This window comes from Schistocerca gregaria, chromosome 1, assembly GCF_023897955.1.
Source record: "Schistocerca gregaria isolate iqSchGreg1 chromosome 1, iqSchGreg1.2, whole genome shotgun sequence".
Classification (NCBI taxonomy): Eukaryota; Metazoa; Arthropoda; class Insecta; order Orthoptera; family Acrididae; genus Schistocerca; species Schistocerca gregaria.
In genome coordinates this window covers 171,860,898-171,932,986 of record NC_064920.1, presented here as the reverse complement: position 1 = coordinate 171,932,986, position 72,089 = coordinate 171,860,898, and the positions used below count along the sequence as shown (strand labels likewise).

Here is a 72,089-nt window from a genome sequence, read left to right as displayed (position 1 = left end):
GAGGAAGAAATTTCTGAGGATGTACGTCTGGAGTACAGCATTGTATGGTAGTGAAACATGGGCTGTGGGAAAACCGGAACAGAAGAGAATCAAAGCATTTGAGATGTGGTGCTATAGACGAATGTTGAAAATTAGGTGGACTGATAAGGTAAGGAATGAGGAGGTTCTACGCAGAATCGGAGAGGAAAGGAACATGTGGAAAACACTGATAAGGAGAAGGGACAGGATGATAGGACATCTGCTAAGACATGAGGGAATGACTTCCATGGCACTAGAGGGAGCTGTAGAGGGCAAAAACTGTAGAGGAAGGCAGAGATTGGAATACGTCAAGCAAATAATTGAGGACGTAGGTTGCAACTGCTACTCTGAGATCGAGAGGTTAGCACAGGAAAGGAATTCGTGGCGGGCCACATCAAACCAGTCAGTAGACTGATGACAAAAAAAAAAAAATACCGAAAGCATGGAATGAAAATAGGTGTGGTAGGCTAATTTACTCAGATATATATCACCAAAATTAGCAGTGACCCAACAGCGTAAGTAGCTGAACTCAAATGTTTCAGCAGATCCTCAATGTGTTTTTTCCAGGTTAACCCCTCATCGATGCACACACCTAGAATTTGTGACTATTCTACCTCAGCTACCGATTTCTGATCGAAGTCTATATTTATTAATGGGGTCATTCCACTTATTGTGTGGAACTCTATATACTGTTTAATGAGAGCCCATTTGCAGAGAGCCACTTAATGATTTTCATAAGAAAATCGTTTACAATTTCACGAGTTAATTCTTGTCTGTCACGTGTCAAAGCTATACTTGTATCATTGGCAAAAAGTACCAGCTCTGCATCTTCGTGAAAAATAGAATGGCAAGTCATTAATATATATTAAGAACAGCAGAGGACCCAAGACCGAACCTTGCGGCACCCCATTCTTGATTTTCCCCAGTTTGAGAAATCACCAGTTTTTTGCATATTATGTGAACTGTTTATTTCAACTTTCTGCACTTTTGCAGTTAGGTATGATTTAAACCATTTGAGCACTGCCCCATTCATACTACAATACTTGATTTATCTAGAAGAATTCCATGATTTGCAGTTGATCTGCAGTTCACATGCCTGAAAACAGTTCATGGTGTATACCTGTGCCTCAGCAGTACTTAGGCCTTCACACAACCACTGAGAAGTCAGTCATAATTGTGAGGGACATAGGGAAATTGCACCGACCACTCCACAATTTCTCATTAGGAATAACTCCTGACCAGCACTAACCCTCACCGATCTGATGCATGCAGTCACCACCTTACAGATCTGGGACTTCGACTATACCTTACAGTTAGGGTTCATCACGCATCCTCAAAAGACTTAACGACCTGTTGACATCTTCTCCTATGGGGTTCCTTTCTGAATGCTGTGCCTTCCTGTAACAAGGAGAAGAGCGGGTGGCTTGGCCTTCTTGCGTTTTGGACCACTATATGTTCAGTCACCAGCTGCCAGTTTTTTCCACTGCTTCCCAGATGGCTCAGGAACAGACTTCTCAAGACCTAAGTCAACACCAGATAATGCTGTTATTGTTGTTGTGGTCTTGAGTCCAGAGACTGGTTTGATGCAGTTCTCCATGCTACTCTATCCCGTGCAAGCTTCTTCATCTCCCAGTACCTACTGCGGCCTACATCCTTCTGTATCTGCTTAGTGTATTCATCTCTTGATCTCCCTCTACAATTTTAACCCTCCACGCTGCCCTCCAATACTAAACTGGTGATTCCTTGATGCCTCATAACCAGTCCTACCAACCGATCGCTTCTTCTAGTCAAGTTGTGCCACAAATTCCTCTTCTCCCCAATTCTATTCAATACCTCCTCATTAGTTCTGTGATCTATCCATCTGATCTTCAGCATTCTTCTGTAGCACCACATTTCGAAAGTTTCTATTCCCTTCCTGTCCAAAATTATTTATCGTCCATGTTTCACTTTCATGCACTCCATACAAATACTTTCAGAAACGACTTCCTGGCACTTAAATCTATACTCGATGTTAACAAATTTCTCTTCTTCATAAACGCTTTCCTTCCCATTGGCAGTATACAATTTATATCCTCTCTACTTCGACCATCATCAGTTATTTTGTCCCCAAATAGAAAATTCCTTTACTACTTTAAGAATCTCATTTCCTAATCTGATTCCCTCAGCATCACCCTACTTAATTGGACTACATTCCATTATCTTCGTTTTGCTTTTGTTGATGTTCGTTTTAAATTCTCCTTTCAAGACGCTGTCCATTCCGTTCAACTGCTCTTCCAAGTCCTTTGCTGTCTTAGACAGAATTACAGTGTCATCGGCGAACCTCAAAGTTTTTATTTCTTCTCCATGGATTCTAATACCTACTCCAAACTTTTCTTTTGTTTCCTTTACTGCTTGCTCAATATACAGATTGAATAGCATCGGGGAGAGGTTACGAGTACAACCCCAACTCACTCCTTTCCCAACCACTGCTTCCCTTGCATGTCCTTCGACTCTTACAACTGCCATGTGGTTTCTGTATAAATTGTAAATAGCCTTTCGCTCCCTGTATTTTAGCCCTGCTACCTTCAGAATTTGAAAGAGAGTATTCCAGTCAACATTGTCAAAAGCTTTGTCTAAGTCTACAAATGCTAGAAATCTAGGTTTGCCTTTCCGTAATCTTTCTTCTAAGATAAGTCATAGGCTCAGTATTGCCTCACGTGTTCCTACATTTCTACGGAATCCAAATTGATCTTCCCCGAGGTCCGCTTCTACCAGTTTTTCCATTCGTCTGTAGAGAATTTGCGTTATTATTTTTCAGCTGTGACTTATTAAATTGATATATCGATAATTTTCACATCTGCCTTCTTTGGGATTGGAATTATTATATTCTTCTTGAAGTCTTAGGGAATTTCGCCTATCTCATACAGCTTGCTCAGCAGATGGTAGAGTTTTGTCAGGACTGGCTCTCCCAAGGCTGTCAGTAGTTCTAATGGAGTGTTGTCTACTCCTGGGGCCTTGTTTCAACTTAGGTCTTTCAGTGCTCTATCAAACTCTTCACTCAGTATCATATCTCCCATTTCATCATCATCTAGCTCCTCTTCCATTTCCATAATATTGTCCACAACAACATCACCCATGTATAGACCCTCTATATACTCATCCGACCTTTCTGCTTTCCCTTCTTTGCTTAGAACTGGGTTTCCATCTCAGCTCTTAATATTCATACAAGTGCCTCTCTTTTCTCCAAAGGTCTCTTTAATTTTCCTGTAGGCAGTATCTATCTTACCCCTCGTGAGATAAGCCTCTGCATCCTTACATTTATCCTCTGGCCATCCCTGCTTAGCCATTTTGCCCTTCCTGTCGATCTCATCTTTGAGACGTTTGTACTCCTTTTTGCCAGCTTGACTTACTGCATTTTTGTATTTTCTCCTTTCATCAATTAAATTCAATATTTCTTCTGTTACCCAAGGATTTCTACCAGGCCTCGTCTTTTTATCTACTTGATCCTCTGCTGCCTGCACTATTTCATTCATCAAAACTACCCATTCTTCTTCTATTCTATTTCTTTCCCCATTCCTGTCAATTGTTGCCTTATACTCTCCCTGACACTCTGTACAACCTCTGGTTCTTTCAGTTAATCCAGGTCCCATATCCTTAAATTCCCACCTTTTTGCAGTTTCTTCAGTTTTAATCTACAGATAATAACCAATAAATTGTGGTCAGAGTCCACATCTGCCCCTGGAAATGTCTTACAATTTAAAATCTGGTTCCTAAATCTCTGTCTTACAATTATATAATCTATCTGCAACCTTCTAGTATCTGCAAGGTTCTTCCATGTATACAACCTTCTTTCATGATTCTTGAACCACGTGTTAGCTATGATTAAGTTATGCTCTTTGCAAAATTCTACCAGGCGGCTTCCTCTTTCATTTCTTAGCCTCAATCCATATTCACCTACTACGTTTCCTTCTCTCCCTTTTCCTACTATCGAATTCCAGTCACCCGTGACTATTAAATTTTCGTCTCCCTTCACTACCTGAATCATATCTTATATCGCCTCATACATTTCATAAATTACTTCATCATCTGAAGATCTAGGTGGCATATAAATTTTTACTACTGTAGTAGGCGTGTGCTTCGGGCCTATCTTGGCACAATAATGCGTTCACTATGCTTTTTGTAGTAGATTACACGAACTCCTATTTTTTATTCATTATTGAACCTACTCCTGCATTACCCCTATTTGATTTTGTATTTAGAACCCTGTATTCACTTGACCAAAAGTCTTGTTCCTTCTGCCACCGAGCTTCACTAATTCCCACATATCTAACTTTAACATATCCATTTCCCTTTTTAAATTTGCTAACCTACCTGCCCGATTAAGGGATCTGACATTCCACGCTCCGATCCGTAGAAGGCGTTTTCTTTCTTCTGATAACGACGTCCTCTTTAGTAGTCTCCGCACGGAGATCCGAATGGGAGACTGTTTTACCTCCGGAATATTTTACCCAAGAGGACGCCATCATCATTTAATCATACAGTAAATCTTCATGCCCTCGGGAAAAATTACGGCTGTAGTTTCCCCATGCTTTCAGCCGTTCGCAGTACCAACGCAGCAAAGCCGTTTTGGCTAGTGTTACAAGGCCAGGTCAGTCAATCATCCAGACTGTTGCCCCTGCAACTACTGAAAAGGCTGCTGCCCCTTTTCAGGACCACACGTTTGTCTGGCCTCTTGACAGATACCCCTCCATTGTGGTTGGACCTACGGTACTGCTATCTGTATCATTGAGGCATGCAAGCCTCCCCACGAACGGCAAGGTCGATGGTTCATGGGTGGAAGCCAGATTATGTGTTCTCCTTGAATTCGATGTGGATGTGGGTGTGTTGTCAGAAATCAGCCTACATCATCTTCAAAGGTGGCTCCAAATTCTGAGCGCTCCACTGGCATGCATCGCACCCCTTGATGTTTTCACATTCAATTCTGTTCCAGAATAAAAATTGTATATTTCAATTTCAGATTTGATAATCACTCCTCGTCCGATCCCTTGTGGGTGGGGCAGGAACGTGAAAATTGGGATCGCCAGATAGCATTAAAAAAATTGTGAAATGTTAGACAGATATTTTTCCATATTTTACTGCTATTCGCAATTTTTGAGTTTTTTCACTGTCCAAGTTAAATAATCTGCCTGTATACATTTTTTTAATACTTTTTACTGCCTATGTCGCAGTTACTTAAAAATAGTTGGGTAACAAGTTTCGATTGAAAAATCAACCGTCTTTAAATTTTATAAGAATAAACAAGCAAAAAATTTCTGTCAGTGAGCAGTTTAAATATTGATGGTGTGTCACAAAATCTGTATGAAAATACTTAAGTTAAGTGATAGAATATACCTACTTCGTGAGAAATTAGTGTTAACCCTATGTGAAATCTACAAGACAAATCATCTGAATAGCGGGAAGCATTCGCATGAAAAACATTAAATGAACATTTATGTACCACATTTGTATCTCATGAACGAGTTACGATCGTTAAAATTAAACCATACGAAAAGTGGAGCAACAGTGTTTCTGGACTTATAAATACGAGAAAACAAGAGAAAACGACGAAGAAGAAACAGAAATACAAATTTATATTATTGTCTCTCATAAATTACTTATTTTTTACGATGATCCACCCACATTACTAAGAGGTTATTTGTATATTATCAACTGCATTTTTTATGTTCTTTAAATGTGGTTATTAGCTTGTTTAACTTGTGACTGCTGTAATTTCTTTCTGTCACTGAATTTTTGTAACTGCATACCATCTGTCGGTTTATGTGGTCACTTTTCAGTGACCTTCGGACAAATATTCGCCAACTCTGACCTACTTGCACATCTGTATATTATACGTACGTTAACTGACAAGTTATTTCACATAGCGATGCAGTGCACTGACATTCATCTTATACTTGTGTGCATTTTCGTCCTGCGTAGTACGTTTGCTTTTATAACAATTTTTCCGATATATTTTACTTCTTCATGCTCTAAGTCATCTCCTTCTTACTCTTTTAGTTTCATAGATTCAGAATAATTCTGTTGCTCTTCTGTTGATACGTTCTATTTTTAACGAACATGTTCATCGGATTGAGCTGTAATATGATACATGCATTTTATATATTTTTGACGTGAATGCTCCCTGCTATGGAGATGTTGTTTCTTATCCATTTCACATACTCATCACGCTGGGTATGTTCTCTGTCTTTACCAAAATATTGTGGGGAATATGTCTTTTCTGGAACACCATCAATATAAAAATCTTTTTACTTACAGGTATTTTACTTATTTTTAGGAGATCTGAAGGTGGTCGATTGTTTCAACGGGAATTGTTTACCTGATAGTGATCCACGCAATTAATAGTTTCTAAATATTTTTTGAAATGCATGTAAAAACAAATAAACATCTCTCACATAATATACTGATGCAGACAACTTGCAACATTGGCAGAAACTTCCGTTTTATAAACGTGACGACACAGCGACATGAAGGGGTACATGATGACGATGGACACGGTAGCCAGCGCTCGTGCGAATGCATTTGTTGTATTGAAGTTGCTATGGGTAATTGATGAATGCTTTTTTTAAATTCTATGTTTTTTTAATTTATAAATTTTTCTTTTTTTTGTTTTCTATTACATTATTTTAGCAAATGATTACCCATCTCGTCGCATTTTATGAATTTTAATTTCGCACTCAAAGTTTTGTAGGAAAGCCACAGATTTTAAACATATTAAATGCCGCGATTCGTTATGCAAGATATGGATAAAAGAATCGCATGTTTGTACATAAATGCAGTTACTATTCAATCCTGCAGGTTCCACTGGTGTATTTGCCTACGAAAGGCATCTATGCAATATCTTTAACATGTTGCAAGCGTCAGTGGTAGTCACAACAGAGTGGTGTGAAGTTGTGAATGCTTTATTTCGCAGCTAAGTGAAATCGAATATCGGCAAATTGTTGGTGCTAATATGGTGGGTTTTTCCATAACCAAGATGGCTAAAGTGTTTGGTGTTTTAAGAGGCATCTTATCGAAGATTTATACCATATGCCGGGAATTTGGAAAAACCTCATGTGCTAAGTCACAACGCGGGCAAGTGTGAATGTTCGGTGACCTTGACACACAGTCACTGAAAAGGATTGTGAAGCACAGTAAGAGGGCGACAGCTGCAAAATTTGCTGTAGGACTGAATGTCGCACTTTTAAACCCTGTCAGCACCGAAACAACATAGACGGAGCTCCATTAGCATGCAGTTTCAGAGCGAGCTGGAATTTCAAAATCACACATCAGTTATGCAGATGACCGTAACAAGAAAATCTGGTGCCGAAGCCATGAAACCTAGGCTATGAGACAATGGAGGAATTTCAGTTGGTCGAATGAGTCTTGTTTCGCACTGTTTCTAACCTCTGGCCGGGTTTAAATGCTAAGACTGAAATTTGTTGGAGGTTCGGTATTTGATTTGGGCACCAATATTCGTGGTGTTTTATAGGGCCCGTGACTATCTTCCGAGGTCGCATTACTGCGAGCACTTTGTCTCATCAGATACATCTCCTATTGCTCATTGGTGATCCTGTGTTCACACAGCTCGCATCATCCATGACTGGTTTTGTGAGCACAAGGCTGTATATTCGCAATGTCCTCTGATCACCACGGTCATTCTCTTGAGATTTTGCTGTCTATTTCGAAGTGACAAATGCATGATTGCTATCTGTCTCAATAATTTTTACCTGAACATGCCACTATTTTGCTGTAAGGGTGCTGTAAGATACCATTGAGAACCAAACAGGACACGTACTCCTCCATTCCGAGACGACTGCAAGCTGTTTCGAATTCCAACGGTTTTCCTACACATTAGGCATAGTGATGTGTTGTGTTTAGAGCGTTTTCGTATTTTTCTCCAGTCTGTCTTTCTTCTTTTTTAAAGTGATTGGGCAATGGAATAGTTTTTTATTTCAAATATAACACTTACTCCTTCCTCCTTCTGTTTACTTATCAGAAAATATACGTTCGCATCTATTGATTTACTGAGGAGTTTAATTTATTATATCAGCCTTCGACAGCATTCGTGGACTTGTGCTATTAGTTAAAAACATTCTACATTTAAATTCGTCTTCACCAATTCTTGTTGGTAGGAGATATACCACTGCGTCACACATGCGGCAGAACAGTCCGACATCTCTCTATCTCTGCATCCGTCCGTTAATCCCAGTTCTTGCATTTTCTTGCACAGTAATGCTAGAAGTGAAAATTACAAATGGAAAGGGATATTTATGGGAACATTGCTTCCATAGCTTTAATTGTAGTCATTTCAAGTGTATCACTGCAGTTTCCGGTGACGATAAATGCATCTTATTTTTCAATCCAGAATAAAGTCTTTCGTGTGTATTTTGTATTTTGTCTGGTAGCACAGCAAAGAAAAGAGGTAATACCTGTCCCACTTCTACTGTGCTTCTGATGTCACTGTGTCGGTGTGCGTCTGTTTGAAGCGTTTCGAACAACTCTGCAATGTTTCGTCCATAAGAACTGTTCCATGTTCACACGGGATTTTATTCTTCACAACCGAACACCAGGATTCTGTTATCAGGAACAGACCTATCGTTAGTTTTCAAAAAAAGTGATAAATTTCAAAATGTTTTCACCCTGTTGAATCTTGGAACTAATGCCAGCGTTATGGTTCGTCTCAATAGTTTCCCTTCTAGCTTTTCACAATACAGTTTTGAAATTCTCATAATTTGGCTCATTTGCGAAAAACTCTAAACCTTTGTCATCAATTTGGAAAATACACTTTAAAAATTTGGAACACAGACACTACATTTTCTTCGTGGATGATTTTCCTTCAGTTAGTAAATCGTTTCTTAATCTCCACATCTGCTTCGTCAGGTGCGGAAGAGTGCTGTCCTTCAGCAATGTTTCCGCCACTTACAATTTTTAAACGGCCTTGACACTTACTCCGTTTGCAATTTACAAACAGGTAGCTCGTATACTCACAACATTTGCTGTGTATATAGTAAGAATGAGTATTCTTGAGAAGACACGACTTGCCTCCCCGGCTCTAGTCGGGATACACACCTGAGGGACCTCCAAAGAGTCGGAAACACGACATGTGGAACGTCCACGTACCCAACATAAAACCGAGAAGCCCTCGCCTGTGGTACGTCTGCGAGAACACTTGTTGTGGTGTGACCTGTCCTGGAGACATTTCCTGATACAACTATATATAGCCAAACTATCGGATTGGGAATATACTGTGTCTCGAAGGCTAAAGTAATTGAAACATAGAATAGGCTTTCAATAATCGCAGGTTTCCCCGCCACTAATTTTATTATATTTCATAAGATTACTTTTCATTAACTGCTGTTCCAGAGCAAGCACGTTGTGGCTTCTTTTCTCCTTCCCCTTCCACCCCTTTTACTGGTGAGTTTATTCGCTATTACGTTGACACTTTATGTAATTATGTCAGCACATTGGCTTATATGGAGTCTCTCCCTCTGCATCTGGTTATTTTGACCTGTATTTTATAACAGAATATGAATGATATATCAATATATGAATGATGTTCCCACTATTTTGTGTACATTGTAATACTGCTAAAGGAGGCCGAAATGCACGCGTTTTAGCCCACGCAGGCTGGCGTGAGGTCTGGAACATGACAAGGGAATTAGAATTGAGAAAAACGGACGTAGCTGGTGGAATACTTAACATTAATCCATTCATGGAGAACGTCGCTCTTTATGGTACATGATTCACAATATCAATAGTACGGATACTGGCGCCTTGCTAGGTTGTAGCAAATAACGTAGCTGAAGGCTATGCTAACTATCGTCTCGGCCAATGAGAGCGTAGAAGTCAGTAAACCATAGCTAGCAAAGTCGGCTGTACAACTGGGCGAGTGCTAGGAAGTCTCTCTAGACCTGCCGTGTGGCAGCGCTCGGTCTGCAATCACTGATAGCGGCGAAACGCGGGTCCGACGTATATTACCGGACCGCGGCCGATTTAAAGACTACCACCTAGCAAGTGTGGTGTCTGGCGGTGACACCACAATAACAAACACGGCGAGCAGCATCTGCAGGGACACGTTTACGATGACGACCGTTGGTTGGTCGGTTGGCTGTTTGGGGAAGCAGACCAGGCAGCGAGGTCATCGGTCTCATCGGATTAGGGAAGGATGGGGAAGGAAGTCGGCCGTGCCCTTTCAGAGGAACCATCCCGGCATTTGCCTGGAGTGATTTAGGGAAATCACGGAAAACGTAAATCAGGATGGCCGGACGCGGGATTGAACCGTCGTCCTCCCGGATGCGAGTCCTGTGTCTAACCACTGCGCCACCTCGCTCGGTATGACGACCGTGTTTACGAGTGTGGCTGTAGTGCACTGTTGTGGTTTGCTCTAGCTGTCGCAGTGTCCGCATTTAGCGCTTGCTGCTATTGTTATTCTGCATTCGTCTCCGCACGCAGACCAACAGTAGTACACCGTGTTATCAGACGTCTGTGATAGTGTAGTGTTGTAGGAACTGTGACCATGGTGTATTCGAACTCTGAAAAGGCGGAGATGATACTCGTCTATGGCGAGTGTCGACGAAATGCAGCTGAAGCCTGCAGGGTGCATGGAGAACGGTGCCCGGACAGAGAGCTTCCAACGTGCCGCACAGCAAAATATCTACCGCTAACTGTATGCAACAGGTATGGTCGTAGCACGCAAAAGGGTCCGTAACAGGCCCGTCACAGGAGAAGCGGGTGCAGTTGGTGTGTTAGCTGCTGTTGCCATGAACCCACACGAGTACACGGGACATTGCGAGAGCCGGTGGACTGAGTCAAAGTAGTGTCATGCGACTACTGCATCGTCACCGCTTTCACCCGTTTCATGTGTCGCTACATCAGCAATTACATGTAGATGACTTTAATCATCGGGTGCAATTCTGTCAATGGGCATCAACAGAGAACACGTTGCAGTTTTACCTGTTTACTGATGAAGCGGCTTTCACAAACCACGGAGCAGTGAATCTACGGAACATGCATGACTGGTCCGTGGACAGTCCTCGTTGGCTCAGACATGTAGAGCGACAGCGGCCGTGGACTGTAAATGTATGGTGCGGAATAATTGGCGACCACCTCATTGGTCGTCATTTCATTGCAGGGGCCAAAACAGCTGCAACATACATCGCGTTTCTACAGAATGACCTGCCAACGTTGCTCGAAAATGTCCCACTGGAAACGCGTCGACGTATGTGGTATCAGCATGATGGTGCACCTGCACATTCCGCAATTAACACTAGGCTGACCCTTGACAGGAAGTTCGACGGGCGTTTCATAGGACGTGGAGGACGCATAAATTGGCCAGCCCGTTCTCCTGATCTTACACCTCTGGACTTCTTTCTGTGGGGTACGTTAAAGGAGAATGTGTACCGTGATGTGCCTACAACCCCATAGGATATAAAACAACGTATTGTGGCAACCTGCGGCGACATTACACTAGATGTACTGCGGCGTGTACGACATTCATTACGGCAGAGATTGCAATTGTGTGCAGCAAATGATGGCCATCACATTGAACATCTATTGGCCTAACATGTCGGGACACACTCTATTCCACTCCGTAATTGAAAACGGAAACCACGTGTGTACGTGTACCTCACCCCTCATGATAATGTACATGTGCGTCAGTGAAAAAGACCAATAAGAAGGTGTTAGCATGTGGACGTAATGTGCTGTTCCAGTCTCTTCTGTACCTAAGGTCCATCACCGTTCCCTTTGGATCCCTACGTAATTCGGTGCTCTCCGATACAGACGATCGAACAGCGGAGGAGTGGTACTCAAGCGTCAACTTTATGTTACAATACCTCCGGATGTAATTAACATCTTACAATGCAACAAACGGCACCGATTACGTGTCTGTTTAAATGTTCAGATGTGCTAACAAAACTAACGGGGTTCCATTTTTAAAAAAAACGTGGGTTTGTGTTAAAAAAACATACTTCCGTGCATTTTTGTGTGGTTTGTATTAAACAATTACACTAGCCCCTCTCCTCACGTTCGGTCTGTGGAATCGGTTCGCCAGTATTTGATGTGGTCTATGAAATATATCCAGCGGAAACGTTAGGTGACTCACCCTGTATATATGAGATTAATATGTGAGCACTCCCTCTGTGTCGTTAATTCCTCCTCTTTAACTGGATTGGTGATATTCTACGTTTTGTAACATTGATATGCGCTTAATAGTGTTTTTAGATATAAATGCAATACACGTAATATTATTCAACACTGTTTATACAAATTACGTTTTATACAGCTCGCTCTGTCTAATCTGCATTTTACATTCCTGTTACGAAGTTTAGTCAGCTACGGACATTGTAACTGATGTTATGTGTGTTGTCATAAGAAATTGAGCGTCTAATTATCCTGTTGCTTATGTCATGAACATAGAACCATTTATAATGCATAGGTATACGTTATAATGTGCCATTTACAACCCCATCTGCTGAAAAAAGTGGTAGGAGAGGTTTCTTTAACTACCGACCTCTTTCACTGCAGACATTATTTTCCAAAATTTATGAAGGTGATGTATTTTATAGTATCGTTTAACCTGAGTAATAATAATATCATTGGTAAATCACAGTTTGTATTTCATTAGGCTTGCTCCACTGAGAATTCTATTTATATGTTAATTCGCCAAATTTTTCAAACGTTAAATAAGAAAACAGCGCGCGATGCTATTTTCTGCTGCCCATCTGAGGCATTTCACTGCGTAAATCACAATATACTCCAGGATAAAATGAGTTTTTATTGGTTTGATGGTATTGACAAACAATGAATAATATCATATCTAACCAAAACTATGCAGAAAAATGTGTTCAAGTAATTCAACTGTGTTATCTGTGGACATTATTCTGAGAGTTCAGAACTCAGGCTCAAACGTAGGTATACTATTGTTTTTCGCAAGTGTAAACGATCTCCAGTGTAATATATAAAAAGTAGAATTAGTTCTTTTTTGCAGGCGACAGTAGCACTGCAATCAATCCAAGCTTATATAGAGAAACAGAAGAAATGGTAAATTGTTCATAAAAATATGCCTGCAATTGACCTGGCTTTCAGCGAATGGTCTCACCCTCAGTCTTGAGAATCTCAAGTGTCCATACTGATGAGAACTGGAATTAGAGTAAGTAAATTTTGGAAAGTTCAAAACAACCTCGTTCAGCCACACTTACACTTAGAATCATTGCCAAATTTGGGTAGCGCCAAATCTGTACTGACATATTTATCATATTTTCATTCTGTAATGTCCTACGGAATAATCTTCTGGGGTAACTCATGTTTATGAAAGAAACTGCATTGCTGAAAAACAGGCTGTAAGAATAGTGTGTGGTGCTCACCCATGATCCCCTAGTAAGTATCTACTTAAGAAGCTAGGCATTCTGACTATCGCTTCACAGTATATTTAGTTACTCGTGTTTGTTGTAAAGAGTCCACTACAGTTCAAAAGGAACAATGGTATACATAATTACGATACCAGAAGGAAAAATGACATTTATTACTCCACATTGAAGTTTGTCTTTAGCAAAAAATGGGGTACACAATGTTGCAACTAAAATTTTTGATAATTTAACCAGTTATACAAAATGTATGACGCATAGTAACATAAAATTTGAGAACACAACGAAACTGTTTCTTCATGACAACTTCTTCTATTAATTATAAGAGTTTCTGTGACTGCAATGTTTAAAAAGTGATGGGAAGGAATTAATAACTCACATCCATGCACTTTTAAAATACCTTTATGAAAGTTCAGCACGTAGAGATACTTACGAATTAATTTGTGACGTGAATGTAAAATTACTCATTCCACATCATTACGATTTATCATGATCCATGAACCATGGAACATGAAACTAACTAACCAGTTATTCATATAAAGAGTGATCTGTATATGAAGTTGTGTCTTTGGTAATATCTTTGATATAAGTTGGAACAGCAGTTTTGGACTTCAGTCTGCATGTGAACATGTCGAGAGAATAAGCTGATGCACATATTGGGAATTACGTGTTTTCACAGTGGTTGGACGTTAAAGATTTTCTTAAGTTATATTGTACATACGTCTAAAACATTTATTATAAACATTCTGTTCCCATTTAATACAGATTATGATAATATTTATAAATGGTTCCACATGTGGGCTAGTGGACTGATTTGTGTATCACATCTGTTGCAACATCTTATCTGTATGTAAATACTATAGGCTGTATTCCATATCAAATCGATAAATCTTCCATTTGATGTGTTTTTATACAGATTTTATGCAAGCTCCAGTTAATCGAATATTTCAACTGTTGTGGTCTTGAACTGATGGGTCTGTGAGATGTAGGGTGTTGTGAGGTGGGAACGTTGCTGTTGCTAAGCTGTCACCGTGGTATGTGGCCAGTGAACAGTATTTTGCTCGACAAGGCGGACTCAGTATAACAGACGTGTACCACAGTAAACTATAGCTTACAGTCTATAGGACCAAAAAATGGTTCAAATGGCTCTGAGCTCTATGGGACTTAACATCTACAGTCATCAGTCCCCTAGAACTTAGAACTACTTAAACCTAACTAACCTAAGGACATCACACAACACCCAGTAATCACGAGGCAGAGAAAATCCCTGACCCCGATGGGAATCGAACCCGGGAACCCGGGCGTGGGAAGCGAGAACGCTACCGCACGACCACGGGCTGCGGACAGTCTATAGGATTGTTAAATGCATCACGAAATTATTTAAAGCTTCGTTTCCTTGTGATGGATCTACTGATGCACCAAACTTTATGTAGCTTTCACCGTTCTGTCACAATGCTTGTATTAATAGCTTTAGAAAACGGATTCCTTTGTTTCATCATTCACTTTTCTGCACTCTTACTTGATAACGGTTCATATTCATTAACAAGTGATTCTAAAACCAGAAATCCAACTACTCCTAGCAGCCATAGGACGCATATATGAGTCGAGACTGAATCGTTCTGGAATCTGCTCTCTTCGGAACAAAATCAAATGGCTCTGAGCACTGTAGTATTTATCATCTGAGGTCATCAGTCGCCTAGAACTTAGAACTACTTAAACCTAACTAACCTAAGGACATCAGACACATCCATGTCCGAGGCAGGATTCGAACCTGCGAGCGTAGCGGTCGCGCGGTTCCGGACTGAAGCTTCTAGAACCGCTCGACCGCCCCGGATGGCTCTTCGGAACACATCTCATAGTTCGTTGATTGGAAAGTTCTCAGTCCACTACCTCCTGCCAAATACTTTGATATTCGTCGGCGATATGACATCTAGGTAATCTGTGTTTCTAATTTAGATACTAAACATCCTTAAGTAATCACCTACTCTTTTGCGAGTCTCTATGTGTAATTTTCTTAACTGACGCAAAATAAGTGGGTTGTGAAAGTAGCAATATGAAGATTTCTGTTTCCATATACTCATAAATTTGTCATAATTTCTTATAAAATGCGTCCTATAGTACAGACAATTCCCATTCTGTTCCTCAGTCCCATGGTGATGAAATAGAGATCTGCATTCATATATTGCTTATAATTCCTTAGATTTCGATTTCCAGCACTATAATCATACTTAAAATGTTGCTATGTTGTCAGGTGTGTAAACTCTAGCTTACCTTATTCATTTTTGTATTTTAAATTGTTATGTTATATACATAATGGCTATCTACAGAGAAATGATACTTATCTCCCGCCATCATTGCAAGCACATAGTTATTGACATTAATTTCATTGCTACAAATTGACATTCCAACTAAGCAAGAACAGACTATTCCTGTTTACTTCACAGGTCGAGTTCACCCGATTTAGCTCTTCACTCTACACATTTCTTTTAACTGAAAATTTTTTATTGACACTTGTTGAAGTTTAAAATGACATAAATCCCACGAGGGTCCAGATGGTTGAAATGGCTCTGAGCGCTATGGGACTCAACTTCTGAGGTCACCAGTCCCCTAGAACTGAGAACTACTTAAACCTAACTAACCTAAGGACTATACACAACACCCAGCCATCACGAGGCAGAGAAAATCCCTGGCCCCGCCGGGAATCGAACCCGGGAACACGGGCGCCACGTGGTGATCAGAGTGCTAATTCGACTTACTTCTATATTACAACTCACCAGCAAACATTATTCATTGTACATTAACTAGGTTGGCAATTTCTTACCAAGTGTACAGTACTTCGTTTGCTTTCGAAACAAACCTGGTATCTCACGTCGTACCACAACGTGGATTGGAATAAGTAAGAGTATTCAAGCATCATTTTCACAATCTTACTTTTTCCTGAGTGGGCAATTTACTAAAGTGACTGATTTACATATTAGTTATTAGCAACATATCATTAATGATAGTATCATTTACTAGTACAGAAATAAACTTCAGTTGTGGAGTACTGAGTTAAGAATTAGAATTCCCCGCGTGGTAAACATAGGATAGAGATAAGGAAAATAGGGACCTTAAATTACAAATTTCAACACTTTTGTAGCTGAACTATTTTAATAGATCCACGAGAGTACAAAGGTACATGCAAATATTTTGAAACACGCACACACACATGTGCACACATCCACTGATCGTCTGCACTGCCCCTCCCCACTTCGGCACACATCGACGCCTACGTAATAAACAACAGTCTTTCCATTTCCCTCCAAGAAGGAGATCGTTGTCACTGCAGAAGCTCTTGTCTCTGTATACAGAGAAAAGGCTACTCAAGCTCAGAGCCGACCTGAACTCAGATCGATGGTGACTGTAACCAGAATTACAATCTTCAGTAATCCTCTAAGACCGACGCACCAGTGAGGCGCAAGTCCTCCTCAGAACGTAGATGACCAGGAAAATGAAGAGTGCCACCAGGGTAGGCAGGTACGGCCTCCTCTGCAGACCGTCCAGCAGCGGGTGCCTTCCGGAAGCCTTGCCGCCGCCCCCACCTGCCGCCGCCGCCCGCCGCCTCCACGCCTCCGCCACCCTGGGGTGTTTGAGGAGCTCCGCCCTCAGCATCGACATGTGCCTGGCCTGCCAGCTCCGCCTCTGCCGCCGGCGTGGGCGCCACACACGCGCGGGATGCTCCTCCCACCTGCGGGACAGAAACACGCAGCTCAGCGAAGGCTCTCACAAAAATCACCTGCAGTTTTTTCACCCTTTAGGAAAGTGTCTCCCGTCGCCACACAGGCGCCCACGAGTCAGCACTTCAGTCTTCCCAACGCAGAACCTGTAGCACTTTACTGCTGCTGTTTCCAGGGCTTACGATTTTCTAAGCCCTTCCGGTGGGCGTTGCTTTAAATTTTTCGAGTAGCCTCTACACCATTTTAGTAAGAACTGCTTGGAGTGGGTCAGCTGTTTCATGTCTAGAAAGAGCGGGAGGAAATCACGTTGGCTGAGTCGAGAGCGCAAATCAGTGCACCGAGGTTTGCTAATATTGAGGCAGAAGGTCTCAAGGACTCTCTGGTGTGTGTCCTGCCTCACTCATTGCTGGAGAGTGTATTATTTGTTTGAGACATTGCTGGGAAAGCATCTGGTGATCATTCACAAACATAGTCTGGGACAGTGCCGATTATGTAACATGAAGCAGAAACATTTTGTTTTTCTGGAAGCAGAGGGACAAATCTGTTCTTCACTGTGGAGCTTTAGACATTCCGAAGTGCTCGCTTACGACTGCACTTGTGGTCAACCGTATGCTCTTGGCAAGTGTGTAAAAAAGATTGTCTTGATTCGTGAACGGACTCTGTACTTAAGTAAATTCGAATGTAGGAGTTTTCCGATGCAACCAGATGTCCTCTGTTTAGTTAATTTCATATCTGCAGATCACACACTGTTTTCATGCCGACCACAGCCTTCTGAAGATCTATGTGGCTGACTTCCGCTCCACTCGACTGTTTATAATGATATACGCACAACGGATTGAGGAATAAGGAACTGTAACAATAAATGTATTATTCAGTTCCACGAGATTGTTCTCTCTGTTCTCAGCGTCACCGAAGGTGGAGCATTTTTCTAGCAAAGAGGCTACACAGTATGAACATTTTAAGTGTTCCTGTCGTCAAAATGGGCGGGGGGGGGGGGGGGGCGCAATTTCTGCATCGTGTCAGTCTTAAACTTCGACTAAGGAGGGGGCTTAACTGAATATTGAAATTGTGCAGATTCCATTTTGCTGTTTCCTTCATTTCTTTGTAATAAATATCTCGATGCAATCCTACTACTCGTCTTTAAATAGTCTTCAACTCACTGATCCTGAGTAGATTATTTAAGAACACTAACCAGTTAGTATCACTTAAATAATTTTTGTGTAACATCGGAGGTGGTTCATCCGTAGCAGGGTTAATCAGATCGCACCATCAAAATTACAAAATCACCACCTACCCAGGGTTACAGTGTCATCTGATTTAGCAATACTCTCTACTTCACTTGAAAAACAAATCACCAAACTCACTTATATTTCATGCATCCAAATATGGTATCTCCTTAACCAATGACCAGGAAGAGCGATCATATCCAAGCACTTGTCGCAGCTTAGGCACAAGTACTAATTAAAGACGCTAAATATAAGCGAAAATATGTCATCACTGGAGCTAACGAAAATACGAGTTTGAAAAAAAAGAAGAGAAGAGAAGGAAATGTATAAAAGGTTATATGAAATAAGAATGCTGCTATAGCCGTTTCTGTCAGGTTGACTGGTGATGTTGGCTTCCTTCAGTTACCTTGGTGTTCTTGCCAATGATACTGTATAGAGAGACATGTTGGATGTTGGGTGGAAAATAAATAAAGCACCTGAGGTGGACGACGTAGCTGTGCGTGGCCATTTTCCTAAATTTGATCGCTTACCTTCCGGCATTGCTAGATCTGAACAGCCATTCACTGACATTCTTAGACATTAAATTATGAGTCGAGTAAAGCCAGGAGAGGCTGCTGATGAAGAAACTGAAGATGCGAACACAGCAGGGCTGTAGAACAGGCAAGATGACGATGGAAAAGATGCTGAACAAGATGAACAAGAAGAAGAAAAACGTGATATTTAAATGGTGGTAGTGATGATCCTGTTGCTATAGTCTCTAAAAGAAACAAAACAAATGAAACATGGAATTTATATAAAGCACTGGCAGCAGAGACATTGTGTGCCACTTGATATGTCTGTATTATGTTGAAAGATTGTATATTTAGTTTTAATAGGTTATTTTTCAGAAATAAATCTTGTCATGGAAGATACTGCTCTTTGGAAAGTGTAAGACTTTCGCGTGTTTGCTTCACGTTTAACAGATAAGCAACCACCTCGATCTAATGCACAGTTACAATGTTCGGAATATTCTTCCTGTGGTTACAGAACATCGAATCGTCGATGAAAGCCTGCTTTTAATAAGTACAACACACCGTCGTTCTGCCAAAAGTTGTGCGAATGTCTACTGTGTTTGTGGCTTCCATTGGAATGTAAATAACTAAGGAAAATTTTCTGTAGGCTGTCACCGACCGCTACAACTTAACAATGATTGTGTAGCTACTGTCCAGTTAACGTTATTGATCTACATTCCTATATCGATGACTCCTTTGTTGACAGATTCCTAGCAAGTTGGTACGTGGAACAAAATTTACGTTTCACCGAATAATTTGATACGTTTTTTCGTGGGGCCGTATTTACTAACCACTCACAATTATTTCCATCTCGATTTTTTTATGTGCCGCTGATGGTCTCCATAACGTGTGGAAACTGTGCAGCTTGACTGAGCGATCTGGTTGTTTTCAGGAATGTTGTAGATTCCATGCATCTGCTGCCAAGTCAGCACTTAAGCAGGCGCAGGATGTTCTATCCTCTGGGCAATCAGAAAATAAATCTTACACCTTTCCTGTCCAAGTTTCTACCTGACAATAAACATATAATTACGTTTCACAAGGAAACGCGTGTCCTGCGCATCAACATACGGGGACTCTGTCATCAAAGAACCCGTAGGCACCATCGGAATGTGGAAAAATATTAAATCGAGGGCGGCTACACTCTTAGTGGTGAATGGAAGCGGGTTCTCTACTTTGAGAGACTGCGGAGAAATTCGCCCATTTACTTTCGTTCCAGCGGGCACCTCTGGTATTAAGGACATCGTCACAATCTCTGGCAGCATAGCGACACGGAATTGCTCCTGGCCAAGCGGAGAGAGATCCTCGCCCAGAGTTCAAGTTTTTATTCAAATCTAACGCTGCAAAAATACCGAAAATATTTTACCTAGAACTTGCTGAAAAGTGTTGCCTCCGAAATTTTTACTCTGTTCTCAGTATCGGTTCAGATATTATATATCATACATATTATTGGGACGAGTTTCCCTTCTATTGTTAGAAGGCTCCACATTATAACGTTGTAACATGGCGGTGTGGAACGTAACTACGTCGGTGCGTGAGAAATAACGTACTGTAATCAAATTTCGAATTTGAATATTTGTTCACATATGGAGCATCCTCTGCTTCAAGGTGAGAGACCACACATGAGCGCTGAGACATCTGCAACCATCCGACGCATGGGGCTCACTGTCAACAATCATCCTCCACACATTCCAGACCTGGCCCCAGCCGATTTTCATCTGTTTCCAAAACTTAAAGAACACTATGGCGCGCTTCACTTTGATATTGATGAAGCGGTATAAGTGTAGGAGAAGCTGTGGTTCCGTCAACGAAGTCAAACATTCTACAATTACGCTATCAACAAACAGGTCGCTCGATGGAAGAAACCATCTACATCTACATCTACATCTACATCTACATCTACATCTACATCCATACTCCGCAAGCCACCTGACGGTGTGTGGCGGAGGGTACCCTGAGTACCTCTATCGGTTCTCCCTTCTATTCCAGTCTCGTATTGTACGTGGAAAGAAGGATTGTCGGTATGCTTCTGTGTGAGCTCTAATCTCTCTGATTTTATCCTCATGGTCTCTTCGCGAGATATACGTAGGAGGGAGCAATATACTGCTTGACTCTTCGGTGAAGGTATGTTCTCGAAACTTTAACAGAAGCCCGTACCGGGCTACTGAGCGTCTCTCCTGCAGAGTCTTCCACTGGAGTTTATCTATCATCTCCGTAACGCTTTCGCGATTACTAAATGATCCTGTAACGAAGGGCGCTGCTCTCCGTTGGATCTTCTCTATCTCTTCTATCAACCCTATCTGGTGCGGATCCCACACTGCTGAGCAGTATTCAAGCAGTGGGCGAACAAGCGTACTGTAACCTACTTCCTTTGTTGTCGGATTGCATTTTCTTAGGATTCTTCCAATGAATCTCAGTCTGGCATCTGCTTTACCGACGATCAACTTTATATGATCATTCCATTTTAAATCACTCCTAATGCGTACTCCCAGATAGTTTATGGAATTAACTGCTTCCAGTTGCTGACCTGCTATTTTGTAGCTAAATGATAAGGGACCTATCTTTCTATGTGACTATGTCGAGAAATAACTATACAGATATGAAGAATAAGGATGTAGAGTGTTACTATGTTTTATTCATAAACCTATAAGAATTTTCAAATAAAAAATAGGAGATTATACGTTTCCTCACATCCTCGTACAATGATCGCACTGCGGGAAACTTACTCCTTGCATTCCCGGAGACACTACTCAACACTAAGCCTCTGCACAGGACAAGAAATATGGCAGTCAGCAGTACTTGTTAAAACAGTGTCTCGGATAAAATAGTGTCCCGAGGAGCGTTTAGCAAGACAACATGAAGTAATTGCCAGGGCAGTCTCAAATAAGGAAAAGAGAACTTCTTTTTATTTTTATTTATTTTTATTTTCTTTTGAACTGCCGCCGCCTCCAAGTCCAATTACCGAAGCTTGCTTGCGTAGTTATGCTCAGCTCGGCAGTAGTCTGTTCGAAGCATGCTAAAGAGAGTGTTCTCCTCACCATTACGTGCCTGGATGGCTGAAGAAAAGTAACAGCGTAAATACCTTGACCGCTTGCAGTTAGTGTCCTAAATTAAAATCTGGGCTTATTCATTGCGTGCCATAATCTGGACATGAGACATAACGAAGGTCTGCCTATAGAGGGGGGGGGGGGGGGGAGTTGGGTTCGGCAACCCCTCCCGTGGCGCTATTCGAAAGGAGTAGTCTGTGAACCGACACAAAATTCCAGCCATTACATAAAATACCAGCCATTCCCTTATGATGTAGAACATAAACACGAAGCCAGACTGCGCTTGCGCACATTGCGACCACCAGCACTGTACATCTGATGCTATGGAAACGCAGACTCCCTGAATGGCTTCCAGTTGAATGTTTCCACCTTGTTAGCGAGCAACACACAAGAAAAATTGTAGGCATCAAGCAAAGAGAGTTACCAAACTTTAACGCCATACCACGATTTCCCAAATATTAGTCCCAGGGAATAATTTGAGTTTTCACTCTTTTTCTTTTCTTTTTTTTTTCAAGAAAGCAGCTAGGTCGCTGAATAAATCAAGTTTACGTCAGGCGTCTGTCGTTTGCTTAGAGTTTCAGGCACCATGATACGTTCAGTGGAAACCTGCTGGGGCTAAAGGTACAGTGTTATTGATCGATCTTAAGGGGTCAAATTGGAAGACGTAATCATCATGTACTATCGTTCCACAAGATAATAAACCGACTGAGATGAGGCAGTCGTTAAAGAACTGGACTGTTATTCTCAACTGGGGGAAGGAGAGTCGGAGGAAAAGGAGTGGGATGACGTTCAAACCAACGTCCGGGCACCTTCTTTCAGTCTCATTAACTGAGTTGTAGCGAATATTGCGGCGGTTTCTCCGAACAGATCCCGGCCGTATACCCTTCCCATACGTCTCCAACCCTAATTAGTGTTCTATCCTAATAAATGACCTTGTCGTCGACAAGACGTTGAAGTGCAATCTGACTAATCCATTACAAATGTTGGGTTCCAATAGTAAAAGAAAACGCCCATACTAGTTTTTTGGCTGTATTTCTAAATCTCATTGAAATACACAGACATATTATACATTTTATTCCTGTAATGAACCGCGTAGTGGACATATAATGTTACTGCTAAACTCCAACGAAGTTCTCGACCCTTTCAGAACAGGGCCAACGGTAAAAACTGTAGCAGCTACGTGTTGCTTTACTCTGTAACGCCTGTCGCTGAGAGGGCTCTCTGTTACTGTAAGGTCAGAAATTTACTTCTACTTTCTGCCGCCTAACATCCTCCACCAGTTTTCTAAACATTTTTGCACTAGGATGCTAGTCTGCAATCACCAGCTGTCTACTTGCTGGAACTCGTGGTTTTGGTCGCAGATAGCTTAGAAAAATACTTTTGGCAACGTTCCGGCACAGCAGCGGCAAACAGAACACTAAATGAAAGCTCGTGCGTAATAAGATCTGCAGAGAACTAGTTATACGTTAGTTGACGTTACTTAATAACAGGAAATTAAAGAGTCATTTAATACCTTGTCATCAAAATGATTGGACTTCTGTTACGAAATTAGAAAATTACAAATGGGGGATGTACCTGACGAAATTTTTAGGGAGTCACCGACAATGAAATGCCTAGAAACAATTAAATATAAAAGTTGGAAACTGGACAGGATATTGTTGAGTGGCCCACCAAACCAATCAGAAGACCGATCACTCCCCAAGACAAGAAAGTGTGAGTATGTGTAGGTTTTGAGAAATACTCTACTCCCCGTCTAGCACCTATTTATTGTTGCTCACTAGATCAATGAACCGCTCCAAACGATTAGATAATGGAGGTCATTACTGCTTTGAAGAAGTGTTGTTGAAATGATGCTGTTAACTGTAGGCATGCAACCATATTTTTAATCTGTGGTTGATATGTGGGATTCATTTTTTGCTTGCGTACCTTGGCTGTTTCAGGAAACTGAGTATCTTCTCTGTAGGAAGAAATACAGGCCTCACGAACAGCCATCTTGTGGAAATATGTTCGATGTGTTCACCCATGAAATTCGAAAATTAATAAGCCTCGGTGATGGCACCCAACTTAAGCGGAAGCCATTCTCATGTTTACCCTTATCCAATATCATCTAGGAAAATAACCCATGACCTTACAAAATTTCCATTGTTTCGCCTCTACCCTGTCCTGCAATAAAAGTTTGATGTAATACATTTATTTTGAAACAATAGCATTCACTTTATGGGTGCTGTTGTCTTTTTTTTGAAATTACGAAACTTACTCTTGGATGAGTAAGGCTCTTCCAAGCGTGAAAAAGTGTTCCAATGTACAAGAAGGTCACCTACGAATGGGCAAATATTCTGTACGCATTGAAAAGTGTTGCAATAGAGAAAAACTTGTCTGTGCTGTATTTAACAGCCTTTGTGTTACGCCCTTACTCTGCTACACTCCAATATATCAGTAACTGAAATCAGATTAAAAAGTAGCCTTATCAAAAAACTATTTAATCTCAAAACAATTTTGAAACAGAAGTTATTGGCAACTAACACAAATTTCCGTCTTCAAGACACAGAAATTAGTTAAGACATTACATACATTAAGTTCATTTGCAAGGACCTCGTGTTGCATGAGAGATGCAGTTCCGTTTTGAGGCATAAGACAGTGCAGGACTGACGACGCATGGCTTAACTGCCGTCACCATAAATCTCTGTGACTGAAGAATTAACAGAATCATCCAAATTGCTGTAAGATATTACACAGCACCGAAATATGTAGAACTCGTAGGACTCACAAGCGCTGAATAAAAAATGCACAATGTAATCTCTCGTAACAACGAAAACAGTAGAAAATGTCAGAAACTGCTTGTGGCATTCACTAACGCGTTCCTTCGTGTTATTCTAAAATAGATCTCTAGATTGAAACACCAATCAGAAAACCTGGTTTGTTCGTAGGTACGCTATCATCAAGGCACAACAAACACTCTTTCCCCTATGGAAAAGTTGCTATGCTAGAAAATTACAGCACAGCACAGAAATAAAAATTATACTTGCACGTAAAAATGCGCAAGTAACCTTTAGTGTTTCATTACGCAATTGGCGAAGAAGAAAAAGTGGTTCAAATGGCTCTGAGCACTATGGGACTTAACATCGATGGTCATCAGTCCCCTAAAACTTAGAACTACTTAAACCTAAGTAGCCTAAGGACATCACACAACACCCAGCCATCACCAGGCAGAGAAAATTCCAGACCCCGCCGGGAATCCGGGCGTGGGAAGCGAGAACGCTACCGCACGACCACGAGATGCGGGCGGCGAAGAACAGTAAAATAGTAAAAAAAAAAAAAAAAATAGAACCTGAAGTGGGGTGACCACCTGAAACTAGTAGTAGGAACAGCAGCTTCCTGGGTAAGAGTCACTGGAAGAATCCTAATGATATTTGTTTTCACCCCTGTGAAGAAGTAGATCAGAGAACCTCTGGCCACCAATTCTTGACCAGCAATCTTCAGTGAAGAATTCTCACGATTTAAAGTTAACAGAGAGACGAAAGGAAATCAAATGAAGAGCGGAACATATCATCGCGACTCCGATTAGATTTTGCGAACACGCAACGCGTTGTGCATTTCCGACCGATTTACTACAAATTTCTGTGAGTTTACGTTCCAAGAATATCTAGGTAATATACAGTATGTCTTCCTCTCTCATACATTTCATAAAATGATGATTTTCGCCTTGTTCCTGTCTTCAACCCTCTGGCTGAAGGTGGAAAGACGTCAATCTTCCCCGAATTAATCGTTTTAGCAGTGAATATGAGCTGCTTCTGGCATCAGACTTTTGCCCTTTCACTACCTCGTACTGGAATTTCTTCTGCTTTCCCTCCAATTGCGTGAGTGTCATAATAAATGTCTCTCTTATCAATAAAGTGGTTCCTCTGATGGACAAATGAGACATACGGGAGCTACTTCGGAGGCTTGTAGAATGTTACTCCCAGGCCGATCGAATAAGAAAAATGGACACGAGAGTGATATTCAAAGTACCCTCCGCCACACAGCGGCAAATGCCCTGGCAAATGTGGAGGTACATGTAGGATATATTCGCCTATCTAAGTCTAGATAACGGATCCACTATAAAGCCATAAAAAACCCGTGTTTGCCTTGGGGGTCGTATTTGTGTTTTTCACAGGGTTCTTACCCACATATCCAATGAAAAGGACGAACTGCCACCCTGTTCTACTAGCGAGACGATCCTCAAGATGACAAGAGTAATTATGACCATACTGAAGGCACATCATTTCTCTCCATACACGGGACTTCCCACTGGCTACAAAAATATTTCCTTTATCTAATTACTTTCAGTGCTCCTGTTTAGAAGGCACGTGAGCAACAGTGTAGCGGACACCAGATTTATTTGACATACGTACGTTAAAGCGAAAAAACAGGACACGAAAGTGCATTCAACTAACTGTACAGTGTGTACATTTAGCAGTAAGCGCAGAGTGCGGCAGTTTCCAGTAGTAGACAATTATTCGAAAATGTTATTGATAAGCTACGATAAATTTGGGAGGCACTTATCATCAGTAATAATGCCTGCCTTAAATGCAAGCTTAATATTTCCATGTTGACGTATTTATTACTTTAGAACTTCAGAATCAACAATGTAAACTTGTAAATAGATAGGAATTATAAAAATTCGAAACATATGTATGTCATAGACTTAACACCGCACTTAAAAAATGGAGAAACTGCTGACCACGTAGAGCATAGAAGCGAACTCAGTTTCAAACTACAGTAAGTCATTATTTGTACTACGTACTACCTAATAATACATTAATGAGTGCTTATAATTTATACAAACACATCGTGGCAAGTCAGTCCCATTTCACACCAAAATGTTTAAATCTCTAAAGCCGGTACGCATATACCAATCACCAGACAAATAAGTAACCCGATTCAACAAATTGAGGTTCTCACTTACTGTGGATTCTGGTTGCAGCATGGTGTCTTCTCGTGAATTTTCGTCAGCGACAGCACACACATAACCTGAAAATCGTAACAGAAATATTAGTTACCAAACAACGCTCACCAGTAGATTTTCAGAATACATGTATAGATATTATTCATGATAAATTAAACATTGCCGTTTCCTAAAGAAGACGACTGACCAGTTCCGTTCATACTAAGTACTGTATGGTAGCTGTAGCTTTCAAAACAGGTGGAAAATGTAGGATAATATACGATATTTATGGAAAACTTACTAGTAGTAACAACGCTGTACACTGTACATGGTGTAGCACTTGGTCATTCTTACATACAGTACACGCCTGCTCACTGTGACCGAACCACATTTTTGTAGCCTTTAGTGCTATGTAACATACATTTACAACTCGCTTATGGTTAGTAATAACCATTTACACTGGAAGATCCCCAAAAAGTGTATCCCTGTGGCAGGGATTTCAGAGTCGCTATAGTGTAATTTTTGACACCTCCAGGTAGACGATTATGTTAACAAGCAGTTAGCACGATAACGCTTATTCATAACTATTGTTGCGTATGCAAACACAAACACGATAGAGTGTGAGTCTCGGCGCTAAATTCAAATTCGTGAAGAGTGGGAATCTATGTTGCTTTATTTCCGAAAATCATTTCAAACTAACGAAGGGAAAGTGCCTCAAAATAGATCCCTACTTTCTCCACCATTTTTCCCCGGCTGAAATTCTACTCCATCTCCAATTACTTTACTAATTTTCAAGACCCATCAATGGCATACACCTCAAACGATTCCATTCCCTTTTTTTTTACCTTTTTCTCGCAGTCCCAGATTCCGTACCATACACTGCTGTGCGCAAATGTACGTTCTCAGACACGACTTTCTCAAATTATGGCCGATGTTTAATACAGAAGTCTTAAGGCTTTCGTGACAGCTTGTTGACAAACTGCCTGTTGGGTTCTGTCTCGGTTTCTTCGGCCGACGTATATTTGACGAATTTCCTGACGTTTCGCCAGTACGAGTGGCTGCATTGTCTAAGTTTCACCCTCCATTGTGGTGGACAGGACCGCACCTGGTGCACCAACGTCCAATGGCTATTACGGAGTCATTAACGCTGCTATTCTCCCCTTGCTACCTACAACAGCCGTTCGCTGCAGCACAGGAAATCAGGATCTGTTTTCCTTGAAGCTTACTTTTTTCTTTGTGAAGCTGTTGTCATGCTTGTGTACTTCTATAGCTTCCCTGGACAAGCTGGTGTGATAGTTCCTCTCTACAAAAAGACTTTCCGTGTCGGGGTATTTCACTTTGTGGTCGGTCTTACACATTGAGTGCTCCACCACGGTCATTTTCTCTACCTGTCTCAACCTGCTATATTGGTTATGTTTGGTGATCCTATTCTGCAAGTGATTCATCACCCAGTCATTCCGACACAGACTTTTCCGCATGTACATGGTATGCGTTACATTCCCGACAGTGCAAGTGAATCCCTTTTCTCCTTTGCCGATATGAAACACACTTTGATATTTTTTCGGCTTACAAATAGTCTTTACACCGTCTTTGCACAATACACAACTGATGCTGTCTGTCACTCCGGGACTGTATTGCAGAAAGTCTGTACCCAAGTTTACTTTCTCCAATTTATCAGTTGTCTAAGTTTTTGATTCTCTGACACTTCTTATACAACTGGTGGAGTACCCATTAACACACTCGTAACGCGAGCGAGACGAATACGTTAGCCACAGCTTGTAATACGCGAGATATAATATCTAGAAAACATACTGAGGAGCAGTGGGTACGGCTATACACGACGGCGAAACGTCAGAAAAATAATCTTACAAACGTCGGCCGAAGAACCCGAGACAGATGCCGACAACCGATATTTATTACTGGTAGAGCATCAAAATCATATCAAATAAATCTACTAAAAATAAACGCAAAGTCCGGATCTCGTGGTCGTGCGGTAGCGTTCTCGCTTCCCACGCCCGGGTTCCCGGGTTCGATTCCCGGCGGGGTCAGGGATTTTCTCTGCCTCGTGATGACTGGGTGTTGTGTGCTGTCCTTAGTTAGGTTTAAGTAGTTCTAAGTTCTAGGGGATTCATGACCATGGATTTTAAGTCCCATAGTGCTCAGAGCCATTTTGAATAAACGCAAAACACATATATTTAAAACAGCAGATAAAAATTCGCGTGATGCCTTGCTAAGAGAGTCTCCATACCTTCCAAGCTAATTATGTAAATGTGGACCAGATATGGCCCAAATTCAAATCTACAATATCCTCAGCAATAGATAGATTCATACCGCAGAAGAGACGGGAATGATCTGCCATGGTACACAAAACACGTCAGAAGCAATGAGAAAAGCATGCCAAATTCAGAAGAACGCCATGTCACCAAGACTGGCACATTCACGGAAGCTAGAAATTTAGTGTGGATGTCAATGCGAGATGCTTTGAGTAGATTCCACAATGAAATAATGTCTCAAAATATGTTAGAAAACCCAAAGAGATTCTGGTCTTATGTAAAGTACACCAGTGACAAATGGTTCAAATGGCGCTGAGCACTATGGGACTTAACATCTGAGGTCATCAGTCCCCTGGAACTCAGAACTACTTAAACCTAACTAACCTAAGGACACCACACACACCCATGCCTGAGGCAGGATTCGAACCTGCCACCCTAGCGGTCGCGCGGTTCCAGACTCTAGCGCCTAGAACCACTCGACCACCCCGGCCGACACCAGTGACAAAAAACAGTCAATACCGTCACCCCGCGATAGCGATAGATGATGGTGCCACTAAAGCTGAGTTACTAAATACAGTTATCCGTAATTCCTTCACGAAAGAAGGTGTAGTAAATATTCCCAAATTTGAAACCAGAAGAGCTGTTAGCATGAGTGACATAAAAATAGGTATCTTAGGTGTTGTGAAACAACTCAAATCCCTTAAGAAAGGCACGTCTTCCTGTCCAGATGGTATACCAATCAGGTTTCTTTCAGAGTATGCAGACACAATAGCGCCTTTCTTAGCAATCATATAAAACCGCTCACGTGACGAAAGGTCCGTTCCTAAAGACTGGAAAGTAGCACAGGTCACACCAATATTCAAGAAAGGAAATAGGAGTAACCCATTGAATTACAGATCTAGATTACTGACCTCAATTTGCAGTAGGATTTTGGAGCGTAAACTGTACTCGAACATTGTGAATCACCTTGAAGAAAATGACTTATTGATGCATAACCAACACGGATTCTGAAAATTTCGTTCTTGTGCAACACAGCTAATTCTTTATTCCCATGAAGTAATGAGTGCTGTCGACAAAGGATCTCAGATCGATTCCATATTCCTAGATTTCCAGAAAGCTTTTGATACAGTTCCTCACATGCAACTATTTTCATATTGCGTTCATATGGAGTATCGTCCCACTTGTGTGACTGGAGTCGTGATTTCCTCTCAGAGAGGTCGCGGTTCGTAGTGATAACCGGTAAATCATCGAGTAGAACAGAAGTGATATCTGGCGTTCCGCAAAGTAGTGTCATAGTTCCTCTGCTGTTCCTGATTTACATAAATTATCTAGGTGATAATCTGAGCAGTCCCCTTAGATTGTTTGCAGATGACACTGTAATTTACAATCTAGCAAAGTCATCAGACGATCAATTCCAATTACAAAATTATCTAGAGAGAATTTTGTACGATGCAGAAATTGGGAATTGGCACTAAACAAAGAATAGTGCGAGGTCATCCACATGAGTACTAAAAGAAATCCGACAAATTTAGGGTATTCGATAAATCGCACAATTCTAAGGGATGCCAGTTCGTCTAAATACCTAGGAATTACAATTACGAGGAACTTACATTGGAAAGACCGCATAGATAATACTGTGGGGAAGGCGAAACAAAGACTACGCTTTGTTTGCAGGACTCTTATAAGATGCGACAAACCCAGTAAAGAGACAGCCTACATCACACTTGTCCGTCCTCTGCTGGAATATTGCTGTGCGTTGTGGGATCCTTACCATGTAGGATTGACGGAGGACATCGAAAAAGTGCATAGAATGGCAGCTCGTTTCGTGTTATCGCGCAGTAGGGGTAAGTGTGTCACTTATATGATACCCGAGTCGGGGTGGCAGTCACTGAAACAAAGGTGGTTTTCTTTTCTGGCGAGATCTATTTACGAAATTTCAATCACCAACATTCTCTTCCGAATGTGTAAATATTTTGTTGACAACCACCAACGTAGGGAGAAATGATAATCATAATAAAATAAGAGAAATCAAAGTTCGAACGGAAAGGTTTAGGTGTTCCTTTTTCCCACGCGTCATTCGAGAGTGGAATGGTAGAGAAGTAGTATGAATGCTTCGATGAACCCTCTGCCATGCACCTAAGTGTGAATTGCAGAGTAACCATGTAGATGTAGACATCTCTTGGTAAGGAATGCCTTCTTTGCCTGTGATGGTCTGCTTTATGTTTATTGCTTGCTTCGTCCGCCTGGTGTTGTTTTACTACAAGGTAGAAGAATCCTATAACTTCAACTGCGGGGTCCCTAACTTTGATGTTAAATTTATCACTAATCTCATTTATGATACTGCTCATTACTTTCGTCTTTATTCACTGTACTCTCAATCCATATTCTATAGTCATTAGATAATTCATTCCATTCAACATGTCCTTAAATTCTCTGTAATTCTTCTTAACTTTTACTGAGAATACAACAAGTTTTCCTTAAATCATGAACTCGTAAATGGTCATCCGATTTTATTTCGTTCTCGCATGTTGAAACGCACGCAAAGTTATTGATCTCTCCAAGACAACAGGAGGATTTCTTACTCTATGGCTGCTGCATAATTAGTGTGCTAATCACGAAGCACGCACTGCTACAGTCAGAAAAGTAATAATAAGTGTCCTGTGTGGGAATAATGCTGACGCGGAAAACGCCACCTGTTGTGGTTACCTGTTTGGTGTGATTCTTTTACGTGGTCCAGTGGCATATACGTTAATGCTGAACTCCGCTTGACATTTTCGCTACTAAAGTACCAGCCAACTGAGACATTCGAACAGAGAACAGAACCATTTCCAGGCAGGAGACCATATGGAATGGGAGTATAAACAATTTCTGCTCTCTAGGATCATACGGTAATGAGGCAGACTCGAGGGACAACTAAATATCAACGGCCACGCAACTTGATTGAAGTATGTTCCTATCCAACAGCTACGTAACATGCGACTTTACAATTGCACAAAAGAGCTTGCAGTTATTTAGAAAATGTTCCAGTAAACAAACTCATTTAGCGTGGAATTGCAGTGTCAGCCGTCAGATAAAATTGTATAGTGGCATCTAATTAGCAACACTGGCGTAATATGTATGTCTCAGGATACCGTCAGAACAGTTAGAAAACATTAAATGCAGCAATATGTGAAAAACAACATGGGATTGAAGGCTACTTACAAGGTAGTCTACGCATATCGACCCGCAAAGGAAACATTCAACACATCACCTCGAATATTTTGGAGTAAGTACTCTGAACTATTTCAAAACTGCACAAGCAAGATTTCTTACTTCAGATGCTATAAATTAAAACGTAGGACCTTTCTCTTCGTTACTGTGGAGCAAATTTCGTGCGCCAGTAAAGCTAGACAGCAAACACTTGTCAGAAGGTGACATTCGAATAAAATATGAGAGACAACTTGACCCATTGGAGTTTTAAATGTAGTGGTCTACATCAAATAAAAAATTTAACTACACATGCGCAAAACTCCGTGCAGCTGCGAAGTCGAAGTGAGGGGGCTCCCTTAAAAATTACGGGACTTACTTTGAAAATAATGGGACGTATTCTGGTATGAAATGACATCCTAACAGGGGTGACGTTGTTTAATGAAACATAATTGGAGTCGAGAAATGAGGACTATGTAAGCAGATGGAATGACCGCACTTACAGACTTTTCTAACTGCAATGGAAGAACACGGCGCCATTATGGAGGCAAGTAAGTGGCTAAGCCACCAAACAGGAGTGGCATCACGTGATGGGAGATAAAACGAGAGGCGATGGCTGGGAGAGGAGGTGCGTTAACGTTCTGTCGATATGGACGAAGGAAAATGAGCATAAGTGGAGCAGTGTGAGAAGTTACATGAATTCGGAAGTAAACATTTGCCACCTAATGTGACTAACGATCCTATGCTGTTTTGGTCCTACGTAAAGTTAGTATGACAACAAAAATACGAAAGACTTAGGTAATCTGAAACTGTTTCACAGCGGAAGACCATAAACTGTTATCTTCTGTTAATCATCACACGGTCGCTGAGATGACAGATACTGAGATAAGTAATCGGGGAATATAGAATCAGCTTCATTCGCTGAACAGTGAAATGACATCTGGGCCGGATAAAATACATGTGAGATTATACAGAGATTATGTGGGAGGACTTCCGTCCCTTCCAGTACCAGTGAATGGTAGGTCGCTGTAACGACGATGGACGTCAAGACACTGTAAAGAAGCACAAGTCACTTTCGTTTTCAAGATAGCTCACTGGACAAATTAGCTTAATTACAAGCCTACATAACTGACGTCTGTTTACTAGTAGAGTAATGGCAAAGCGCTCCATCTATTCGTGAACGGAATCCAGAGCAACGTTTAAATTTCATAGCCGCCCAGGTTGATGCCATGTTCCTAGATTTTAGGAAGACATTCTATACCATTCTGTATTATCGCGTAATGATCAAGGTAAGATGTGTGTAAAATCTCATGGGACTTAACTGCTAAGGTCATCAGTCCATAAGCTTACACACTACTTAACCTAAATTATCCTAAGGACAAACACACACACCCATGTCCGAGGGAGGACTCGAACCTCCGCCGGGACCATGGTAAGAGCTTACCGAGTTTCAGGCATGATATGATACTGGATTAAGGACTTCCTTAACAGGCAGAGTATGACTGTATTGTGTGGGATATGTCAAAACATGCCAGACAGGTGAATATTGCCCGTGCAGAATTATAACAGGCTACTTGAAGTAATTTCTAGACGAATGGCTCTATCATCTTGCAGGATTTGCACCACCTCCTGTTCGAAGAGAAACCGCATAAAATAGCGAAATAACGTAGCTGGAGCAGGAAAAATACATCTCGCGCATGGGCAACAGCATTGCCCACAACAACTACGGTTGAGAAAAAATTTCCTCAGAACATCAGAGTAATAGCAACCACTGATGAAGACGCCAGGCTGTAACTATGAAGGCCTGGGACATTCCACCCTTCTAGTTGGAAAAGATTTACAGAACCTTTATCACTGGTCATGAAGAGAATTGCCCAAACTGGAAGTTATTGAATAGGCTGAGGTCTGGACTGGGCGGATCACGGGCTAACCAGGCAGAATGGGAATAAACTGAAAGAAACAAAACCCAATGTGAATATGGGGAAGAACTAATTGTAAGACAAATGCGTGAGTGTCGACTGTATTCAGCCAATTCCACAGAAGAAGATCTTCACCAGGCAACGGGAAAAGCAATGGGAGTGGCCAAATTTTGGTCAAAGATTACATTGTATTTATCTGTCATTAATTTTATAAACTGTGCTTTACGTATGTGTCTGACACGAGATAAACAAAGCAGGTAGACCCAAATAGTTGGTTCTTAACGAAAGATATTGATGTTAATTCGGTTCAAAAGGCTCTGAGCACTATGGGACTCAACTGCTGTGGTCATTAGTCCCCTAGAACTTAGAACTACTTAAACCTAACTAATCTAAGGACATCACACACATCCATGGCCGAGGCAGGATTCAAACCTGCGACCGTAGCAGTCGCACGGTTCCGAACTGCGCGCCTAGAACCGCGAGACCACCACGGCCGGCGATGTTAATTCGGAGATAACAGAAAGGAGTGTTAAATGGCAACTACTGTCTATAATAAAAACGTAAATAATCCATTGGATAACGTCGGAATCTTCATGAGGCTGTTCGCAGACGATGCTGTTGTCTGTAGAATGGCTCCAGTGATGTGAGAGATAACCTTCTGATGGACTCACAGGTTACGCTGAACGTAAATAACATAACGGTTTGAGCGTAAATAGCTTAAGAGACGCATTACTGTTATGTTATTGTCGATAAATCACTCGCAACAGTAACAACCTCAAAATAGTAGGAGTACCCGTATGGCGAGATCTATAACTAGTTGAAAGACAAGATGACAAAAAAGAAACGTCCGAAAGAGGCGATGAGGGTCCAACGGTACCGACTGGTAACCCTGTTATCCTCTCCCGGCTGCAGTCAGTTTTCGTGACAGGTGCCGCTACTTTTCAGTCAAGTAACTCCTCAATTGGCCTCACAAAGGATGGGTGTACCCCGCTTGCCAGCAGCACTCAGCAGACCCGGACGGCGAATAATCCAACTGCTACCGAAGCCCGACAGTGCTTACCTTCGGTGATCTGATGGAAATCGGCGTTACCACTGTCGCAAGGTGGATCCGAGTAACAGAAGAGCTAGGAAAGATCCAATGAATGCGGCACTTCTGTACACAGGATCGTGTTACCAAGCATGAGAATGTTAAGGACGTGCTTAGGCGGACTCCAGTCGCGCACGCTACAAGAGAGGCGCTGTGCATCATGGAGAGGTTTGTTGTTGACATTCCGAACGTTACAAAAGGTTCAGGAAACTTGTTACTTCCTCATCCACACATCTAAGATGGCTTGCGGGGTACAGCAGCACATTCACGCCTCCAGTGCCTATATGTAAAACAACAAATTTCTCGAGATTTATTAATTCAAACTTCAACCTCAGACTTGTTTCAAACAATTATCTAAAGACCGAGTATTCAAAATATTTATGGTTGTAGTTGTAAGTCTACACTCAAAATTTGAAAAATCGTGTGTATTACTACAGTAAACAATGGTACCTGAATGCAACACAAAGACACCACTCTCAATACGATGATTATTATTTTAGCCGTATCATTGAGAGCGACACGAAACAGCAAAACGTCCACCAACTTCTGTTGACTGAGACTGACGAAAGATTGCAACAAAAGTATTACTTGTCGTCTATGATCGTAGCTCGAAGCAAGGTTATGGAGATGAACGTCCCGTAGATGATGAGCGATGTAGCCAGAATTCGGATTTTCCGAGAACTGGAGAGGAAATCGACCTTGACTTTTTCCAAGGAATTATCCCAGACTTCGCGCTTAACAACTTAAGGAAACGTTGTAAAAGCTAAGGCACAGATTACAAAATTAAATACTGGGCCACGTATGTGGAAGACGTTGAAAGGTTATTGATCGATACCAGTAGACGATCTAATACATTACTACAATATTTTAAATTCCAAACGCCCTGGACTTAAAAACGCAATAGAGCTGTGAGACTCTTTTGTAAGTGTCTTTAATATTAAAGTACGATTTAGCAGAATTATAGACCATCCCTAAAAGCTCGAACATCCACGAAGTAATCAAAACTTAGCTTTCCTTTCCATGGAGCATGTGCTCATGTAATTACCATCATTCCAATGAAAAATAAAAGGCAGCCGTCCAAAACGATTTAAGTACCGAAGAAATAAGACGCTTTAGGCCAAAATCTCTTATGTGGCTAACGGACGTAATGATGAATTGCTTCAACACTAAGCAGATCCACAGTGCCTGGAGAAAAGAAGGAGTGGTTGCCTTATTAAAACCAGACGAGGATCCAGTAGACGTTAAGCCATGTCGCCCAGTATCTTTGCGTTGCCACCTGTTTAGGGCCCTCAAGAAAATGGTGTTGAATAGCATATCCAAAACCTGTAAATGAGATCCTAATGCGTGAACAAATCGGATTTAGATCAGGTCTCTCATGCAGAGGAAAATTTTTTAATTTAACCCAGTACACTGGAGGTGGATAGGAAAGAAGAAAAAGGTGTCCAGTGCGGTTTTCATTGATCTCAGCGCAGCCTGTAATACTACTACCCACAGTAAATTGATATATAATGCTTACCGGGTGTCTAGCGATTTTGGATTTTCAAGATTTCTGCAGTGTGTACTAGAGAATAGGAGTTTATAAGTTACCATGTAGGGAAAAAATTGTAGGTGAAGAACCTAAGAAAATGGTTTTGCTCAGGGCAGTGCATTAGCTCCGTTGCTCTCCAGTGTATACACCGAAGACCAGCCAACGCATCCCGATGGAAGGTAGTTTATAAATGCTGATGGCACGGCCGTGGCTGCTCAAGGGAGCAGGTTCGAGGAAGTGGAGGAGAAATTCACAAGCGGCCTTGGAATACTTGAGGACTACTGTTACTAAAAGGAACTGAAACCAAATCCAGCACAGACGCAAGTTTGCAATTTCTGCCAAAAGAAAGTTCCATGTTGGTTGCAAGAGGCAAGAGTTAGAGCACTGCTATACCCCCAGATACGTAGGCTCCAAGTTGGACAGAACTAAGCCATTTAAACCGCACTAACCTGACCAACACAAATTGGGGTGCTGACCCACATGTGTTTCGAGCTACAGCCATTTTACTTATTTTTTCGGCAGCTGAATATGGCGCGCCTGTGTGGAAGAACTCGGCCTACGTGAAACACGTTGATGTGGCCGTAAATGAGTCATCCCTCATCACATCAGGATGTCTGAAGCACACAGTGACACAGGACATCTACCCTTTCATAGGTATGCCTCCCCCTGTATACGGCGGCGGGCAGTTGCCGAGGTGGAGAGGAAGAAGTAGACGACAGGTAATCGTCAGCCCCTACACTGGCCGGCCGGGGTGACCGAGCGGCTCTAGGCGCTACAGTACGGAACCGCCCGACCGCTACGGTCGCAGGTTCGAATCCTGCCTCGGGCATGGATGTGTGCAATGTCCTTAGGTTAGTTAGGTTTAAGTAGTTCTAAGTTCTAGGGGACTGATGACCTTAGAAGTTAAGTCCCATAGTGCTCAGGGCCATTTGAACCTCTACACGGGAACAACAACCGAGGCGGCTTCAGAGAAGAAAGAGCAACCTTTGGAAGTCAATGCCTACCAACGTAACCATCGAAGATAGGAGACTTCAGATATGGAAAGAGACAACACAAAACCTTACTTTGTAACTGAAGGAAGAACTTCTGGCTGGAAGTAGAAAACCCTTCCCAGCCTCCAAGGCCCTCAACAGGCTGAAGATGAGGGTCTCAAATTGCAAGTATTACCTTGCCCGATGGGTATACTTCGATGGGGGACCAGTACGCCACTGTGGGGATGCCAAAACGGATGACAACCTAAAGACGGGCCCGAACCTCAGCACAAGGTGTACCCAGCTAGATTTACAGCTAGGAAGTTATAAGACCATTCGTGTAGCTGATGAATGGGCAAAACATATTTAAACTTAAATTTTATTACAGTCGAATTATACTAGATGTAATGTGTGTTCTGGACACAGAAAATAAAATAAATTAATCCCAATACGCCTTCTAATCTGAATTACAACAAACTTAACGCTCTAAAAAATGTCTATAGTTTCGACCTGATTGATAAAATTGTATGAAAAAGTAAAATGCATAAAAGTACTCTACTGCCATACGCTGGCCAACAAGAAACATTCTGTAGTAGCAAAAACTAGTGTGCTATACCGTACGTTCGCAGAATTTCAGTAAATAACTTAGTCACGCTACCAGAGACCTCCAGTTTACAATAATAACAACAGAGCTACATTATTATTGAACAGTAAAGACACAGAGAAATCTTTGGAATAGAGTGGTTTGTATAAAAATCTTCTACGAGAACAGTGGAAACGTATGAGTCAGTGAGTCGTGTACAGTTGCGGAATTTAGGTTATCCGGAGCGAGAGAAAACCTGCACAGCAGGAAACGCTGATTTACTTTTTACAGAACAACTTTTTACACACAAGTGTCAAGAAAATAATAAACATGACACTAACGAAAGTACTAAAAATCAATAAACGTATGACACAGAATGAGATATTAGTTTCAAATCATCAGGCACAATTTCCTTTTTCTTTTCATTACATTAAGATTAAGTTATGCAGATGTTAAATTCTTATAATAAATTCAACTTTATCTTTTGATTTTTGTCAAATAGACGATTTTAGAATACATTAAAAGTAATGCTTTCCCTTGTAAACAGTCTGGAATTCTGAATCTGTATCAGTAATATCCGTGTATGCCGCACGTCCTTTTTTTTAATTTTTAGGTTACAACTTTCAGCTGCCACGTAATGGCCAAAGAGATCAAAAGGCGTTTCGTGATTAAGTAAATAGTGGATTTCGAAAGCCTGTCAACTACCATGAAAGTTTCAAGTACAGTTATCAGTTCATCACTTAACGAAGTGCACCATTCTGTATCTCATACGTTTATAAATTGTCACATCCAACGCGCTACTCTTTCTTTAGCAAACCAGTTGCTAACGCTACACCTGAGGAATTAATCAATTATTCAGACTCAATTCCGTTAAGAAGCAGTCGCTCGATACACTGGTCACACAACTAGCGTTGTCAGCAGAGTAGTGGCACACCTGTACTCAGTAGCGACGTGGCCTCGCTCTGGAACGACGTTCTCAAAATTCAAACAAAATCCACAAAGGTATTAGCCACAATTGATCTCAGCTAAAATTATCTGACTTCTGTACCATAATGTACCCACCACTTTGATCATTTCGGTATACGATTGTGCGATTTTGAGGTGTTGAAGCAACCAAAAAATTTTGAAAATTAAATAAAAATCAGTCGTGACAAATATGCTAATGGAGTGAATGTCGTACCAGGAAACATCTAAACTCGTTAAAGACCAGTGATAAGTGGAAATTTGCCAGACTACGCCTCAGGTTTGGAGTGGCGATATTTCCATTACAGAATGATTACTATTACAGAGCAGGATACGCCGTCACTGTGAATAAAGCGCAAACCATACCAATCGCCCAATCCACTGCAACAAACGTCGAACATACTTTTTTTGTTGTAACAAGGAACTGTTTGGCCCTTCGGTATACGTGTAGGCCTGTATAATCTGGAAGATAATGTCGGAAGCGCTGTGAGGTTGTTCGGAGCGATGCTGTTGTATATAGGGAAGTCAAAATGCTGGTAAGTTGTAGGTAAATGCCAGCCGGGGTGGCCGAGCGGTTCTAGGCGCTACAGTCTGGAACCGCGCGACCGCCACGGTCACAGGTTCGAGTCCTGCCTCGGGTATGGATGTGTGTGATGTCCTTAGGTTAGTTAGGTTTAAGTAGTTCTGACTTCTAGGGAACTGATGACCTCAGAAGTTAAGTCCCATAGTGCTCAGAGCCATTGGAACCATTTGTAGGTAAATACAGCTACTCACAAATGTGTCCAAAGGTCCAGTATTGCATGTTTACACGATTGACGATCAATAAATGGGAACAGTAACAAGTACAGACCACGAGAAAGCCTCATAAGCGACCTACAGAGAAATTTCCTTGTAAATCAGTTGTATGAAAAGCAGACTCTAAACTCATTAGAAAAGTTTCAACAAAATTCCCGGTCTAGAGATTCTTGAGTATTGCTTGACCGCCTGGGGTCTTTATCAGGTAGGATTAATAGCAAAGATAGGTCCCCGGAATAGCGGTGCGTTTCGCCACAGTTTCATTTGGCAAGCACGAGACGGTCGTCAAATCCCGACAGGCGTTTGGTTCACTGAGAAACACTTCGCGAGTGTAATACCCAATAATAACCGAACGACATTCACTGAAATAAAATGAGTGTGCTCAATTACAGTGAAATCAGTGAAGATGGAATGACATAGAGCGATATGGAAGCAAACTGTTCAGAAATGCTTAATCTGCAATGTAATCAACACAGAATCAGTTTTCGAGGCTTCCTGGAACAGCCTAATCGTTAAGGCGACTACTCGTGACCAGTAGAAAACCCGGATTCATGTCGCTGATTCGCAAAATTTTGTTCGCCGCGGCATTTTCTTTGCAATGAGGGTCAGGTAACATATTAATTCATTACTTTCTTCTACAAGTACCTCGCAAAAGGACTGCAACTTGAAGATCGAAGTAATGTCAGCTCACCAGAAGACTTTGTCTTTCTCATGCCATTCGCCTGTGGAACAGAATATATTGTAGCAAGTATAGAGTAGATGTAGATACGGACGTTGGTTCAGAACCATAGCAGAGTGAAACTCCACTGCTGGTAGAACTGACGAAACGCCCCCCCCCCCCCCCCCGTATAACCACCTTCCAGTATTTTTTCTTCGCAGTCTTACAAATTTTATAACACACGTAGCATTGAAGTAAATGAAGCGTTATTCCACCCACAACATTATTAATCAGCCAGAGAAGCCGTAGTCTAGAATTATTTGGGGGTTCCGTACGTCAGACTTAAATTTGAAACGGTTGTTAACGATGAATAAAAATCAGCTTGGTTGTGTTATTACACATTTACTGTGTTACGAACGGGTTAGTTTGTTGAACACCTTCAGTTTATACACGCAGCATGCCGTGTCTGCTCGCCATAGTTCCGCTATGCGAACGGCAGAATGTTTATGATCGTTAGTGTTGGATTTGGTCCTTACAATTACCTGCGACAACCAGATGACTTTAGCACAACTCGGCAACCTGAAGATTTTTAACAAAAGAAATCGTCCGTCACGCAGTATATGTGTAATGATACAGGTGAGGTGGTTTTAATGAAACACAGTTTCTTTATTGGTCAAATCTTTGAGTGGAACTAAAATAAGGCTCACTAGAATTTACATATTGGACTTTCTTCCGAATTTTCATAGCGAAACCAAGAGTGGCAATTGGACAGTTGGTGTCTCAAATTTACTAGCATGCGTTCTAGACCTGAAAACAAAGACTAGCTACCAAAATTATGTCTCAAACAAAATCAAATCACGGCATACATTTCTTTCTTTTTTTCTTGTTTTGTATGCTCTTAATAAGAATTGAAGACTGATCGATATTTAAATATACTTTATTCCATAATTACTGAACAAACCTTGGAATAAAATGATACCAAACTGTCAAATGTTTTGTGAAATGATTTTTGTAAACGTAAGACGTACCTTCGAATGATGTAAGATATCATGTACAGCACATGAGGTGCCGACTGCAAATTGATTAATTTCAGTGATTAAATTACAATGTCAGTATTTGTAATCACTCATTAACGTATGATTATCTCAACTGCGGTTTTTAGCATTGATTATTTGACTTTCTTTTAACGCAGCAGGTCTTTCTAAAGGTTTAGGTGTCAAAATTCACGTCTTCAACGAAACACACCCCGCCCACCCAGTGACGAAAGTCAAAAGTTTAGATTTTGGATTTATAATGAACAGTCGCAAACAAAAGATGTTATTTACCCATCACATCGTATGAACGGAGCTCATATTATTTCAGTTATACTGGAGATCTCTGAGGCTGCTCGCAGGCGTAACCAAAATACAGTCGACGCGAAGGATACCGATATGTACAGGCAAATTATAAGTACTTTGCGATTTAATACAAACGTACTATTTTAAACATACGGTGCCGACTTGTTCCAGAGAATCAAAGAAAAAAATTCTGGGAGGTGTCGGAGCACCGTTCAGGTCGAAATTAATTCCTATATCGTACCAAGCAAAACTTGAGAGTAGCAAAAGTACTGCCTGGAAGTGCAATTAAATTACATGTCCCCTCCACCTTTTCTGTTCTTTTCCGGCACCGTTGCATCTCACTCAAGTCCGCTGCCTACAGTGAAGTAACATACTTGTTTGAACAACTATCCACCGACCTTTGAAATACTACAATACAGCAGTGAAGTTAACAACAGGAGCTGCGCTGCTGAATATGAGCCAGCTGTGAAGGCGGCAGATTTGTGAACCAGGCGCTATGTTCTGAAATAAATTACGTGAGCAGTAGGCGTCTGTTCAATAGTGTTTGTCGACTCTTTATTATGCTTCTGGTATGTAATGACGGTGTGGCGAGACAGCATGTTTACGGTTGTCAGCCGAGAGAAGAGAAGATAGCAACATGAACTGTAGGAGAACGCAAGTACCTCGCCGGGTTAACACAGAGTGAAAAAAAAGAAAAAAAACCTTTTGTCTCATTTAAATAAGAAAACTTTGATTTTGATACGATTAAGGCGTAACGCATTTCGTTGTAAACAACACCGTTCCGAAAATGAGTTATGGAATGGTCAGTGGTAACGTCATCAGAGACCGTCACCGATCTCCCCATAAGAACACTTATAGGTTTTTAGCAACAAAAAAGTTTTGCAGCGGCCTCGTTGGTAAGATGGGCTACCAGTGGGACAAGGCTGCAAGTTTTCAGTTCCAGTCATTACCACATCATAACGGTAGACAACTTTATCATAGTAACTTTTCCTGACCCATCCTTACAGCATGAAGCCCTTAACCGGAGGCAACGCAGTATGAGACTAACCAGAAGATATACGTAATGTAATGATGAGGCAGTCATAAAATGGTTCTCAAACCAAGACACAACGTGAACGTCAACATTATAATCTTCTTACAGGTCTCGGAATAGTGAAAACTTATCCAGTACAACGTAAATGAACGCTTGAAGCAAACAGGGCATTTGCGCACGTGTTCGTAAATGCTGGTAACGTACACTTGTTGGAATGTTCTCATTTTCAGATTCCCTCTATCAGAAAGACACAGACTAACTACTGATCAGGACTAAACAGGTGGGGCAAAGTACAAATAGTACTGACAGCAATGCAAAAAGTGTTCCATAATCCTAAAATAGACAGGAACCGTGGAACGATAAAAATTACGGGGTCCGTCTTGCAGCCAGAATTTATGAAAATTAAAGTAAATGCGCATTAACTTATTATGAGTTTCATGATCAGACATTAAATAATATTACGAAAAAAAATTAGACAAAAAGAAATTGTTCGAAAAGGACTCCAAAGTTCTTTATGAAGAGGTTGCTAATACTTCCTTCACTGCGTTGAGAATAATTCCTCTTTTTTCCTTTCTGAATAGTCATGAAACGAACCGACTAGATGCAGTCTAAGAAGCGCCCTCGCTTTCGTTAAAATTTTGGCATGTATTACATTATTTCGAGTATCACATATCATTCAGTGCTACTGTTATGTTAAAGCTTATTATCAGCAGTCTGCACAAAAGTAATGAAAGAGAAGAAGGAAAGAGTGTTTACATGACACACAGACAGTATCGTTTTGTAGGGACCACAAAATACAGAAGTGCGTTATTAAAGATTCCATTTTCGTATCGTTAATACGTTCCAGGACGTGAAGCATTTCATTAGAAAAAAAAAAAACAAAAAAATGCGTTCTGCGTAAATGAGTTACGATATGGTGAACGGTAATGCCACCGAAGGGCGCCTAGAATGTGAGAAACCATGTACCTGTCGGTTTGATCAAACGTTAAATATTGGTCCAGACTAAACATATGAGGCAACTCATAAATGATGCCGTTATAATGTGCTCTTCTTGTCAAAAATAGACAGAAACCCTAACAACCACGGAGCCCGTTTTGCTGCCTGAGGCAGTAAAAGTAGTGTAAGTGAGAGAAAATTTATTGCGTGACTTGTGGAGAAACTATACCTACTATTACAAAGAAACAGAAATTGTTGGATAGGCGACGTCAAATTAAAAAAAAAAAAAAAAGGTTGAAATGGCTCTGAGCACTATGGGACTTCACATCTAAGGTCATCAGTCCCCTAGAACTTAGAACTACTTAAACCTAACTAACCTAAGGACATCACACAACACCCAGTCATCACGAGGCAGAGAAAATCCCTGACCCCGCCGGGAACCGAACCCGACGACAAATTAATAGAGAGATTATTGTTAACGCGTACATCACCATGTTGAGAATCATAGACTACTTGATTTTTGTTACTGACGTAACTAACCGAATGCGAAATCTATGCAGTACATTTCTCAATAGTCACCAAAATGTAAGGAATACCGGACAGCGCGCTGCCCACTTACTTCGAAAACCATGTAGTTTGAGCTCGGAGCAGGTGCCGCCTGCCCTTCTGCCGACGAACTCTCCTTCGAGCACTCCTCGTCCGATTCTCCGTGTGAAGTAGACTGCGGATTCATCTCCAACGTGGCTTTCACAGCAGAACAAACGACACTAAGTGACGCTCCGTCAATCGAACACTGGTTCACTCCGTGTCACTCCAGTAACTGGTCCACTGTCTACGGGTTCAATCGCTGCAGCTGTGACTCGTAATGGTACCGGAAGGGGATGGGTTGGTGGCAGCGGTGGAGGGGATGGAACGCGCGAGATAACGAGGAATTGTTTGCGAACCCAGCGGCTCGTAATGCCACGTCATCACGTGAGCCGCCTCCCCACCCTCCAGGTAGCTGGACTCGAAGGAGGACAAAAGATCTGGGACTTTACGTCGCCGACGAGGAGGACAATACAGACGCAATACTTGCGCTGATACTCTTGGGGCAGGAAATCTTTTCCAAGCGTGTGCAGTAGTTAGATTCGGGAAAAGTTCAGAGAATCTAGATGTTGATGATCGGATGGGACATTTTAGTGAAGCTCTTTCGTACCTGAGACGATGTCACGTTTCTCGGTAGTGTCTCCAGCCGATCACCAGTGCGTGTCGCAAACACTGCCCTCCTTTAAAAGTGCCACAGGAAGTCGACGTGTACGAAGGAGAAGTTCCATGACACAGCTAGTATTTATTCAGAGCATTACGTCCTCATTTTAAATGAACAACAATCATTTCTAACTCAGGAAGTGACGTACTTGAACTTTTTTTTATCTAATATTAATGTGCAGTTACAAAAACTTTAGGTCAAGACTAATCATGAGTTGAAATGTTATACCGTATTCTTCATAGTGGATTTTAATTTTTATGACTGTAGTCAAAATGAGCTAATAAATTTTTCATGAAAAATATTCTATAATACAGTGTATCAGCTACTTCTACAACTACAATTTTTTTTCCATTGGTAATAAACCAACAATTCCTCCGCTTAGATATGCATAATAAATATATTTAGTAGACATATAGTGCAGTTTGTTTTCCATACTAATGAAGATCGCAGCAATGTGTGCACCGTATTCCGCTATTGAGCGGAAAAGCCTCAAGTCGTACTAAAAGTTAGGTGTAAGATATCTGCTTACATATGCAGTATCATAACAGTGATCGGATCGTAATTCCGTTTTTGAGGACTAAATGTTCCTGATTCCTCAAGCTGGCAATTTATATTTTAATGAAGTTAGATGTTTTTCGTTGAGCTTGAGTGCTAAACTCTTGTTACATAATGGGATTACTTTTACCTCTTGGACCACTATGCGTCTTGGATGAAGATAAGGAAAGAACGAAGAAGTAAAGTCCTGATAACTGACGCTTCCTTGATAAATTTTACTGTTTACTTTACGTATGCATTCACTGCTTCCATAAAAGAGTCTTGGTGAGTACTGGTATTCGTAATACGTACATTGCCTGCCAATGTCGGAGAGTACATAATTTCTACGTGACGAGTAGAATGGCCACCAGAGAGGGCATTAATGTTGTTTGTGTGTAGTGTTGTCACCAGCTCTAGTAAGGCACCTAAGGGGCGCGAGCAGCATCAGATGCTATCGTTTTGGAGGAGACCAAGAGGCCTCATATTCGTCCGAGGTGACGTTGTTGGAGCTTCAAATAGTTTGACAGAAGCCTCATTGCGGCGATTGGTCGAACTGTGCAGTATCCAGATTTTTCGCGTATTTGGTTATAACGGCACGACTTTGGACTACATGCGAACTTGAAGACTGGCATGCTGGTCCTCGAACTTCATACTGACCACGTCGGGCCAATACAAGTGAAGATCGCCGATCCCCAAACACATCGTAACCCATTCGCATCTCTGTCCGCCATCCAAGATGAAGTTGAAAGACCCCCTTAGAAAAATTTATAAATGCCTGTTGTTTGATTTTCAATCAGCTGAGCATAACTGAACGTACTCAGACATTTCTCTCTTTAGTTACTCTGATCAACACTAAACTGACACACAATATTTCTTTTAGCGCAACGCAATCTGACTTTCAATAATCCCTAGAAAAGAAGGGCCCGGACTAACAATAACCTATACCTTTCATGAACCACTTTCCTCACAGAAATCTTCATTACTCAAACTACTGCAATACAGCGTTCGCCAATACCGCCAGCTAAACAAAAGACTAACTACTGAAGGCACTAACTACTGATAGGCACAGTTAGCAAATGAAAGATTGTGATGGAGAACAAACAGTGGATTTATCTTAATAGTGGTCAAAACTCATTATATATATATATATATATATATATATATATATATATATATATATATATATACTCCTGGAAATGGAAAAAAAGAACACATTGACATCGGTCTGTCAGACCCACCATACTTGCTCCGGACACTGCGAGAGGGCTGTACAAGCAATGATCACACGCACGGCACAGCGGACAAACCAGGAACCGTGGTGTTGGCCGTCGAATGGCGCTAGCTGCTCAGCATTTGTGCACCGTCGCTGTCAGTGTCAGCCAGTTTGCCGTGGCATACGGAGCTCCATCGCAGTCTTTAACACTGGTAGCATGCCGCGACAGCGTGGACGTGAACCGTATGTGCAGTTGACGGACTTTGAGCGAGGGCGTATAGTGGGCATGTGGGAGGCCGGGTGGACGTACCGCCGAATTGCTCAACACGTGGGGCGTGAGGTCTCCACAGTACATCGATGTTGTCGCCAGTGGTCGGCGGAAGGTGCACGTGCCCATCGACCTGGGACCGGACCGCAGCGACGCACGGATGCACGCCAAGACCGTAGGATCCTACGCAGTGCCGTAGGGGACCGCACCGCCACTTCCCAGCAAATTAGGGACACTGTTGCTCCTGGGGTATCGGCGAGGACCATTCGCAACCGTCTCCATGAAGCTGGGCTACGGTCCCGCACACCGTTAGGCCGTCTTCCGCTCAAGCCCCAACATCGTGCAGCCCGCATCCAGTGGTGTCGCGACAGGCGTGAATGGAGGGACGAATGGAGACGTGTCGTCTTCAGCGATGAGAGTCGCTTCTGCCTTGGTGCCAATGATGGTCGTATGCGTGTTTGGCGCCGTGCAGGTGAGCGCCACAATCAGGACTGCATACGACCGAGGCACACAGGGCCAACACCCGGCATCATGGTGTGGGGAGCGATCTCCTACACTGGCCGTACACCTCTGGTGATCGTCGAGGGGACACTGAATAGCGCACGGTACATCCAAACCGTCATCGAACCCATCGTTCTACCATTCCTAGACCGGCTAGGGAACTTGCTGTTCCAACAGGACAATGCACGTCCGCATGTATCCCGTGCCATCCAACGTGCTCTAGAAGGTGTAAGTCAACTACCCTGGCCAGCAAGATCTCCGGATCTGTCCCCCATTGAGCATGTTTGGGACTGGATGAAGCGTCGTCTCACACGGTCTGCACATCCAGCACGAACGCTGGTCCAACTGAGGCGCCAGGTGGAAATGGCATGGCAAGCCGTTCCACAGGACTACATCCAGCATCTCTAAGATCGTCTCCATGGAAGAATAGCAGCCTACATTGCTGCGAAAGGTGGATATACACTGTACTAGTGCCGACATTGTGCATGCTCTGTTGCCTGTGTCTATGTGCCTGTGGTTCTGTCAGTGTGATCATGTGATGTATCTGACCCCAGGATTGTGTCAATAAAGTTTCCCCTTCCTGGGACAATGAATTCACGGTGTTCTTATTTCAATTTCCAGGAGTATATATATATATATATATATATATATATATATATATATATATATATATATATACGGCTCACGTCCAACTGCACAACGCCACGCACTGTTCACATCCAGCACTACAATACCGAATATTCCAACAATGCCAACCAGCCACAGATTTCACACAGAACAGTCGGTGATTTTCATACAGGGCGCTAAGTGACGTTACCAACATAAAAACCTAAACTTCCTACTTACAAAGTCACAGAAACTCTGCCACAATGTGTCTCATCGTGCACTATTGGTTAGAAACTAGAAGGAGCCGGACTAGGGAATTAGGAACGCAGGAGTAGGTCACTATTAACAACAGAAACAGCCGTTTGCGGAGTACTGCCGTGACGCCAAGAAGGTCGCAACCGTGTTCAGCGATGAATCGCTGCACGGCGCTGCGCATGGCGGAGGCCGTGGGAAAGGTCCCGGTCTTCCTGTGTTTCGTAGAGGCGTAGCGATGTCGTTGCTGGTGTCGTGGTAGGGGGAGCATTCGGATGTGGCTTCAGATGACAGCTGGTAATGACAGAGGGAATTCTGCCGACAGAACGCTACGTCACGGACATCCTGCGTCCTCAAGTGTTTCCTCTCATGTGACAGTATCGCAGTGCTACTTTTCAACTGGACAATGCTCCCAACACATGGGACCAGTCCCTGTTAACTGCCTGCCTGTTGCTGAGGTACTCCTGTAGCCCATAAGGTATGTTGTCGATACAAAAAAAAAATAAATAAATAAATAAATAAATAAATAAACCACGTGTGGTGTCAGTTCGGACGTCAGCTCCTTCCCATCACCTGTATCCCAGGTTTCAAGGATCACTTGTAACAGTCGTGTTCGAGCTTTCCTCGCAAGTTTGCGTTAGGAGATGATACAACGGCCTTATGACATCCTTCCCAACTGAATCAGTACTTGCATCCAGATTAAAGGCGGTGCAGCTTTATACTGGTAAGTGGTCTCATTGTATCAAGTTCTATGTAAAGTTTGACTTTCTAATCACTGAAATGATATCAGATGCCCTGTCAACCCCATCAAGTGCTTTATTTTTCTTGTCAGGCAGAGTCAATTGCGCATACAGTTTTTTTCCATATTTATTCATCAGCAAGCTGAAAAGCTGTTGGTAACCTCATCGACTGCAGAACATACGAAGGAATGTCGTAGACACAAATTCCCCTTACTGGGGCTCCTCACTGTTTAACGATACGTAATGTAAAGCCTGTTCGATCTCTGTCTTCAAAGTTGCGTTTAATCGACCAATTTGTACGGAATTAAATTGCATCGCCATTCTAGCAAGTGTGAATTCCGCAGTTAGCTAAGCCTTCCGACCTGTCTTCGGAAACGTACCTTGTCCATATGTCAAAAAAGAGCAGACAGCGTTGAACAAGGAAATACACAGTCTGACGAAAAGCATGCAAACAAAAATGGCTCTGAGCACTGTGGGACTTAACTTCTAAGGTCCTCAGTCTCCTAGAACTTAGAACAATTTAAACCTAACTAACCTAAGGACATCACACACATCCATGCCCGAGGCAGGATTCGAACCTGCGACCGTAGAGATCGCACGGCTCCAGACTGTAAAAACATGCTGACACTCCTATATAATACGAAATTCACCACCTCACGTCATCTGAGGCGGACCTGCGACTATAAGAGGACACACGGAGTATTGTGTTGGTAGAAGAGAGGCATTAACAACACACGGGTCGTTTGTGAGAGGCCAATGACTTCGAACGTGGAATGGTACTTGACTTTCAGATGAGTAACAAATCGACCAAGGACATTTCATCTCTTGTAAAACTGCCCGAGTTGACTGTTGGCACTGTAACTGTGTAGCGGTAACAAAAGGAACAATCACAACAATACCAAGACCAGCTAGACTTCGTATACTGACGGCCAGGGACCATCGACCACTGCGGAGGGTGGTTGTAAGAAATTAGCGGAAAGAATCACTCATGTGTTTCAAAATGCTACCAGCAGTCCACCACCTACCACACTCACTGTGGGTGGGGAATGAAGTAGAACAGGCTACACTGGTCGAGCAACTCCTCATAGCCCCACAGTTGGGTAGTCAGTACTACGTGACACTTGAGGTGATGTAAAGAATGATGCCATCGGTCAGAGTTTGAGTGGAAACTAGTGATTTGTAGTGGAGAATCTTGCTATGTCCTATAGAAATCCGATGGGAGAATTTGGGTCTGGCGAACACTTAGAGAATATCATCTGCCATCACGCGTAGTGCCAACAAGAAAGGAGGAGGTCGTATTACGGAATGGGGACGTTATTCGTAATTTTCTTACTGTCCTTAAGAATTTGGGAGCAAACGATCCCATTTTGCGGCCGGGGTTAAAGCGGACAGTAGCGTAATAGCTCTAACCCTATCGATGTTTGTATCCGCATGACAATCGATCCCTGTCACGCAGAAGTTTGTGGACAATAACATTTCTGAAATGGAGTGGTCTGCTAAGTGTCCTGACGAGAGTATAATGGAATATTTTTCGAATGAGTTAGAACGCCGACTTCTCTCCACATCACTACAGTCTTTGACTGCGGCTCTCGAAGGAGAATGGTCTGTCATTGCTCCAAAGACATTCAGACACCTCGTCGAAAATGTTCCCATCAGAACTCAAGCAGTCGTAAAGGCGAAGAGTGGACACATCTCATTTTAAATTTCACCAATAGGTGTCCGGATACACTTGGTCAGTTGGTGTAAGAACTTATTCTGAAGATGACGCAATAGATCCCTCGTCTAAATATCTCTAAGCAATATAGAAAATCATCCATTAGTATCATCATATGTTTCTTGGAACAACCTGGTGGTAGCTATTTGATTGACAGAAAAACGTAAGCACAAGCTTCTCTCTGCCAAATTCTTTGACTTTCATTGCATAGCAAAGTAGTGCAAGACACGTGGAGCGTAACGGCAGACGCCGTGGTAGAGGTGACGTGCGTGAACAAGCCGCCCCCACCCACCCAACCGCCAGGTCCCTGTTTCTTTGGAAGTCGCGGCCAGCGTGCGACGGAACTTGCAGGAACGACAGAGGCAATGGTACGTCTAACATTCCTCTTACGTTTATACAATGTCTGCCAGGTATCGTTTATTTTTCAGTCTACGTGTTCCATAGCCACGCGGCCTCCCTCTGCTTTTATTCACATCTCATCTTTTCATCATGCGTTGACGTGCTTTGTTTTGAAGTTTAGCAGCTGCAGCCGTGTTTGCGACACGCAGTCATGAATGCCGCGCCGTTATCTCTTGTGCTAATCTCGTTACCTGCGCTGACCGCCACGCGGCCGACAACATTCCTGGAATTGCTAATCGCACCGGCTCGCCTCCACTATGCTCATTATTTCTGGGGTTCTGCAGCTTTCAGTCAGAGCGTAGGAAACGACGAAACGAAATAAATAACGCAGATGCAAAAATTTTACAGGCTGTTGATTTCTGACTTTAAAACAATTCAGCATGCAGTTTGCTGTGTTGTTAATTTGACAGAGATCTTATTATTGTTTTAAGGATAGCTGATTATTTGCCTTTAAATTATTTTCGATATTATTTTAGTAAACCAAGGCAAAACTGGTGTGTGCGTTGTTTTTACCTCCGTAGTTTGCTATTATCTGATCAGAGTACCCCTGTGACACACGTAACCCTCACCCGTTTTAACTCAAGACATGAATAATTATATTGAAATGGCTCTGAGCACTATGGGACTTAACTTCTAAGCTCACCAGTCCCCTAGAACTTAGAACTACTTAAACATAACTAACCTCAGGACATTATATACATCCATGCCCAAGGTAGGATTCGAACCTGCGACCGTAGCGGTCACGCGGTTCCAGACTGTAGCGCCTAGAACCGCTGGGCCACCATGGCCGGCAATAATTCTGTTACCAGCTCGAGTGACTCATATGGTTGTGAGAGAGCAGATTATATTCTTTCAAGATCTGTGAAGGATGTGATCATAAATAGGAAGTAACAAAAGATTAAAAGCCACGTTTACGGGTACGTCATCATGGACAGAGCAGCAAAACTGCCGTTAACCCTCAAAATCGGCACTACGCTGGACCTGTGTTCTTCCCCTGACGAGGATCCGTGACAGTCACCTCCATTTAGGGTGTTTAGAATGCCTCTCGAAACTTTATTACCTAGAAAATTTAGGTACCTTTTGATTGAATGGTTGTTCGTCGTTCACGGGGGTTGTCTTTGCTTCAGCTGCCACTCCAACTGTTAACCATGCACACTCACCATCCTATTTCTGCCTCTACACCTACAGCCATACTCCGTAAGCCACCTTAACGTACTCTGTGTACTATTGTCACTTGCTTCCTCTTCACCCTTTTTCCTGTTCCTGTCGTGAGTGTTTTGAGGGAAGGACGATTGCTGGTAATCCTGCAAGTAAACTCTAATGTCTCCAATTCTCAGTGATCTTCGATGTCGGCAATGGATTGTCGTTTTCGACGTCCATGATGAACTGGATGTTGCTGTCTGCGCTGTTGAAATATTCCAAGAACTTGTCAGTCTTCTCACGCCTGTGGGGTCTAATGAATAGCCCTTAATGACGCTGTGCCTAATGGAATATCCTAGAAATTCCCCATGAAGAGGTTTTCAGCTGCTAGAGCTAACGGGGTTTTTGTTGAAACGCCATCCTTCTGATCCTGATGCTGGACGTTTTACACAAAATAAGAAGACATAGGAGTGTGCCTAAATAACTCTGCTACGTCTCTCACATGGAAGGCTAATTTTTCGCTAGTCTTTTTACTGCGCTGCCGTGACGAAAAGTCAATTCCACGACCTGCTATGGTATCCCATCAAATGGAACACCCTCACCTGCTGGAAGTTACTTCGTCGTGTCAGAAAGGGTACAGAACACTAGGTGACAGTTCTATGCAAGTAGACAGGCACTTATGTAGCCTTGCATCAGCAATTATCATGTATGCTCACAGCTTTCCACTGGGATTAGTTCGACGCAGCTATGGTTTCCCATTAAAAGTAATCACAGAACAAACTAAAGCGGAAAGGAAAGTTCAGACGCCTTTCCACCAACAACACGTTGTGGATACTTATCTTCCGAACAGACGGTCATCAACCTTACGGGTGCAGTGTCTGCTTCTAATAAAGGACTTAACTTCGTACCTTTGCTGTGGGGCACCCCTATCTTCGAAATAATAAGTGCTCTCCAGAGGTGCTGAAGCAGTGGATGAAATATGGCGCGAAACGATCCGTATTCTCAAGAAAGTAAAGCTGCCAGTACCCAACGTGACCAGGGCTGACTGCAATGGCCTACACGCACTACGCAGTGATTAAGCATTGTGTTGCTTCCTGCTAACGAGGGCAATGCTGCTGTAATTAAGGAATACGGGGCCTGCAATACGAAGATCTGCACGCTACTGGACAACGATACTTACTGGAAGCTCCCATGCAATCCGACGTCGACAGTAATAAGGAAGTAATCTGATTTTCTCAAGCCCTTTTCGGTGAAAGACAGTTTGGTCAAACATCTTCTCCCTTAAGTCCCTACACAAGCTATAGCTTATGTTTTACTTAAGACTCAGGAGGACGGAACGCCATCCCGTCTCACTGTATCCACACAGGCTCACCAACATACAAGCTGGCGAAGTACTTGGCCAATCTCCTCACTCAATTTATGGGAGACGGTGAACATTATATTGAAACCTCAGCTGCGTTAACCATCTTCGGTTTAGTGAATGTGACATTATGGTCAGTTCTGATGTGGTCGTGCTGTTTACTAAAATGCCTATCAAAGACACTTCAGATGTAGTATCAGAGTTCCTTGTAATGGACGTGGCTTCTTTCAGATTACGCTGATACAATAGCTCCCTACTTAGCACTCATATACAACCGCTCGCTCACCGATAGATCTGTACCTACAGATTGGAAAATTGCGCAGGTCGCACCAGTGTTTAAGAAGGGTAGTAGGAGTAATCCATCTAACTACAGACCTATATCATTGACGTCGGTTTGCAGTAGGGTTTTGAACCATATACTGTATTCAAACATTATGAATCACCTCGAAGGAAACGATATATTGATACGTAATCAGCAAGGTTTCAGAAAACATCGCTCTTGTGCAACGCAGCTAGCTCTTTATTCGCATGAAGTAATGGCCGCTATCGACAGGGGATCTCAAGTTGATTCCGTATATTTCTAGATTTCCAGAAAGCTTTTGACACCGCTCCTTACAAGCGATTTCTAATCAAGCTACGGGCCTATGGGGTATCGTCTCAGTTGCGCGACTGGATTCGTGATTTCCTGTCGGGAAGGTCGCAGTTCGTAGTAATAGACGGCAAATCATCGTGTAAAACTGAAGTGATATCAGGTATTCCCCAGGGAAGCGTCCTGGGACCTCTGCTGTTCCTGATCTACACTCCTGGAAATTGAAATAAGAACACCGTGAATTCATTGTCCCAGGAAGGGGAAACTTTATTGACACATTCCTGGGGTCAGATACATCACATGATCACACTGACAGAATCACAGGCACATAGACACAGGCAACAGAGCATGCACAATGTCGGCACTAGTACAGTGTATATCCACCTTTCGCAGCAATGCAGGCTGCTATTCTCCCATGGAGACGATCGTAGAGATGCTGGATGTAGTCCTGTGGAACGGCTTGCCATGCCATTTCCACCTGGCGCCTCAGTTGGACCAGCGTTCGTGCTGGACGTGCAGACCGCGTGAGACGACGCTTCATCCAGTCCCTAGCATGCTCAATGGGGGACAGATCCGGAGATCTTGCTGGCCAGGGTAGTTGACTTACACCTTCTAGAGCACGTTGGGTGGCACGGGATACATGCGGACGTGCATTGTCCTGTTGGAACAGCAAGTTCCCTTGCCGGTCTAGGAATGGTAGAACGATGGGTTCGATGACGGTTTGGATGTACCGTGCACTATTCAGTGTCCCCTCGACGATCACCAGAGGTGTATGGCCAGTGTAGGAGATCGCTCCCCACACCATGATGCTGGGTGTTGGCCCTGTGTGCCTCGGTCGTATGCAGTCCTGATTGTGGCGCTCACCTGCACGGCGCCAAACACGCATACGACCATCATTGGCACCAAGGCAGAAGCGACTCTCATCGCTGAAGACGACACGTCTCCATTTGTCCCTCCATTCACGCCTGTCGCGACACCACTGGAGGCGGGCTGCACGATGTTGGGGCGTGAGCGGAAGACGGCCTAATGGTGTGCGGGACCGTAGCCCAGCTTCATGGGGACGGTTGCGAATGGTCCTCGCCGATACTCCAGGAGCAACAGTGTCCCTAATTTGCTGGGAAGTGGCGGTGTGGTCCCCTACGGCACTGCGTAGGATCCTACGGTCTTGGCGTGCATCCGTGCGTCGCTGCGGTCCGGTCCCAGGTCGACGGGCACGTGCACCTTCCGCCGACCACTGGCGACAACATCGATGTACTGTGGAGACCTCACGCCCCACGTGTTGAGCAATTTGGCGGTACGTCCACCCGGCCTCCCACATGCCCACTATACGCCCTCGCTCAAAGTCCGTCAACTGCACATACTGTTCACGTCCACGCTGTCGCGGCATGCTACCAGTGTTAAACACTACGATGGAGCTCCGTATGCCACGGCAAACTGGGTGACGCGACGGCGGCGGTGCACAAATGCTGCGCAGCTAGCGCCATTCGAGGCCAACACCGCGGTTCCTGGTGTGTCCGCTGTGCCGTGCGTGTGATCATTGCTTGTACAGCCCTCTCGCAGTGTCCGGAGCAAGTATGGTGGGTCTGACACACCGGTGTCAATGTGTTCTATTTTCCATTTCCAGGAGTTTATATAAATGACCTGGGTGACAATCTGAGCAGTTCTCTAAGGTTGTTCGCAAATGATGCTGTAATTTACCGTCTAGTAAGGTCATCCGAAGACCAGTATCAGTTGCACAGCGATTTAGAAAAGATTTCTGTATGGTGTGGCAGGTGGCAGTTGACGCTGAATAACGAAAAGTGTGAGGTGATCCACGTGAGTTCCAAATTAAATCCGTTGGAATTCGATTACTCGATAAATAGTACAATTCTCAAGGCTGTCAATTCAACTAAGTACCTGAGTGTTAAAATTACGAACAACTTCATTTGGAAAGACCGCATAGATAATATTGTGGGGAAGGCGAGCCAAAGGTTGCGTTTCATTGTCAGGACACTTAGGAGATGCAACAAGTCCACTAAAGAGACAGCTTACACTACACTCGTTCGTCCTGTGTTAGAATACTGCTGCACGTTGTGGGATCCTTACCAGGTGGGATTGACGGAGGACATCGAAAGGGTGCAAAAAAATGGCAGCTCGTTTTGTATTATCACGTAATATGGGAGAGTGTGCGGCAGATATGATACGAGATTTGGGATGGAAGTAATTACAGCAAAGACGTTTTTCGGCCCGGCGAGATCTTTTTTCGAAATTTCAGTCACCAACTTTCTCTTCTGAATGCGAAAATATTTTGTTGAGCCCAACCTACATAGGTAGAAATGATCATCAAAATAAAATACGAGAAATCAGAGCTCGAACAGAAAGGTTTAGGTGTTCGTTTTTCCCGCGCGCTGTTAGGGAGTGGAATGGTAGAGAGACAGTATGTATGATTGTGGTTCGATGAACCCTCTGGCAAGCACTTAAATGTGAATAGCAGAGTAGTCATGTAGATGTAGATGGTACAGCTATTTAGTCACAATCTTATATCTACTTATTTTCTATTCAACGTCCAGTATTACGATTAGACGGACGGCGTTACGTTGAGAAGCCCGTTACCTCCAGCTATTGGAAAGCTCTTCATGGCGAATTTCAAAGATATTGCCATAGACGTGGTGCCAATAAAACCTAGTTGCTTCCTTCAATACGTTGATGACATGTTCGTCGTTTGGCTCCACAGACGACAAGCTCTTCGAACATTTGAACAGCAGTTCACCATGGTGGAAGACAGAAACGTCCTCTGCCGACGCAAACGAAATTATCTCCTGGGCTCCATCGTCTGTTGGGAAGCTACCCACAGCAATCTTTACTTGCACGCTATCAGCCATCAACACCCGGCACATTGGCGCACTGTATTACAAACTCTGACGCATCGTACCAGGATGATTTCAGATGCTTACAGCATGCCCCATTTCTTAAACTGTATTTGGCCTTTGCAATGGTAAGATAGTACGTAACATCCAACATTAATCGTCAGCTACTGACTAATTAACCTCACCAATGTGCCCTGCAAACTGCTTGACAGGGTGGTCAGTTACGCTGGGTTATCTCGGTGTCTTTTGACACCTATCAGTATGGTTTCCATGAGGGATGATCCACAGTTGACCCTCTAGTTAGGGTAGGCACGGCAATCCAGTAAGCTGTTTCTAAACGGCAGTATGTCATTGCATTCCTTTTTGACCCACGCCAGACATAAGACATCTATTGAGTCGATCATGTTTTATCTAGACACATGTCAGTAAAGTAGTATTATGTCACGAAGACATCCGTATCTGCTACCAGAAAACCACGCAGCACACGTTTCGACTTGGTGATTACTGTTTACGAGAAACTACAAGTTTCGTATCCGAACTTCGACTATTTTTGTTGAGAAGCTATTTCCAGTCAATGCCACAATAGCTTACACCTATTTCATTGTTTCTGGAAAAATTAACATTTTTGTTTTGGAGATAGTGACGGATTGAGTTTTTTATTGTACATTTAATAATTTAAGTAGGTCTGCAGGCTTTCGTGAAGATAGAGTATGATCTAGCAAGTTGTCACGCCGCGACATATCGAATACATTCTAGGTTTCGACCCCCTCCCTGCTGGTATCTTCGTTGTGTTCTTGTGGTGTCCACGGTTAACGAAATAGTGTCGTAGATCAATGTCGCATTACCCTGTAAAAAGCAGTTTTCCCGCGCTCATACTGGAGAAGTCGCGTTATTTGTTGAAATTCATATATATATATATATATATATACGAGGGTCGGTCAAAAAGTAATGCCTCCCATTTTTTTTCTACTTAAAAAAATTAAGTTAAGTGAAAAATAAGTGAAAAATTTGAATTTGGCGCCATTCCTCAAACCTTCTTCTGCAATCCACTGCAGTAGTAACTTTCTGTGTCAACAGGTGACAGGTGGCAGCACAGCAGAAGTTTGTAAGATGGCCGACATCGATGTTCGTTTGAGACAGCGTTGTGTGATTGAATTCTTGAATGCAGAAGGTGAAACGCCCACACGCATTCATGAAAGACTGAAGAAGGTGTATGGTGTTGTGACAGTGGATGTCAGCACTGTTAGACGATGGGTTCGTCGTTGTAAGGAAGCTGAAGGGCAAACACCGTTGACTGACGAAAAGCGGAGCGGCAGGCCGGTGAGTGCAGTGACTCCACACAACATTCAGCAAGTTGATGACATCATTCGTGGTGACCGTCGGGTGACTGCAGATGAAGTGTGTCGCATTATTTCTCTTAGTAAAGGTATTGTGATCACGATTATTAAACAATTGGGGTACTCAAAAGTTTGTGCACGGTGGGTTTCAAGAATGTTAACCGATCAGAATAAAGAGGCAAGGAAAACAATAGCCTCCCAACACTTGCAGCGCTTCCGTTTGGAGGGAGATGAGTTTCTGAAAAAAATTGTGACCGGGGACGAAACATGGGTGCATTTTTTTGAACCCGAATCAAAGAGGCAGTCAATGGAGTGGCGTCACACAAGCTCGCCGAGGAAGAAAAAATTCATAACTGTGCGATCGGTAGGGAAAGTTGTCGTATGGCAACAGTTTTCTGGGATACAGAGGGTGTGATTCTGGTTGATTTTTTGGAGCAGGGATGCACAATAAATTCTGTTCAATACGTCACAACCCTCAAAAAACTTAAAGCACGTCTTCAGCGAGTTCGCCCAACAAAATCAATGGCAGATGTTCTTCTTTTGCATGACAATGCAAGACCACACACCAGTCGTCACACCTCTGACGAGATTGTCAAAATTGGATGGGAAGTTTTGCCTCATCCCCCATACAGCCCTGCCCTGGCACCATCAGACTTCCATCTGTTCGGGCCACTAAAAGAAGCTCATCGTGGTATTCATTTTGAAGATGAGGAGGCCGTCAAAACATCCGTGCGTCAATGGCTTAGGAAGCAGAGCTGTGATTTTTACCGTGCTGGAATACATGCCCTTGTTCAAAACTGTAGAGATGGGCGGAGATTACATTGAAAAATGATAAAATGATCCTCAATGTTGTGGTTTTCAACCTATGTAATTGCATTTAAATTTCCTGACAATTAAACGTAGAAAAAAAAATAGGAGGCATTACTTTTTGATTGACCCTGTGTGTGTGTGTGTGTGTGTGTGTGTGTGTGTGTGTGTGTGTGTGTGTGAAGGAGTCGGCTCTCAGAGGCGTTCAAGAGATTATAGAATGTGTATTTACGCGAGGTTTTATTAGAAATAACGTAACCGAATTTATATCTCATTACTTCGCCCCAGAATAACTAGGTTTAATTCCGAATTGTGTGGACGCGGAGAATGTGGTTCAACCTAGTCACTAAATTATGTAAATCACACACAATTCTGCCACTAAACCCGCCAACACTGCAAGATGAGACTATACATCCTTTCACTAATCCCTGTAATAATCAGCTTTCAAGTTACTGTTCATAAAAGTTTGTAACATGAAGTACGATGTAAGCACAATCTACGTGGTTTGACGGCTGTCATACTCAATTTGCCCTAGCCTAGAATCTTAGACTAATAAAGAACAAACAACTTTAATTCTGTTGGTCAGTGACGAGAAACTAGTGAGATAAATGGCGATTTACGTGTGCGACCTCACGAAACACTGAGATATACTACTCACTTTGAAAATGACCCTCCACACACAAATCATCCCCTTCAATGGCATACAAAAACCTGCAGCTGCAGCCGCATTAATTTAAAAGTAAGAGATAGTTTAAGTAAACAAGAATACTTATAAATAACGATGGGTCAAGATGAAGTTAATAGTCCACTTCAAGCAATTTTATTTGCGTAGCGAAAGTTAAGAAAGATAATGGTTTTATAATGAAACAAACGAATTACAGTCTGAGATGTGAAATTTTGTTATGGCAGCTAGGGTAAGAGCATGGTGATGCAGCTGATCTGTCGGCTGCAGGAGTCGTGTGACAGCGTGTTGAAATGACGGCGGCGGATTGTGATGTTGCAGTCGAAATTATTGTAGAAACTCCTTTTGTCTTATTTCTATGGCGAAGTACCTTGGTGAGGTCCCTTCTTGGTTATTCATCAAAGTCATCTTCAGCGGTGCATAACAGGTATAGCATGTACGCGTTTATTACTCACTATACACAGTTAATTCCAGTTTCAGTATTTTATGCAGCGTTCGTGAAAAATTCTGACCACGATGTAAGCTCCCGTCGGTTTGTTAAAAAAGTTGTTTTCATTTCTTTCTCTCTCTTTATATTGTTTTAATGAGCGCTGTCACTCTCTTCCTCAGCCCGTTTCGCTTGTATCCAATAACAGTCGCCGATCAATATCAGTAGAAAGAGTTTTAACCATTATCTCTTCTTCAGCGTAAGTGCAGGAAAAGTCTCTATCTAAAGACGATGGCTAACCGATATATTCAAAGTTCTTATAAAATATAGGAAGAAATTACAAATTTAACTGACTGAAAAAGACGTATGTCATAGGCAATTTGAGGAAAGCCCCATGGTTAAATGGATAGTTTGTCTGGATCTATTAATAATTTTCTTAGCCATAGTTCCCACAAAATAAAAACAAACTATACCCTGTAATATGAGTAATGTGCAGGTTACATACATGTAAAAGAAGGGGAGCAGAAATGATCCACAAAGCTACAGTTAAGTTTAGTTTAGATTAGATTTACTTTCATTCCAATTGAATCGTAGTGAGGAGGTCCTCCAGGATGTAGAACATGTCAGAAAAACAACAATACATGACAAATATTTACAACTCAAAGAAATAACCTAACGTACCATTCCACAGGTCCCAAATGGAATGATCGTCATTTTTTAACGGACGCTAAATGAAAGAATCATTTTACAAATACTAATTAACTGAATTTAAAATACACACACACATTTACAATAAACACATTACTGCACTGAAATTGTGCTGAAGTTATATTGTACTTCACACACACACACACACACACACACACACACACACACACACACACACACACACACACACACACACACACACACACACACACACACACACACAAAATCAGTTGGTTCTACTGAGAAGTTCATCAATAGAGTAGAAGGAGTTGGGCACCAATAAATCCTTTAGGCTTCTCTTAAACTGAATTTCATTGGTTGTTAAGCTCTTTATGGCTGCTCGCAAGTTATTAAAAAAAGTGTGTTGCTGAATACTGCACACCTTTTTGTACAAGACTAAGTGACTTTAAATACTTGTGAATATTATTATTATTATTATTATTATTATTATTATTATTATTATTATTATTATTATTATTATTATTATTTCTAGTTTTGATTCCATGAATTGAGCTGTTGGTAGAAAAAGTGATATTTTTAATGACAAATTTCATTAAATGATAAATGTATTGGGAAGCAGTAGTTAGTATCCCTAGTTCTCTAAACAGGCTTCTGCAGGATGTTCTTGAGTTCTCACCACATATAACTCTTACTGCACGTTTTTGTGCTCGGAAAACTTTAGCTAGGCTTGATGAATTACCCCAAAAAATAATCCTATATCACATTATGGAATAAAAGTAAGCATAGTTTGCCAGCTTTTTCATTTTTATATCCCCTATGTGTGACAATTCGAATTGCAAATAGAGATTTGTTAAGACGCTTCAGCAGTTCTGTGGCGCGCTTTTCCCAGTTGAATTTATTATCAAGCTGTAATCCCAAGAATTTAACACTGTCCACTTCTTCTATCTACTTGTCATCGTATGTTAGGCATATAATCGTTGGACACCCCTTACAAGTTCTGAACTGCATGTAATGTGTTTTTTCTAAGTTTAGTGACAAGTAATTGGCTAGGAACCTGTGATTAATGTCCACAAATATTTTATGTGCTGATCTTTCTAAGACTATGCTGGATTTGTTATTTATTGCAATGTTTGAATCACCACCAAACAAAACGAAATTGGCATCTGGGAATGTTACTGATGAAAGATCATTGATATACACAAGAAAAAGTGAGGGTCCTAAAACGGAACCTTGTGGGACCCCACATGTAATTAGTTCCCAGTTGGATGATGCCTGATAACTTGATACAAGCATCATCCAACTGGGAACTAGTGCAGGGGCAATTTTCTAAATGTAGCGTAACTACATTCAGCTTCTGCAGGAAGACGTGCCTTCCAGGAGGGCTTTCCATATGCCATCAGCCACAAATCTCTTGTGCCTTCTGCTTTCTCAATTCAGGTACAATTAAAACGAAGAGGAATGTCAAGAAAGTCTTCCAGTGTGTCCAACTCTGGTTAGGCCGCCCGGACAGTCGTGAGTGTCGGTTCGCCGCTTCCGGCATTCGAGCAGCTGCACTGGCCCCAGACATTGAATGTCGGCGCCGGTCTGCCGGACAGCTTGGATGTGTTTCTTATGCGGTTTCTCACATGCTAATAAGTGATTCCGGACTGGTAACCAGTTTCCGCCTCAGTTACACGATTCGCAAACGTTTCGGGAAAGGATCGCACTCTTTCACTACACGCAGAGATTTGGGGCACCCATATTCCATCCAGCGGCAACGACTTTTCCACAGTGGATACAACGGTTCCCGTCAGATCACCGAAGTTAAGCGCTGTCGGGCGTGGCAGGCACTTGCATGGGTGACCATCTTGGCCGCCATGCGCTGTTGCCATTTTCCGGGGTGCGCTCAGCCTCGTGATGCCAATTGAGGAGGTACTCGACCGAATAGTAGCGGCTCCGGTAAAAGAAAACCGGGAGAGCCGTGTGTTGACCACACGCCCCTCTTATCTGCATCCTCAGCTGAGGATGACGCAGGGGTCGGATTGTCCCATTGGGCCGCATGTGGCCTGATGACAGAGTGCTTTATATTCCATCCACGAGGGTAATGTGCTGGCAACAGGAGGGTATCCGGCCACCCTGTAAAATTACTCGTGCCAAAGCCGAAATTAACCACGCCGACGCCGAGCAGATGCGGGACAAGGGCGAAGGAAAATAAGTAAATGTACACAGCTCATTCAAACTATCCTGGCCACGTCTCCAAAGCATTTAGTGTCGTTGTTTCAGATTTTCTAGTCACTGAGTCATCTAGTCAATTTACGAGAGATATGTTTCCTACTGGTTAGATCTGAATACGTAGTTCATAAGGGGACGAAATCGACAGATGTAAAAGTAAGTTTGGGAATGCCTGAAGCGAGTTTCCTGGGGACATCATTCTTTACAATAATATAAATGTGTGAACTACGTCGGAGCCACAGACGATGTTGTTGCAATACCGCAAGAGTTTAGAAAAAATACAGCAAAACACGTGGAGGATCTATGATTGTAAAATGTTTTTGTTTATTTACAGACACAATCACGTGTTTATGACACAGTCATAACCGGTTTCCACCATACAATGACCGTATTCAAATGCTAAAGACGGTATACACTGAACACAGGTTCATGGGTTGTCAACGTTTGACAACGCATTAACCTCCTGAGTTCAGTGTAGGCCGCCTTTAGCACCAGAATACGGTCATTGTATCGCCAAAACCGGTTATGACTGTGTCAAACATGTGATTTTGTCTATAAATAAACAAAAAAATTGTACAAGAGAATCAAACACGCATTCCATAGACAAAATGTCGTTTTCACCAGGATGTGTGATTGATGCTGGGGTTGGTAGTAATTCCTAAACGTAAGGGAGTGTTACGTCCTGCATACAAACAGACTAAGGAAATCATTAGTTTTCGATTACGTTACTACCGTGAAACCGCTGGAAACAGCAACAAGCACGAGATTCTAAGAGTAACTGTCCGGAACTGAAGGGAAATGGCCACAAAAAATTAACTCTGAGAAAAGCAGATTCCAGGCTGAGATTCACTGGAACAATCTTTAAGTGAAGGTAATTCATTCATGATGCGAATGGCTTACAAAATACTTATAGGATTAATTATGAATATTCCTCACCATACTGAAGCAAAAGTTTGATTAACGCAAGGGAGCGTTCTTTCACCTGGTCTGTACACAAATGACCAGGCACACCAGCCGGAAATAAAGAGATGCAAATGCAGATGGCACTGCCATTACTTCTCAACGAAGAGCATCTGGAAAGGTTGAAATAAAACTGTTAGAGGCTTCGGATACCTTGGGAACAACTTTAAGGAAAATAACTCTCGACCTAATCTACAAAAAATACAAGTATGCACATTCCACCTGCATAACAGATGAGCCTAAACAGGAGGAAATAGAATGCACAGTGGCTACAGTACACTGCTGTAGCAAACCACAGTACCTGGGACTCAGCCAAGACCATATACTGTCATTTAAAAAATCACTACACTGATCTAAATGTAAAAATATATGCAAGAAACAGAATAATACGCAAACTTACTGATTCAGCATGGGGAGCCCTACCTGAAATTCATCTAACATCAGCAACGGAGTTCTATTTTGCAGCTGTAGACTATTCGGCAGCAATGTGGGAGCCTATAGCCACTCCAGACAAGTAGACGTCAAATATAAGAGACCTTCAGGATTGTCCTCTGTGCCTGAGGCCTACACCTGCCCAGAAAATTTGCTCACTTGCAGCCATAGTACCACCAAATGTCAGACGTAAAGTAGCCAATGAAATAGAGAGGAAAAGCAGCAAACGGACCCACGAAAATTAATGAATAACCATCAAACTGCTCTACGTATTTATGTAAGACACACTTCATATTTAGAGAACCACAGAGAATTTAAGTCGTGCGGGTGTTAACTGTTTGCAGCCTACTTTAAAAGAACAAGAAACAGCAAAGCCTCTTTCTTAATGATTCTGTTTCGACTCAACGTGAGCGTCTGTGCATGCTGGCATGTGGAAGGGACCTCGCAGTCGACATGCTGCGCCCGGTTATGTTCTGTAGCCGGTTAGCAACGCTTTCTTTTTTAATGGCAGGTGTTGCGAAGTTAGCGTATCTATATCACTGGATCTTTATTTTCTGGTAAGTATCTTGGTGTTAAATTTAAAAGAAGCCACTGCAAATGAAAGTACACATAAATCGACCAAAAATTAGCAAAAACTCCTACGAGGTCCCACCTTTAACCACAACTGAACATAACTGGGGTAATTTTAAAGGAAGACGGCTGTGATAGACTGCGTCGCTTTCTTCAGAAAGGTGGTCCTTTCAACACGGGCAGCTGCTGTGGATACAGCTGAACGGTTGAGTGGCAACGGGTATGTCAGGTAAATCTGCGGATTTAGTGTATATTATCGCATAAGATCTGTAAATGTGTATACGCCCTCATCATTGGGCAGATTTTTAAATTAGCTGTTCACGTCAGACGACAAGCTATTAATTGGGAATTGGGAGGCACTAGTATGTCTTTAATTTAACAAGATTCATGGAATTCCTTATGCCACACTCAGGTTCAGATTTAGTTTTATTTTTGATGATGTGATCTAATTCTCTCGTAAGTGAATGACAAGAAGCGTTTTTGTCAAGTGTAACTATTTCCACAATAAATGCTTCACGCAGTTATTGCCGCATCAGATTGCTATTCAGTTTCAAACTTCCGACGACTTCCTCCGTCCTCACAGTCAGCAGATTTCAGTAGGACACTTGGTACTTTATTCAGATGGTCGAATTATTACGTCAAGGTGTCGTCACGAACTCGCTGACCTTCCATATGCTACCATATTATCTTATATATCGACATAATCTTGTAGCTTAAGGAAGGTCCACGTCTTCGTTACGATTCCCTGATGTAATAATTCGACCAAGTACGAGATGGCCTACTGAAATCTCCTGACGGTGAGGACGGAGGAAGTCATCGAAAGTTTGAAACAGTCCGAACAGTAGTCTGATGCGGCAGTAACTCCGAGACGCATTATGATCCTCTTGGCATCATTTCATCAATATCCGTAACAGGAAAAATCCTCTTTCACGGTAAACGGTGTAAAGACATACGTTGGTGGCGAGATCGTACCTCCAGACTTAACCCCGTGATGGAAGTTGAGGACATCACAACTCACTCATCTGTATTCAGCGTATCGAGATGGATGGGCATGCACATCAAAATCCGCAAATTTCACAAATTCACATTTGTTGTGATGCCTCAGAAAGGACAAACGGAGCAGTGCTGTACATTCGAACATCCGACACCAACAATAAATTTGACCGTTTGGTTGTGAGTAAGAACAGAATTCCTCCTACCAATTGGGTAACCATTCCGGAGCTTGAAATACTAGCTCACCTACTCGGATCACATCATCGGAGATATTTCTACCAGGCTTCCGGATTTAACACAGAAAACAGCCAGCCACTGTGGCCGAGCGGTTCTAGGTGCTTCAATCCGGAACCGCGTGACTGCTACTGTCGCCGGTTCGAATCCTGCCTTGGGCATGGATATGTGTGATGTCCTTTCCTTAGTTAGGTTTAAGTAGTTCTAAGTTCTAGGGGACTGATGATCTCATACTGCTCAGAGCCATTTGAACCATTTTGACACAGCAAACACGATAACGTTCATCGATTCCGAGGTGGAACTTAACTGGATACGAAGCGATCCAAATCGCTGGAATACGTTTGTTGCTAATAGGGTAACTGAAAAACCATGAAATATTAACGCCATCGCTGTAGAAACGCTGCCCTATAACAGAAAATCCGGCAGTTTTTCTATCACGTATCACTTCGGTAGACAGATTACAATCTTCCGTGCTATTGTGGTATGAGCCTTCATGGCTAACTCAGAAACGTGAAACTTGGCCTCAACGACAAATCTGTTGTGACCCATTACCAGAGACAAGAAAGAAATACAGAGAAGTCTTAGCTATTAATGCAGGGTGTTGTCACATTGACACATCAAAATACAGTTCTTATTGGAAACTGTTGCACATAATCGCATGGCTTCCTCGTTTCATCCATAACGTCACGAGTCAATAAAATGTCGAGGATAAACTCACTGCCCATGAACTAGAATCAGAAAAACCAAATGAAGTTGCATACGGATGGCCCAGCAGAAAAGCATTCCAGCGGAATACCACACTCCTACAAATAATGACCGCGTTTCCAGCAAAATCAAATATAGAACATTACAGCCCTTTTCTTCAGAATGGTCTCCTACGAAATGGGGGACAACTTCACTTTGCGCTCTTGAAATGAAATGATCGTACGGCATTTTTGGCAGGGAGACCCCCTGCCGGGTGTTCGGCCACCGGAAATGCAAATCCTTAAAGCTGACGCCACTTCGGCGACTTGAGAGTCAATGATGATGACGAAAGACACAGAACACCCAGTCATCTCGAGGCAGAGAAAATCCCTGACCCCGCCGGGAATCGAATCTGGGACACCGTGCGCGGGAAGCGAGAACGCTACCGCAAGACCACGAGCTGCGGACTTTGCGGTCTTGAATATAGTGAGAAAGCATCCACTACTCTTTCAAGGTTCCCTTTTATTTGCAAAGTTACTTATTCGACAAACGGACATAAGCTTACACCTCCTAGAACCTGCTATAGTATTAGCTGAGTTACGGAATGAATATTGGATTGTAAGGGGAAGGCAAACAGTAAAACGAGGGCCCGAGATGGCGGGAGAGAACCTCCTCTGCCACTTGACCGCATTAAATTCACTAAGCTATTTGCAGTAACAGGCTTAGATTTCGCATTACCGCTTTTCGTCAAATTCGGCAATTCGTTACGAAAATGTTATATGTTACCTTTTACATGTGCTACTACAATATCTCTCCACCTCGAACTTGCATCAGATATGAGCACAAAAAAATCGAAGACAGACAGCTATTCGCTCACATAGGCGTCTCTTGGACGTATGTTGTGGCATGGGCGGCTTGGTGGGGAGGCTGGCGGAAAGGCATGTTAGGGACTACGAAACGTTGCTTGCGGAAGATTCTAGGAAATTCGCTAGCGGACGAATTAAACACTTGGGACTTTATCACTAGAAACTGAAACCGCCATCAACTAACGACCAATCTCAAGTGAAGAATAGTACGTTCTGACACCAAGGTATTTCATAGCGGGAGAACGGTGAGCTAGCTGCAATATCCACAGGTCCTGAAACGAGTATACGGAAGTATCTGCGAAAAGAAACAAGGCTACAAGAAAAGTTGCAAAATGATTTTATGAAAACTTAAAAGAAAGAATATTTGTTAGAATTAAGAAACTTTCATGAAGCACAGCGTCATAACAAGAAACCGCTTAAATGTAGAGTGGGAGACATTGTGTTCTCACAGGAGGATAAATAGCGAAGACATATGCGGAAGAGAGCCCACATCATGAAAACGAGATTAAGGGTAGATGGAATAATGCGGACCTAAATTCTTCTAACCCCGGATGGAACATATAATACTAGGCCGCTATAACTTAAGACTGACCAAGGTTGGGAGGATGATGAGGGTTAAATACATACTCTGTTTGTAGTCTGTTGAGCTTTCTCTGACTAGTAACGTAAATAAATCTGTAATAACAATATGTGAGGTCCTGCCAGCTATTGGTTCAAATGGCTCTGAGCACTATGGGACTTAACAGCTATGGTCATCAGCCCCTAGAACTTAGAACTACTTAAACCTAACTAACCTAAGGACATCACGCAACACCCAGTCATCACGAGGCAGAGAAAATCCCTGACCCCGCCGTGAATCGAACCCGGGAACCCGGACGTGGGAAGCGAGAACGCTACCGCACGACCACGAGCTGCGGACCTTGCCAGCTATTATACAATACGTAAGAAGTACCATTGGAACATTATAACCACATTTAACTAGTGAAGTCATGGAGACATTCTTCTGGAACGCTGAATGGGCTATTCTGCTTTATGTCCTCCATCATGGGGCAACGATCGACTCTGGAGAGAATTGTGAGGTCCTGAGGACACTGAAGAATCTATTTCAGGGTGTTCATCTCCAAAAAATGGAGACTGCGTTCTCCTTCGCCATGATAACCAAGGCCTCATACGAGTCTGTGCACCGGAGAGGACCTCAGTAAGCTTCATCGAAATGATCTTGGTCATTCACCCCGATCTCGCACCTGCCGACTTAACGTCTATCTAGCCCAGTGAAGGATGGTCTCCACGGAAATCAGTGCATGGATGATGGGGACAATATTGATGGAACCAGGTGTTGGCTACAACGTCGACCGGTGTAGTAGAACCAGTAGGTCCTCCTCGTAAGGTGCCATAAGGACGTCGCATTCAACGGAGACTGTGTTCGAAACAAGGGTTTTTTAGCCGTAAGAGTGGGGAATAATATGGTGTATTGGAATCCTGACTGAAACCAACCGGCTTTCGTGAATAAAATGTGTTGCCTTACTCACTTAACGCCCTTCGTATTTTCAGCATTCCAGGATGATTTTAACAATATAATGAAATGAGATTCAAATTGTTAAAGCCAGTAAAGCAGCAGGCGTATTAGGACGATAAGACATTCACAATTTGTCGCGTCTCACTCACGCCGAAGCTTACGTGGCATTTGTACACAAATTTGATGTTGTATACCAGTTTGATAGGCCAAAAGTGTCCTTTAGCAAATCATTCGCCTCTACGTCCCATATACTACAGTGGTACGTCGTAACAGTTACCGTTTACAACCTCTATGACTGAACTAGCTCCCTACTGAACCTGCAGGAAGATACTGTACTGTTGTTCGTAATGGTCACGTGGTGGCCTAAGTGATCGAACAGCAATGCCTGTAATATATTAGGGGTGACACAATATACCCCCCCCCCTTTACCTCCAGACTGGCAGCGGTTAAATGTTACATTGCAGGCTGTTTCAACCGAGCTCCAGGGAGCCGGAGCGCTCACTACGGCAGCTCGGAGCCCGTGTGGAGGGGAAAGCGAACTCACTGCCCCCTAGCCGGATGCAGCCGCAACTGACGCAATAATCCGTGAGCCGGATGCAGCCGCAACTGACGCAATAATCCGTGTTCAATGAGAGCTATGACTAGCCGCGGGAGTCCTGTACCACTGTTAGAGGATACATTTCACTGAGAGGGATGGTCGTCCGCAGTGTCTTATATGTCATGAAGTATTTAATTCTTCGAAGAGGTACAATATACGACATTATACACGTCTTCACGCAGCGCACTACGATCAGGTAGAAGGCGTTGCACGCAGAGAACTGGTAGCCAGGCTTAAGAACGACATACCAGTAGACGTAAGTTTAAAAACGGTTTCATAATACGGAGGGAATCAAAACATGCAACATAGTTCGTGTTCTGTAATGCGTTTATAATTTTCAGATGAAAGAGCGGAGAAAACACTACTGAATCTGCAATTCGAGCAAGCTACAGAATCGCTCACATCATTGCGACGAGTGGCAAGCCGTTTTCGGTGGGACCACTCGTAAAATCGTGCATGGTAGCAGATGCAGAATGTTTGTTTCAAAGGGATGTGCAGACAATTGAAGGGGTTTGCCTGTCGAAGCAAACAGTGTCTCGTCGAATCCTGGACATGGCAGCGGATTTAGAGACACAGCTCAGGAAAAAGGCGGAGAGCTGTTGCATTTTCGCTAGCGCTTGACGAAAGCTCAGCTTGCTGTCTTTGTACGTGGTGTCGACATGGCGCTGCAAGTAACTGAAGAACTCTTGGACGTGTTGCCACTCGATTACACCGCAACAGGACGTGACATTTTTGAAGCTGTTTCTGGATCAGTGGACAACACGAATTTGCCGTGGGATAAGCTCCGTTCTGTAGCGACAGACGGTGCACCACGAATGATCGGGTGTCACCAAGGTTTTGCTTCTCGTTTGAAAAATAAACTCAGGGAAGAATTCGGGAAAGACATTTTGACTCTTCGTTGTTTTATTCACTAAGAGGCACTGTGTGCTGAAACAGTAGAGCTAGGTGGCGTAATGAAAGATTTCGTGAATTTTGTGCGGCGTCACGGTATGAATCATCCATCGCCTATTCAAAGGATTCCTGAAAGATATGGAAGCAGAGTATGGGGATATACCTTACCACAGTACAGTTCGTTGGCTGACTCGGGGAAAAGTTCTTGATGTTTTCTTTGCCATTCGTTAGGGAATATCCCTTTTTTCGAAATGGAAGGGTAATAAATGCTTTGTCTGAAAGATGTCAGACCTGACGTTCCTAGTTTACGTAACTATGCATCTGAATAATTTAAATCTGTCATTGCAGGGCAAAGGGCAGCTAATCGTAGACATGCACAACCAGATAAAAGCGCTCATGGAAAAGTTAACTTTATTTGAGAGGCAGATGAGTAATGGACATTTAACGTTCTTCAACCGCCTTGCTTCTTTAAAACTACCTTAAGGTACTACTTTCGGCGGTTACCAAGCAGCCTATCACGTCATTTGAAACATGATTCCGAGACCTCACTAGTTTGGAAGTGGAACTTAAGGCGTTCAGCACTCCTTTTTCAGTTTCCCCCGATGAGTTGTCATCGTCACTTTAAATGGAGATTATTGATTTGCAAAATTCAACTTTGTTTAAAGAGAGGTACTACA

At 42.5% G+C, this 72,089-nt stretch overlaps 1 protein-coding gene across 1 annotated transcript; it reads right to left on the bottom strand.

Annotated features, from left to right (window-relative positions):
* Positions 1-16,579: 16,579 nt before the first annotated feature.
* LOC126285041 (uncharacterized) lies at positions 16,580-44,929 on the bottom strand. Its single transcript, XM_049984366.1, has 3 exons — positions 44,747-44,929; positions 26,880-26,944; positions 16,580-17,124 (listed from the first exon to the last, which is right to left on the bottom strand). The coding sequence occupies exons 1-3, from the start codon at positions 44,858-44,860 to the stop codon at positions 16,830-16,832; spliced, it is 474 nt and encodes a 157-aa protein (XP_049840323.1). The 5' UTR covers positions 44,861-44,929; the 3' UTR covers positions 16,580-16,829.
* Positions 44,930-72,089: the final 27,160 nt, after the last annotated feature.

Coding starts and splice junctions, on each gene's coding strand:
- LOC126285041 (XM_049984366.1), bottom strand. CDS start 44,860: ATGAATCCGCAGTCTACTTCACACGGAGAATCGGACGAGGAGTGCTCG. Junction 26,945..44,746: donor CAAACTACATGGTTTTCGAA/GTAAGTGGGCAG, acceptor TACGATTTTCAG/GTTATGTGTGTGCTGTCGCT. Junction 17,125..26,879: donor TGCTGCAACCAGAATCCACA/GTAAGTGAGAAC, acceptor TCTGTCCCGCAG/GTGGGAGGAGCATCCCGCGC.